This window comes from Chiloscyllium punctatum, chromosome 22 (assembly GCF_047496795.1).
Source record: "Chiloscyllium punctatum isolate Juve2018m chromosome 22, sChiPun1.3, whole genome shotgun sequence".
NCBI classification, from domain to species: domain Eukaryota; kingdom Metazoa; phylum Chordata; class Chondrichthyes; order Orectolobiformes; family Hemiscylliidae; genus Chiloscyllium; species Chiloscyllium punctatum.
This window is the reverse complement of record NC_092760.1, coordinates 5945416-6017504: the sequence shown is the minus strand read 5'-3', so window position 1 is coordinate 6017504 and position 72089 is coordinate 5945416. Positions and strand designations below refer to the sequence as shown.

The window sequence follows — 72089 nt, the reverse complement described above, 5'->3', positions numbered from 1 at the left end:
TCTTATCAGCCCAGTTCAGCATCCTGTCAATGTCCTGTGCAAACTACAATACCCCTCCACACTACCCACAATTCCACCATACTTTGTTAATTTGAAAAACTTACTAATCCACCTTCCCTCTTCCTCATCGAAGTCATTTATAAATATCACAATCAGCAGAGGCCCCAGAACCGATCCCAATGGAGCACCAATGGTCACCGAGCTCCAGACTGAATACTTGCCATTTACCATCCCCCTCTGTCTTCTATGGACCAGTCTATTCTGCATCAAGACAGGCCGGTTTCCCTGTATCTGATGCGTCCTTACGTTCTGAATGAACCTACCATGTGGAAATTTACCAAACGCCTGGTTAAAAACCATGTACTCCACATCCACTACTCTCGCTTCTTCAATGTGTTTGATCTCATCCTCAAATAATTCAGTAAGGTTTGTGAGGCATGACCTGCCCCTCACAAAGCCATGCTGACTATTTCTAACCAAACTATGATTTACAAGTAATCATAAATTCTGTCTCTCAGAATCCTCTCCAAACCTTTGCCCAATGCTGATGCAAACTGACTGGTCTGTAATTCTCTGGATTAACTTTATTCCATTTCCTGAACAAGGGAGTAACATTTGCCTCCCTCCAATCATCTGGCACGACTCCAATGGAGAGTGAGGATGCAAAGATCATCTCCAAAGGTACAGTAATCTCTTCGCTCTCTTCCTGTAGTAAGCCAGTGTGGATCCCGTCTCGCCTAGGAGATTTACCTATCCCTATGTTTGTATTTCAATCAGTCTGTACTTCACCACACCATGTCTACTCACTGTCCAACTATCTGATTGACTGCTTTCCATTTCCGGGCTCTATACAGTGCTGCTTTCCTGAACACATATGGTTCCCTATAACCTGGTAATCATGGAATGGAAAACATGGGAAGGCACCAATGCCTTCCTGATGAAAGGCTGATGCCCAAAGCTTTGACTCTCCTGCTCCTCAAATGCACCTGATATGTTGTGCTTTTCCAGCGCCACACTTTTTGACTCTGATCACCAGCATCTCCAGGTCTCACTTTCTCCATTACAAAGGGCTGTCCCCTCTGCACACTGAGCAGGCACTTAATCAGCAGAAACTCGCTGTATTTAGAGCTGACCATTCAGTTCTGGAAAGTTGCATTTGATGAATACATTTACTGAAAACAAAATTCCTATTCAACAAATATTCATTCAGTCCCAGAGTTTTGGTTCATGAATTAGGCAGCTTGATAACGAGCAGTCAATGACTGAAGAACTCCGAAGTACAGAGTATTCTAGGTGATATATTCCAGGCTGGATGTGCTTTCCCTTAATGTTGGCTATGTTATCGGACAGACAGATGTGATAAGGGAACGCAGTGACACGTGGAATTGTGACATTTTTGCCAATACAGAGATGTGCTTGAGGGAGGTCAGGGCTGACAACTCAATATTCTGCGGTGCAAGAACTATAGGCAGCACAGGAGAGGGGTAAAGGAGGAGGTGGTGATGCATTATTAGTCATTATGGAGTCAGTTTCTGCAGTAAGAAGGGAATTAAATCGGAAAGAGAAGCTTAAAGCAGGTACAAATTGAACAGGTCAATGGAGGCAACTACCATATGTGTTGGGCTAAACTTAAAACGGAAGTAGAAGCGTAAATATGATGCGTGATAAAACATTAGCGGGTAGTATGAGCGGGTGAAAGAAATAGGGAGTAGTATATGATTTGGGCGGGTCTTAGAGATATGGGGAGGGGTGTAGGGTTTGGAGTGGATTAGAGGGATAGGGAAGCGTGCAGGGTTTGAGAGAGTTGTGGAGTAGTATAGGGTTTGAAGGAGGTTGGAGAGATAGAGAAGGGTTACGGATTGGAGGGGGTTAGACGGATAGGGAAATGTGGAGGTTTAGTGGGTTTAGAGAGATAGGGAGGCGTGCAGGGTTTGAGAGAGATATGGAGTAGCATAGGGTTTGGAACAGGTTAGTGAGATAGGGAAGGGTGTAGGGATTGGATGTGACTAGATAGATAGGGAAAGGGTTTGGTGGGGTTGAGTAAGTAGGGAGAAGTATAGGGTTTAGAGGGTTCAGAAATATAGGGAGGAGAGCAGGGTTTAGAATGGGTGAAGGAAATAGAGTGTGGTGCAGGGGCTAGAGTAGGTTGAAGAGATAAGGAAGGGAGTAGTGATTGGAGGAGTTTAGAGAGTTAGGAAGGGGTGCAGTATTTGCCAAGGGTTAAGGAGATAGGGAGGGGTGTCGGGCTTGGAGGAAGTTAGAGAGATATAAAAGGGGTACAGTGCATGGAGGGTGTTATAGAGATAGCAAAGGCAGTAGGGGCTGGAGGAAGTTATATAGATGGGATGGGTGGAAGTTTTGGAGGAGGTTATAGAGATAGAGAGGAATGTAGGGTTTGGGGAAGGAAAGAGAGATAGTGAAGGGGGTAAGTTTGGAGGAGGTTTGAAGCTCATTGTGTCAGATCAAATACTGACACAGAAACCACCTGCTGACCCCCCTCCCTCAGCCTCACGGTGTCAGATCAAATACTGACACAGAAACCTCCTGCTGACCCCCCTCCCTCAGCCTCACGGTGTCAGATCAAACACTGACACAGAAACCTCCTGCTGACCCCGCCCCCTCCCTCAGACTCACGGTGTCAGATCAAACACTGACACAGAAACCTCCTGCTGACCCCCCTCCCTCAGCCTCACGGTGTCAGATCAAACACTGACACAGAAACCTCCTGCTGACCCCCCCTTCCTCCCTCAGCCTCACGGTGTCAGATCAAACACTGACACAGAAACCTCCTGCTGACCCCCCTCCCTCAGCCTCACGGTGTCAGATCAAACACTGACACAGAAACCTCCTGCTGACCCCCCCTTCCTCCCTCAGCCTCACGGTGTCAGATCAAACACTGACACAGAAACCTCCTGCTGACCCCCCCTCCCTCCCTCCCCTCACGGGGTCAGATCAAACACTGACACAGAAACCTCCTGCTGACCCCCCCCTCCCTCAGCCTCACGGGGTCAGATCAAACACTGACACAGAAACCTCCTGCTGGCCCCCCCTCCCTCAGCCTCACGGTGTCAGATCAAACACTGACACAGAAACCTCCTGCTGACCCCCCTCCCTCAGCCTCACGGTGTCAGATCAAACACTGACACAGAAACCTCCTGCTGACCCCCCTCCCTCAGCCTCACGGTGTCAGATCAAACACTGACACAGAAACCTCCTGCTGACCCCCCTCCCTCAGCCTTACGGGGTCAGATCAAACACTGACACAGAAACCTCCTGCTGACCCCCCTCCCTCAGCCTCACGGTGTCAGATCAAACACTGACACAGAAACCTCCTGCTGACCCCCCCCTTCCTCCCTCAGCCTCACGGTATCAGATCAAACACTGACACAGAAACCTCCTGCTGACCCCCCCCCCCTCCCTCAGCCTCACGGGGTCAGATCAAACACTGACACAGAAACCTCCTGCTGACCCCCCTCCCTCAGCCTCACGGTATCAGATCAAACACTGACACAGAAACCTCCTGCTGACCCCCCCCCCTCCCTCAGCCTCACGGTGTCAGATCAAACACTGACACAGAAACCTCCTGCTGACTCCCCCTCCCTCAGCCTCACGGTGTCAGATCAAACACTGACACAGAAACCTCCTGCTGACCCCCCCTTCCTCCCTCAGCGTCACGGTATCAGATCAAACACTGACACAGAAACCTCCTGCTGACCCCCCCCCCCTCCCTCAGCCTCACGGTGTCAGATCAAACACTGACACAGAAACCTCCTGCTGACTCCCCTCCCTCAGTCTGACGGGGTCAGATCAAACACTGACACAGAAACCTCCTCCTGACCCCCCTCCCTCAGCCTCACGGTGTCAGATCAATCACTGACACGGAAACCTCCTGCTGACTCCCCTCCCTCAGCCTCACGATGTCAGATCAAACACTGACACAGAAACCTCCTGCTGACTCCCCTGCCTGAGCTGGTGGATCAGTGTCCCTCTACATTGAACAACACTTGGTGGAAGCACAGAGACTGACAGAGCTGGCGGATGTATACTGGGTGGGCCATTTCAAAACCATCACCAAGAGGAGCTCTGCAGCAGCGTTGCTGATCGAGGTGGTTGAGTTTAAAAGGACACAACTGCTTCACTGCGTCTGCACAGGGTCAGGGGGAACGACTGATAGGGAGAAACATCACCATCACCATCACCATCACCATCACCAACCTACTGGCTGTAGACACATTGTTCGATAACCGTATTGGGAATGGTGAACTACCACACACAGTATTTCTGGAGACAAAGTTCCACTTTTACATCGTGAAGACCCCCTGTGTATACGTGACATCATCACTGTGCTAAACAGGGCAGATTTCCAATAGATTTTGGAATTTTGCACTGGCCTGTGTGAGGCGGTTCCAGTCATTACCAATAGCATCAGAATTGTACTCCTGTATAATTTTCACTATCACTGCCTGACATATACTCCACTTTATCCTGGCCGTCAAGCCAGGGATACACCCTTGATAAATGGAGAAAACAGGAAGGCCTGACTATAGTAGCAACAAATACACCTCAGAATGAGATGAAGTTACTAGATTGGGCCACTTACTCATCACATGGTATAAATAGCAAATGAGACACAGTTGCAACCAGTGAATCAGAACTAATCTCTACAATCCGGGTGAGTAGTGGTGGACAATCACACAACTCACTGGAGGAGAAGAATCCACCAATACCACCTTCCTGAATGATGGAAGGGCTTAGCACAACAATAGAAATCTAAGGCCAAAACATTCACAGCAATGTTCAGACAGAAATATCGATGGGATGATCTATTTTAGTCTCCTCCAGATGGCAGTCTTCAGCTAATCCGACTCACTTTGTGTGATATCTACAAACAGCTGGAGGGATTGGAGAATGCAAAAGCTGTGGGCCATGATAACATTCCATTCCGGCTGTTCCTGCTGGGTTACAGCACTGGGACCTACCTGACAATGTGGGAAACTATCCGGGTGTGTTCTGTAGACACACAGACAAAACATCGGACAATCAGTGACTACCCCATTGCTCTAATCCCTGTCATTAATAAAGGAATGGGAGATGTCACCCACAGTGGGATCAAGCAGCACTTCCTCAGTACTAACCTGCTCACTAAAGCTCAGTTTGGGCTCTCATCCCTTGGGCTCATTGAAGCCTTGGTTTAATGATGTACAACAAGAGAACACACAGCTGAATTCGAGAGGTGAGGTGACAGTGACTGCACTTTTTACATGATCATAACTGCATTTGAGCAAATGTCGTATCCAGGATTAACGGCAAACCTGGAGCAAATAGGAATCATCTGCACTGGCATGAGCTATACCGGGTACAAAGGAAGGCGGCTGGGGTTGGTGGAGAGCAGCCATCTCAGCTTCACCGCAGTTCCCCAGGGACGGGGTTTCTGGGTAAGCCTGTAGATCAGAAATGTAAAGGCAGGACACCATACTCCTACAGGATGATAAAGTCAACTGGCGGTGGTTTAACTGGACAGTCATCATACCTCCAGTAAGGGAGAGATTGAGTAGGACAGTCCTTTAGTCACCCCAGGAATTGAACCCACACTGTTGGCATTGATCTGTATTACAAACCAGCCGTCCAACTGATTGAGCTAACCAAATCCTCACACAGCTTTGTGTGGCAGATATTGTAATATTATTCCATTCAGATATGTTGGTAAACACCTCTGGAGCAGGTGGAACTAGAAGCAAGCTTCCTAGCTCAGAGAGAGGGACAGCATCAGTGAGCTGTCAGAGTGCTCTCTGCCCTAGGCCCTATAATTTCCAGCTGCTTCATAAATGACTGTAATATCACAAGTGGGGATGTTTGCCAATGATTGGACAGTATTCAACACTATTCATGATTTACTCAGACACTGAAGCAGTCCTTGTCCAAATGTAACAGAACCTGGAAACATGCAGGTGTGTGCTTAACAGTGACAAAACCATTTCCATTACACATGTGCCAGGCAACGATTACTTATATCAATGGAAAAGTGAGACACATCCTCTAACATTCAATTCCACCACCATCACTGAATGCACACCAAGCAATATCGTGGGGATTATCGTTAACCTGAACTGGACTGACCATATGATTTCATTACCTATTCCTGTGAAGGGCTTATGCTAAAACATTGACTTCTCCTGTACCTCTGATGCTGCCTGACCTGTTTTACTGTTCCAGCACCACATTTTGATGCATATAAATTCATTAGCTACAAGAATATGTCAGGGGCTACAAATTCTGCAGGAATAACTCACTTCAAAATTTCTGAAAGCCTGCCCCCTATTGCTAAGACACATGTTGAATGTGTGTGTTATTAAATACTTCCATTGCCCGTGTGGGTGCAGCTTCACCCCTCATCCACTGATGCTCAGTAGCAGCAATACCTGCCATCTACTCAGTGCTCTGCAGAAATTTACCAATGCTCCTTACAAATTACCTCTGAACACTTGACCATCGAGAAGGACAAGGGAAGCAGATACATGGGACCCCCACCATGTTAGCGTTCCATTCCAAGCCATCTACAATCCTGATTGGGAAGTATATTGCCGTTCCTTCAGTGTCACTGTTTCAAGTTCCCTATCGATCAATAAATGCAGTCCAAATCACATTTCATGAATAAATTAACATAAAAGTATTGTCTAGACCTGTTCAATGCTGGACACTGTGTTTTGGGTTTTGTGAGCTCAGGCTGCTTGGTCCAGGCAGTACATTGCTTGTTGTGAACAGTTGAAGGGATATGATGTTTGAAACAATCTGTCAGTCTCTCACAGGCATGGCCTACATGCCGAGCATCACAGACACTGGCATTCTCATCCCACATTACTGAGCTCTGAGATGGATAGAAGCAACTGAAAAAGTACTCATATCTGACTGGAACATGGTTAAACACACAATGATATTGTTGCCACAAAAAAGATTATGATGAACATTACCAGGGTGAAGTGAGGAATGCAGATACTGGAGATCAGAGTCAAAAAGTGTGGTTCTGAAAAAAAAACTGTGACGTTCAGGCAGTATCTGAGGAGCAGGAGAATAGACTATTAGTTAACAATATTAATACAAGGGAAAGTAATTGTGTATTTTCAAAGTCCTTGTACTTAATAACAATTTGGTCTTGGGTGTGGCAATGAGACTCATCATTTCAATGCTACTTACTGTGAGTTTTCATCATATTGTTAATATAACAGTGTACTGAATAAATGGGTGAATTTTGTGCTTATTGGACAATCTAAAAGTTGATATTATGAAAGGCGATCAGACCTTCAGTAAAGAGACTTTACTTAATGGCTGTTAACGGTTAGAACAATGCTGCAAACATTTACACAGAGATTTCCATCTCAAGTCACACACAAGGTTGTTTGGCTGGGATCACGCTGGCCATCAATGGAACTGCACAATTCTGTTTAGACACTGACATTGTGGAGCTAACATACACGGATATGGTTTATGAGGGATTCAATGTAAGATGCCATGTGTAGCAGGAGTCCATCACCTTTATAACACCTTCATTCAGGATCAGGGCCAAGGTGCAGAATTACAGAGTTTAGGTGGCACACAAGAAGAGATATACTTGCAAGACATGGCTGTTTATAGGTCGTTGTTATAAATATTAAACTGCGTCTGGACCAGCGCCATGTGGTAGTCCATTGACCAGTCTGTCCCACTCACATCTCCCTGTTGTTCAGGTATGTCTCTAACCAGTCTATTGTCGGGGATTGTGTGAGTGACTGCCCAGCTCCAGTTTGGGAGCTCTCTGGACAAATTTTGGAGATGGCCAGTATTTTGGAGGTCGTGGTGAGTCCAAATAACACTGTGTCTGAATTCAGGTTTTTCCTCAAAGTCATTTTCAACAGCTTTGCTGCCTGCGAGATGGTGTGTTCACTGATCTGAACATGAATCGGCTGTTTACTACAGTCACTGAATTGTGTAATAACTAGCTGTGCGCTCTGGTAATTCAATTATTGTTCACTTCAATTGTTTTCAACTGAAAAACAATGATCTTTGGTCTATTTTAAAATATGTAAGAAATAACGTGATGTTAACTCTTCATTACAGAAAATGTGAAAGTGACGTGGTATATATTTCCCATGGACTAATCAAGCAACGGATATTGTCTGTAAAGCAGGATTCTGTGAACAGGACTATGTCCCAGGCAACATCAAAACACTCTCTGGTAGGTTCTGTCCCACTGACAGGACACAGCCAAGCAGAGGGGGACAGCTCCTTGTATATAGTTGATGTCGAGTGGCATGGTGGCTCTATAGAGAGAACTGCTGCCTGATAGTACCAGGGTCCCAGGCTCGATTCCAGTCGCGAGCAACTACCTGTGTGGAGTTTGCACATTCTCCCTTCGCTTGCGTGGGTTCCCTCCCACAGTCCAAAGATGTTCATCTCCGGTGAAGTGGCCATGGTAAACTTCCCATAGTGTTCAGTGCATTAGTCAGACGAGTGCATGTTGCTCTTCGGAGGGTCGGTATGCACTGGTTGAGCCGAAGGGCCTGCCCCCAATCTGCAGGGAATCCAGTCTAATCATAGTGCTCAGCATTGTTGCTGGATCCTGTGTCTGCTAAACTGCTTTGTGGCAGGTTATGGTGGAATTAATAAAAGCGAAACATATAATTGACCTATCATCACTGACCTGCCTGCTGCAGATACACCTCGCCATTTCATATATCAGTAAGAACGGTCACTCCACAATGGGGAGCAAGGGCTACCTTCACATTTTGCAGACGCTCCTCACCATGATATGTAGCCCCTTGAGTACTGAATGGGACAGACTTTATACAGATTGAATAATTAATGATGATGCAGCCATGAGGTGCAGAGGGCTATGAGCAGCAGCAGAATCATACTCTGTACAGCTCATGCAGTCTGCAAATTCACAGCCAGACATAACTCCCACTGTACAGAAATCATCACGGCCCAACATACCTCCCACTGTACAGTAACCATCACAACCCAACATACCTTCCATATTGCGAGGGGCATTTTAGCTTAGTTTTAGCACTGCTACCTTCTGGTGCCAAGGTCCTGGGTTCGATTCTGGCCTTGGGCGACTAATTGTGTGGAGTTTGCACATTCAGCCCGTGTCTGCACGGGTTTCCTCCCACAGTCCAAAGATGTGCTGGCCAGGGGAATTGGCCATACTAAATTTGTTAATCGTTTTCGTCAGAAGGAAATGGGTGTGGGTGGTTTACTCTTCGGAGGGTTGATGTCGACTGGTTGGGCCGAAGGGCCTGTTTCCACACTGTAAGGAATCTAATCTACTCTCCAAGGTTCATGTGAGGAATATGATGGAATAATCACTTGTCTGAATGAGTGCAGCTCCAACAGTATTCTAGTCTGGATTTACTCGCAACAGGCAACATACTTGTGTGGGGAATATCCTGTCTCGCAAACTTGATTGATTATTTTGAGAAAGTGACAAAATTGATTGATGCAGGCATGGGGCTGGATGTTGGCCGTTTGGAACTTAGCAAGGCCTTTGATATGGTTCCTTATGGCAGGCTCATATAGAAGATGAAGTGAAAGGGGATCAGCGGTCAGTTAGTAAGATGGATAGAGAACTGCCTGATCATAGAAGACAGAGTAGTGGTGGGTCAGTGTTCTTGTGACTGGAGATCTGTAAATAGATTGGTGGAATTGCAGATTTTTAGGATGATTGCCAGAATACAGCAGGGTGCAGGTCAGCTGCAGACTTGGACAGAGAAAACACAGATGCAACTTTATCTGGACAGTTGCGACGTGATGCGTTTTAGAAGGTCTAATGCAGCAGAGAAGTATAAAGTGGCTGGAAAAACTACTGATTGTATCAACATCTGCAGGGATCTAGGTGTACAGCTCCACAGTTCCCGGAAAGTGGTAACACGGGTAGATAGGGTGATCAAGAAGACTGATGGTAAACTTGCAGACAGGCATCGGAGCATGCAGTATGAAAATTAGCAGGTCATATTGCAGCTGGAGAGAAACTTAGTTCGAGGTACATTTATAATTTTGGGTACAGTACTGGTTGCCACATGAAGTTGAAGTATTGGTGAGGGTATGGAAAAGTTTTACCAGGATGGTGTCTGGTTTGGAGGGTATTAATCAGAAGGAGAAAATGAACATATATGGTTTGTTTCCACCTGGGCATCATTGGCTATGGGGCTACCTGATAGATATTTACAAAACTGTCAGAGGTATCGATAGAAGGACAGTTAGAGGCTTTATCCCAGATTAGAAATATCAATTACTCCGGATCGTAGGTTTTAGGTAAAAGGGAGAAAGTTCAGGAGATGTGATAGGTAAGGTTTTTTTTTGCTTTTGGACAGAGTGTGAAAGTGCCTGGAATGCACTGATTGAGGGAAAGAAGTCAATTAAGCAAGATTTAAGTGGGATCTTGACACAAGTATGAGTAAGTAGGGAATAGAATGAGATAGAGGGTATTGGAGCAAAAACTTTTGTTTTAACATTGGAAGGGCATCATGTGTCAGTGTGGGCTTGCTGGGCTGAAGGGCATGTTCCTGTGCTGGACTGTTCTTTAAGTCAAGATTTGAATGAGGGAGAGGCGAGATGCTCACTGATGATCAACAGCCACATAATTGTGGATCCCTCCCCCCAGTCATCAACTTGCAGCTTCATATCCTCCCCCATTGTGGGGAAAAATATATAGAGAATTTGACATGAATTCAGAGCTGGTACCTGGTGACTCCATCTCGCCGCTCACTTCTGCAGACTTCTATCCTGGACACCAACGTATCGGGGGACGCCACATGAACAGAAGCTGCATGTACTGCACACCCACCAATGCTGGTATCTGTCACATGCCAACCTCAACCTGCCATCCCAGCAAAACTCTGACCCACTGACAGCAAGTTCTGTACTTCAATGCTGCAGCTCATGGTGCGCTGACAACTCTCATTGCAATGCTGCTGCAAGGACACTGTGCTCAGGGACACACAACCATCTCATGGGCTGTCCCTCTGGGCTGTTCACTCCGTGCTTGTACACACTCAATGCTGCTGCAAGGACAATGTACTCAGGGACAACCACCCAGTTCATGGTCTGTCCTTCTGGGCTGCTCACTCCGTGTTTGTACACATTCAATGCTGCTGCAAGGACACTGTGCTCAGGGACACATACCCAGCTCATGGCCTGTCCCTCTGAGCTGCTCATTCCGTGTTTGTACACACTCACTTTGAGTTGACTTGAATGTTCACAGAATTATTGCCTTGTCTTACCCTGCCCTCAACAGTGTTTCCCCTCAACCAAGTTTACCAGGCTCACCCGCCTGCTGTATTGTCTTGGTCTTTAGCACTGGCACAAAACGAGGAAGCCTGATATCATTGTTCACAGTCAGTCACGGTGCCCAGCACAGTGAGTCAAGGGGAGTCTCAGATCCCAGCCCGGGAGCTTGGATACGGTCAGTCAGCCTCTTGTGGTTGTTAGGGTCAGGATCCTTCCCCTGTGAGGGGGTGAGGAGCTGAATGTTGGGCTATCTCATACCCCTCTTGGCTCTTTCTGCCCTATTGTGGGATAGTTCCTTCTGGAATGAGAGAATTATCAAGAGGTATGAGGGAGATGGAAGTGGTTGGTACAGCTGTTAGTGCTGGGACAGCTGAGGGAAAGGTGGGGAGGTGTCCTGAGTGACTGAGTGGGCAGCACAGACTGAGCTGGCGAGCGGGACAGAGAAGAGGTCGGATAGAAACAGAGAGAAAGTGCTGCATTCAGTGAGAGTAGGAGAACATGGGTCTTGGTGGGAGGTGGGTGCAGCAACAGAGAGAGAGAGAGAGAGAGAGAGAGAGAAACACACACACACACACACACACACACACACATGGGGGGGGAAGGTCACAAACTGCAGATGGTGGCACTTACCCTGGTCACTGACGTCCTTCCTACACTGTTGGACATTCACCCAGAAGGTGGCACCTCACTGGCACACGGGTCAATCTCAGACAAGCTAGCAGGTCTGCTGCCATGGCTTCCCCCGCCAGCCATAGAGTCATAGAGATGTACAGCATGGAAACAACCAGTCCAAGTCGACCAGACATCCCAACCCAATCCAGTCCCACCAGCCAGCACCCGGCCCATATCCCTCCAAACCCTTCCTGTTCATATACCCATCCAAATCCCTCTTAAATGTTGCAATTGTACCAGCCTCCACCACATCCTCTGGCAGTTCATTCCATACACGCACCACCCTCTGCGTGAAAAGGTTGCCCCTTAGGTCTCTTTTATATCTTTCCCCTCTCACTCTAAACCTATGCCTAATATTTCTGGACTCCCTGACCCCAGGGAAAAAGACTTTGTCTATTTATCCTGGAGGAAGATAATGTCCCTGTCCTGCACCATGCCACCCACCAGAACCTCAGGGGCTCAGCCACAAAGTGGGGCCCTCAGTTTACTACGTTTCACAATCTACCTCCCTCCCTCCCTCCACAACCCCGCTGTCATGTCCAGGGCAGTTTCGAACTGACAATCCAAGAGTGTAATGACTTTTTAAAATGGCATCTGTAGCAGTGAATCCGGTGAATTCTGGGATACCTGGGCAATGGGCAGTTTTTATACCGATAACAAAGCGGAAAATAATCATTGGGCTCGTATCAGATGAAAGAAGGGACATAGAGGCAGGGAAGGTAGTTAATGAGGCAGATTCAGGATGTTGTTATGATGAGAACATTCACTTAGACTTACATAGAAAATAGAACATAGAACAATACGGCACAGAACAGGCCCTTTGGCCCACGATGTTGTGCCGAATATTTGTCCTAGCTTAAGCACACGTCCATGTACCTATCCAATTGCCACTTAAAGGTCACCAATGATTCTGACTCTGCCATTCCCACGGCAGCGCATTCCATGCCCCCACCACTCTCTGGGAAAAGAACCTACCCCTGACATCCCCCTTTACCTTCCACCCTTCACCTTAAATTTATGTCCCCTTGTAACACTCTGTTGTACCTAGGGAAAAAGTCTCTGACTGTCTACTCTATCGATTCCCCTGATCATCTTACAAACCTCTATCAAGTCACCCCTCATCCTTCGCCGTTCCAATGAGAAAAAGGCCTAGCACTCTCAACCTATCCTCGTATGACCTATTCTCCATTCCAGGCAACATCCTGGTAAATCACCTTTGCACCCTCTCCAAAGCTTCCACATCTTTCCTAAAGTGAGGCGACCAGAACGGCATACAGTATTCCAAATGTAGCCTTACCAAGGTCCTGTACAGCTGCAACTTCACCTCATGACTCTTGAATTCAATTACTCTGCTAATGAACGCTAATACACCATAGACCTTCTTACAAGCTCTATCCACTTGTGGAGACAAACCCTCCATGAAACTGACAGAAATGGGATTGGCCAAGTAAAAAGATTCAGGCCATTTTCTTGTGCAGGTTTTGTCGTGCAAATTATTGTAAGTTATATACATAAAAAGAGAGAGGACCTATAAAGGAGATTAACATCCTTAAAAGAAGCTGGGGAGAAAAATCCTCTGCCATGTTTGCTCATTGTCCATCATTTTCGGTTCCTCACTGAGTAGAGGCAAAGTGTCAGAGACCTGCTGATATTGTAGCTTAGTTTAGAATGAAGCAAGGGGCTGACTGAATACTTAGAGATCGGAATTCTGCGAGGCAGGAAGAATGGTCCATTAGTAAATCCCAGAGGAATCCAGGACTGTCAGCCTGAATTTCTGCAGGGAAAGCTGTGTGTAATTAATCTGGCTGTTTGATTTTCATGCAGAGACTTGTACAGTTGACGCGACTTCCTCGATTTGATGAACGAACACATAGCAGATGGAAGCTCGGAGGTCCAGTTGAATGTATCAGCAACCTGGAGAAGTGCAAGTCAAGTTATTTAGGGACAGCAATCAATAGAAAGAATACACAATAAATGATCATACTGTCAGTGTGGACAGGTCGTAGTATAAATAACTCCCTATTTCTCACTTTATTTTGCTATGACAGAGGGTCAGGTAGACTCGAAATGCCAGCCTTTTCTCTCCTTACAGATGCTGCCAGACCTGCAGAGATTTTCCAGCATTTTCTCTTTTGGTTTCAGATTCTAGCATCCGCAGTAATTTGCTTTTACCCTGAAGGTAGCTGGCCTTGTCGATAATCTAGATAAGGCAGCAAATGGCAGCATTTCCTCTCTCAGTTCAAGTGCAGAATGTAACAGCAGGAAACTTATACTAGAACTGCATAAATAATTAGTTCGGTCACAGCCTGTGTGTTGCATGTAGTTCTGGTCACTATATCACATGGAAGGATGGAATTAGAATGGAGAGTGTACAGGAAGAATGTGAGGATTGCAGATGCTGAAAATTAGAGTCAAAGAGTGTGGTGTGGGAAAAGCACAGCAGGTCGATAGCAGAGCGCCAGGAGAATTGATATTTCGAGCATGTTTCACTCTTGCAAATGGTACAGAAGAGATTTGTTATCCTGGGAAAGTGATAATGCAGTTATGAGGAAAGGTTGAAGTGGAGGATGTTGAGAGGAGATTTGATTAACCTGCACATATTGTCAAGGGCCTGGATAGAGAGGGAGAGACTGTCTTGTTCTTATTGGAGAGCTGAGTTACCAGCAGCAAATATTTAATGTAATTGGTTGAAATATTTGAGAAATAGTGAGGAAAGTTGTTATTTCACCCAGAGTAAGGAAGGGATCTGGGAGTCATGCATGAATGCGGAGTCGAGGCAGAAACTCTGGAAAATTTTTTAAATGTGCCTAGATCTGAACCTGAAGTCATACAGTCTCTATGGTGCCATAACAATGATTGTTTTTGAAAGGATGATGCTGGGTGGTACGTTCTTTTTAGTCATTGTAGAAATTTCTAATATTTAGACAATATCTAGAGAATCAATACAAAGGGATCGGGAAGAGGACAGAGAGGAGTAGTGTGTAAATTGATTAGCATCACAAAAATACTGATCGCAGCCTTTATATACAACGCTGCTTCACTGTGGTGGACTTTTTATCCTTCTTATATAAATGCTGAAAGCCTTTGATTATCCAGTTCTCAGCCTTGGTCACATTGCAGCCATATCTGCCTTGTTTCATTCTATTTGTTCTACTGTTCCATTGGCTTTGTTGAAAAAAATCAGGTAGGAATTTGGGGATGACAGCAAGTACCAGAAACCATGACGAATGTAAATTTGGGAAACATTTACAGAGATAGGAAGGCGTGCAAAGACAGTGGGATATTACAGAGATATGGATTGTTCTAGGGGCGGAAGGACATTACAAGGACAAAGATAGTTTTAAGTTTCGGTTGAAGTGAAAAGTGAGCTGGATCAGCCAAATCAATATTTTGCCTACCGTAAACTTGCAAAGAGAAACTCTCCACAAACCCTGATGAAAATGATTCCCGTGTCTGTCTGTATCAGAAAAAGAAACAACGGATGTGGGAGATGGTGGGAGGGCTGAGTGGTGTTGGGAGAAGAGGTTAAGGCACACAAGGCCTACAAATAGAGCCCACAATGTGACAGGTGAACTGATCTGTCCTACCATAGAGATTCGGGTCAATGATGCAGATCAATTCACACCAGATGAAACAAGTTTTGTTCTCATAAAATACTTTTCAATTGTAACTTATCAGGAAGTGAGAATTTAATCTTAACTGAGGCTCTGTTGAGTTGACCCTGGTCAAGTATTCCTACCTGGGAATTGCTGTCTTTCAGCAGTCACTTCTGTTGTAACAATGTAAATTCGGAGTCACATGCAGATATAGATACAGAATAGGTAAGTACATTCAGAACTGAACAAGCCCAGCGCATTAGATATTTATAGATACTCGCATCCATTCTGGAAATGAGTCCCACCATCAGATCAGGGAAATCCCATGCTTCTTGACTTGCCTGAATATTATCAGCTGCTCTCACCTATCCTGGAACTGATCCCCCAAATACGATTTGGAAGATTACCGACTCTGCCCAGCCTTTGTGGGGTCAGCTGCTCGCACCTATTCTAGTATGGAGTCCCACAGTTAGAACAGGCAGATCCCAAACTCAATAATAGGCCCATACATTTGCAGTTTAATAGCATGTTTTCCTCTTCAAACTATAGCCAAACAGGCAAACCACAGATTATTTTCTCTGTGCCAACAAATATCAGTCTCCTGCAACATTCCTCATGTTCTGTCACCCTTCCCATCTCTGTAAATCCTCTACTTTCTACAAACAGTCATGCATTTATGACATCCTCCAAACACAAAATCTACCCCTACTCCCGAAAAGCCATTCCTCCTCCTGGAGAAGGTCACAGACATACAGGCCGATCAAGTTTGTGAATGAGATTAGAGATAATAAGGACGTTATAGGTGAAGGGGTCTGAGATAGAGACCTTGCAGAAGACAAAAGAAAACCTTGTATTGGCACTGCAGGAGATTAATAAGATGAGGTTCTCTGAAAGGAATGTGACTTTTCTTGGAAGACTTCCTAGTGAGTATTGCTGTAATGGGAGGAATTTCAGAGACAGTGATATTTGAAGGGGCTAATGAAGATTCAAGATACATAGAGGGTTCTTTTGATCTGGTGGCGATTACAGAAATAAGGAGAGCTGGAGGTGTTTCCACTGATAGGGTGGGATTTAGAATGTGGAGGCTGCAGAGATTGGGAGTTGTGTAGGGACAGAAGGTGGTTACAGAATCGGCAGAGCTGTAGGGACACGAGGATTTTACACAGAAGATCACACATTGGTGCACATTAGACAACAGGGAAAATTGTAGGGACTTGAGGAAGTTTAAGAGATGGGCAGATTTGTAAGGGACGGAGAAAGGTGCACTGAATAATGAACAGTGTAATGGCTGGAGGAGGTTATGGAGAGCATGAGATTTGTCAGGGTGGAGGGAGTTAGTGACATTGATAGACTGATGATTGCGTGAGCTGGAGGAGATTGTAAAGATTGGGAGCTTTCTATGTATCGGAATAATTACAGACAAAGGAGTGCTGTCAGGCCTTGAGAATTATTACAGAGAGAGGGAGTATTTAGAGGAGATTGCAGAGAAAGAAGATTTATAAAATGGCCTGTGTGAGTTACAGAGATAAGGAGGGGTGCTTTGACTGATGGATGTTTCAGAGGTAAGAATGGATCGCACTGGATCAATGAGGTTATGGAGACACAGTATTATTCGAGTTGGAGAACTCTTGAGATTGCACCAAACCACACAGAAGTCTTAAGGCACAGAAGGGTGTCATTTGACCCATGATGTTTGCACCAGCTCTGCATCTGAGTTTGTTACAGAGTATTGATCTCCTACTTTCCCCCATACCGTTACACATTTCTTTTAGTCGCAATAATCATCCAATCCCCTCTTGAACATGTCCATTAAACATCCATTTACAACACATCCAAGTGTATCCTGACAACTTCAATCAGATTTCTCCTGCTGTACATAACGTGAAATCTGTGCCCTCTCGTTTTTCCCTCCTTTTGTGAATTGGCACAGTTTTATCCAATCTCATCTATTCAGTCTGCCTATGAGTGTGAAAAATTGCATCCGATCTCCACTTAACCACCTTCACTTCAGTGAGAACAGTTGCAACATTTTCAGTCTGACTTCATAACTGATCTTACTAATTCCTGGAAATACTCTTTTAGATCAGTTCTTCATCCTTTCCAATGGGTTCATATCAGTCCTATCATGTGACACCCAGGAATGTATACGATACTCCAGTTGAGATCGAATGTGTTTTATGCAAATTCAACATCACGTCCTTACTCTTGCACTATCAATATTTTTTCAGACAGGAACACTGTATGTTTTGCCTATGTTTAATGTCCTACAAACTTCATTGATCTTTGCACATCCTCTGTTCCTGTATTCCTGCCTATTTTATATTATCTTTTAATGTTCTTTTTGGAATTTGCATTGTCTCATATTTCAATATGCCAAATTTCATCAATCACCTCTCTAATCTTTCTAAGAAGTTGGCGATGCAAGTTTAAAGCTCTATAATGTTTTCCTCATAGTTTACAATTTCTTTAAGTGCTGCGTCAACTGTAAACTTTGAATGGGTGCCTGCACACCAGATGTACAGAGTTCATACATATCAAAATGAATGAGGTCCCCAAAACTGAATCCTGCAGAACTTCACTGAAAACCTTTCTCGAGCCTGAATTAAAAAAATCTAGTGACCATTCCTCTCGATTTCCTACCCATCAGTCAATTTTGTTTCCAAATTGATACAGTCCCTTTTATTCCATGAATGAATGGATGAATGAATGATTTAATGTCACACATATCGAGGGAAAAAACCGTGAAACACGTTTGTTGCCTGTGCCACAAAGACATTCCTCATCAATTTTGTACCTTTCTAGTGACAGAGTTTCCTCCTCTGTCACCATGGCCTGGGTGGGTTCGGCCACTTTGGTAAAGACAGAGATGAACTTTTCAGCTCGCACTCAGCCATTCCCCTTCTTCTCAGCATAAATCCTCGTTCAAGTGTGGAATCAGCCTTACTCCACCTTTTCGCATGCTCCCTTAGAGGTGTGACAACTTTATGTTGGCTCTCCGTTCTCTTATAAATCCCTCCGCTCTACCACCTCTACGCTAAACCTTCAGCATTTCTCCTGGTTCACAATAGTGTTCTGTATCTGACAGCTATTCAATTGTTCTTCTTCACCTTAACCTTTTGCTCCATTGTCATCGATGGAGCATTGGGCTTGCTTACCCTGCCTTTCCAGTGTGAGGAACTATTCCTCAAACTGACCCAAGCCATTGATGGAGCCCATTATTCAATTTTTATTTTTCTGACCAACTTGATGTTACGGCCATACTTTCCCAGATTCATTATTACCACAGTGAAGGCAACTCCCAGTCGATTATTTTTTCTCAAACTTAGTCAATCCACAGCATTCTCTGCCATCATCCTGAGCATTATCATAAAATGATCATCGTACCTGAAAATATTCCCACCTGATACTGGATCCACTTTCCCAACCACTATTCCAAGGTTCAACAGTACATGGTTCCTTGGGGTGGGCACATACACCTGCAGTAAGCTCTCCTCCATGCAATCCGTCACTGCCCAGACACGGTCAGTATCCCAGCCTGTATCTGGATAATGCAAGTTTCTCAACACCATCACGTTGCCATCTCTGTATCCTTTTCACTAGTTGGCAGCCCACAGACGGTCCCTCACAGCGTAACCATAGGTTTTTTTTTTTAACTAAAGCTCCAACCAAATTCATTCTGAACTTGAAGGCATCAACTTAATCTCAGACTCATTAACTAACACTATCCCAAACCAATACTTCTACACTTCATCCTTTGCTTTCCTTTATATCATTTTTGAATATGTTATACTTTGGGCTCCATACATCAGGAAGGATGCATTGGACCTGGAGCAGGTCCAGAGGAAGTTCACAAGAAAAATCCCAGGAATGAAAGGCGTAACAGATGAGGAATGTTTGAGGACTCTGGGACTGTACATGATGGAGTTTAGAAGGACAAGGGGAGGTCTGATTGAAACTTACAGAATACTGAATGACTTGGACAGAGTGGATGTTGGGAAGAGGTTTCTATTGACAGGAGAGACGAGTAACCAAGGGCACAACCTTCGAGTAAAGGGAAAATCTTTGAGATCGGAGGCAAGGGAAAACCTCTTCACCCAGAGAGAGGGAATCTGTGGAAGTCAATGCCACAGAAAGCTATGGATGCAAGGTCATTGAGCAGATTTAAAACACAGATAGAAATGTTCTTGATTGCCATGAGATCAAAGTGGGAAATAAGGAAAAAGGGCTTGAAAAACCGATCAGTCAAATGTGAATGGTGGAGCAGACTTCATGGACACAGTGGCATTCTTGACACCACGATCCTGGAATTACATTGACAGTCACAGAAACACTGACACCTTCTTCAATTTCCTGACTCCTCTGTGACTATTGCCTCTCCTTCCTTCTCCCTCCCCTCCTGTACAGTCAGGCTTCTTGTGGTGCCACAGACATGGCTCTGACTGCATTCCTCTGAGCAGCCCACATCTTCATCAGCTTCCAAACTGGGAAACTTAATGGGGAGGGAGCCTCACCTCCCCTTCCCTCCAGAGTAATCCTGTATTGCCTGACCGTATCTCTTGACTGATCACCCATTCCCTTCCTTCTTACAGGCCGTTATGACAGCAGTGTGATCCCCTCCCTTTAAGTGTTATCCACCTAACTCTCAGCGTCATAGATGTCTCACAGAATCTCCAGTCATTAACTGAGCTCCATGACCCGGTGTTCATCTCGAACACCAGCAGGGGCTATGACTTCCCAATGTAACAGAAAACATTTCCCATTTGACCAACCTGCACTTCCAGAACATAAGCTGAAACGTGTTTAGTCAATGAATTACGTTGGATAAAGTTAACATCAGAGGTATACGTTTCACATGCATTCACTTACAAGTCTGTACCTGACTGAGATTCTTTATTATACTGATTCAGACTTTCAATTATTACTGATAACTCAGCCTTCAGCCCTAATTCCATGAAAGAAAATGCCATTTTGCAGCACGTTACAGCAAGTAACGGTTTATTATCAGCAAATGAACTTACACTTTCTTCTGTGAAGACCTCACAGGGTCACCATCTCTGTGACTCCCAGGTACGTGTAATCCACCAGCTCCCAATCCACTCTGCTCCCTCACAGCGTCACTGTCTCTTTGTCTCCCAGGGACGTGTAATCCACCAGCTCCCACTCCACTCTGCTCCCTCAGAGTGTCAGCATCTCTGTGACTCCCAGTATGACTAGGCCTCGATCCTCAGTGCTGATTTACTTCCTCACACTTTGGTGCCTCTAACCCCCAGGTGTGAGTGAGCCTGAAGCTCCTGCTCAAAATTTCTCCCTCACACGGTCACTCCCTCTGTGACTCGGGCTGATTTTCAGCCTCCTGCTCTGCTGTTTCTCCAACTCCAAGTCCCAGTCGGCCTCAATCCTCACTACTGATTTATTTTCTCCCGCTCTGTGTTGCTCGCTCTCAGGTCCTCTCCCTTTGTGACTCCCAGTTAATTGTACTCCTCAAGCCTGAGCTGAGATTTATAATACCCCATTCCGCACTGTTCCTTCACAGGATTGCTGTTGTGCCTGGAAGACAGTGAAAAAGAGGAGGATTAGAAGGGCCAGAGGGTGTTACAGTAATTGAGCGAGCTGTAGGGGATGGAACGCGCTCTCTGGAGTAGGCAGACGTGCAGTGCCTAAAGCAGGGTACTGGAAGGTACAGGAAGATTTGCAGGAACTGAATAAGGCAAAGGAAATAGAGAGTTTTTGGTGCGTTTTTGATGGATCTTTGTCGAGTCTAAAGGGTTTTTTTGTGAACTGCTTAGAGAGATAGAAAGACTTCAATGAATGCAAATTGACAGCCAGGAAGCGTCGTAAGGTACTGGACACTGCTGGGTGTTACAGAGTTAGAAGACTTATAATAACTGGGGGGGGATATAGATCATTGGAGCACTGGTGGTATTCAAGGATCCCCAGGATATGAGGAGGTGCAGAGAACGGGAGCATTCCGAAATGATGGGATTGTAGCGGCTGGACGAGATGAGATGGATAAGGAGGGTGAAAAATGTGAATTAAACACATCCAGCCACTGTAATTCATAGAGAGTTAAGGCGGGGAACCTGTGTTGTAACTTGTAACAGTGATATAGAGGGATACAGATACTGAGAGGTTACAAATTTAAAATGGAAGAGTTGAATGCTGATCAGAAGTTTAAACAGGAATAAAAACAATTTGCAAGATCAACGGCGCAGACGGGAATGGAGGAGGTGAGATATTGTGAGGAACTATAAGAGTTGTACGTAGAGGAGTATGTCACCCATAAAGGGAGAGCTGCATTGTCTGTACGCAGTTACAGTGGCACATGTGGGATATGTTACAGACATGAGGAGTGTTGGAGCGCCTGCTGGAGGGTACACAGATAACAACAGTTCCAACGGCTGGAGCAGTCACTCAAGAAGGCAGCTCACCACCATCTTCTCAGGGACAACTCAAAATCAATAAAAAAATGCTGACTCAGCCAACAATGCACATGTCCATGAATGAAGGAAGGAAGGAATTTGTAGAAAAATCAACAAACAGCACTGAGGTGACTCAGGAAGGCGCTTTCAGCAACCCTTCACAAACACGGAACCACTATTCCCTGGAAGGACAGGAGCTACATGTACACGGGAACACCAGAATTTCCAAGGTGCCCTCCAAGTCACGTTCCATCCTCCCAGCAATGTGTCTGTCCATACACCCAAAGGACTGCAATGGATCAGGAAGACAGTTGACCACCACCTTCTCCAGGGAATTACAGATGGGAAGGAAATGATGGCCGAGCAAGTGATGACCACGGTACATCATTGAATTTTAAAAAAGGGAAACTCACAGACTGTTCATGTTCTCTTTGCTTCATCCATACAACCCACATTCCCAGCTAACTTTGTGTCACCATCAAATGTGGAACATTAGATTTTATCCGACCATCAAATCCATTTGAATTTAGTTGTATGTCAAGCACTAATCCATTTTCTTCCACTTAGCTTTCTGTCTATTAAAAAATTCCAAATCCATGCCAGTACATTCCCTCCAATCCCACATGTGCCAATTTTGCTTATCCACCTCTTCAGTGGGACCTTGTTAAAAGGCTTCTGAAAATCCCAATAAACCATTCCTCCCTTTTATCTACTCTGCTGTCTACAGCCAGACAAGAAAACAAAGCCAGCAGTGATTATGAAATGACATCTCGCTTTCAGAACAACATGCTGGCACTGTCAGAACACAGAGAGCAGACATAAAGGAGTCAGCCAGTGACAAGTGGAGTTCGACAGGGGGCAGCGTTGGGACCACACTGTACACGCTACACATTAACAGTCTGGACAAAGGATGTGAGGGGGTATGGGAAATAGTTTTCTCTGAAACATCCCAGGGATGAAATGCTTACTATTATCAGGAGCAGTTGGAGATTCTGGGTCTACACTCGATGAAGTTTCGGCAGTGGTGGCAGAATCTGATTCAAACGTACAGGATACTGAGGGACCTGGATAGAGTGGACATGGGGAAGATGGTTCCATGATTCGGAGACTCGGGCCCAAAGAGAGAGCTTCCGAGTGAAGGGACGCCCCTTTAGAATGGAGATGTGGAGCAATTTATTCAGCCAGAGTGCGATAATCTGGAGAGCTCACTGCCTACGGGGTGGGGGTGGGGGGCTGTAGATCAGAAGCAATTCAGTGTACTAACTCAGAGATAGATAGGTTCTTGTCAGGGGTGTTGTGCTGGAAAAGAACAGCATGTCAGGCAGCATCCGAGGAGCAGGAGAATCGATATTTCTGGCAAAAGCCCTTCATTAGGAAAGGACTGATGAAGGGTTTTTGCCTGAAACATTGATTCTCCTTCTCCTCGGATGCTGCCTGACCTGCTGTCCTTTTCCAGCACCACACTCTGAACTCTAAACTCCAGCATCTGCAGCCCTCACTTTCGCCTGATAGATAGGTTCTTAATGAGTAAGGGGATGAAGGGTTACAGGGACTATAAGATAGAATCAATTCCACCATCATCGAATAGTGGAATAGACTCGATGGTCCAAGTGGCCTCCTTCTATATCTGATCACAGAAACCCGACAGTGTGGACAATGTTCCATAGCCACCTCTCCTAACCTGCATATCTTTGGACTGTGGGAGGAAACAGGAATACCTGGGAGGAAACCCACACAGACACAGGGAGATCTCCACACTGCCAATCGCCCGAGGCTGGAATCAAAGCCTGATTCCTGTTGCTGTGAGGCAGCAGTGCTAACCACTGAGCCACCGCGCTGTCTCCGTCCCATCGGGATGGGCTTACGGGCCGTGCTTATTCATCTGCTTTTGAATTGTGCAGTTATCATTTCTGCCATATCGTTTACCATACATTCCAACACTTTCCTGATTGTTACCGTCACCTCTTGGTTTCAGATAGACTGCAGAAAGCTACATCACAAAGTAACTTGGAAATTCTTGTGTGTAAATCTCAGAGCAGAAGTTTACAGGGTCAGCAGGTCATAGAAAGGGCAAATGGAATGTTGGGGTTGACTCCAAAGGGAATGGAATTTAACAATAGGGAAGGCTTGTAATAACTATAGAGGGTTCCAGTCAGCTCACAATGAAAATACTGTGAACAGGTTTGGTTTCCTATCTAGAGGCAAATGTTCTTGCTTTGGAGGCAGCCCAGAGCAGGTGTGACAGACTGTCCCTCAAAATGGAGGGATATTGATGAGAAAAGCTGGAGAAGGTTGAATTTGAACTCATGAGAATTTAGAAAATTAGGCAAATCTACTGATACATCGAAGATTCTTTGGTCTTCTTACAGGATCTGTACTGAGACATTGCTTCCCTGAGAAAGGATCTGTAACCGGAGATAAAGGTGAGTGTAGGCACTCGGGAAGCTTAGAGAGAAAAGCAGGGTTGTAGAGACTGGAGGATGTTACAGAGTTGGGGTGGTTTGAGGTCACTGTTGGTGGTTAGAGATCAGACAGTTTGTTGGGAATAAAAATGTCACAGAGAGGTACAGAGTTATCAGTCCTGAAGGAGTTACAAAGATAGGGAGGGTGGTATTGGGAGCTGTAGGGAGGGTTGCAGGGCCTTGGCAATACACTGATATGGATGTTCATTGGCTGTGCAGGCGTTTACTGAGTTGGAAGGTTTGAAGGCGTTGAATCAGTTCAGAGCCAGGGTAAAGTGGAAAGATTGGAGGAGCCAAGGATACTAAGGTTCCTAAAACTGCAGGAGTTCAGAGAGTTATTGAGGACTATGAAAACAGGTTTGCAGCATTCCCATCCATTACTCACAGATGTGGAATGCTGTTATGGAGGAGGTTAGAGAATCGAGAAGGTTGTAGATGTTGGAAGATCGTACAAAGACAGTTACAAAGCTGTAGTATTTGAGGAGGTTATAGCGACAGGATGCAATGAGGGATTGAAAGCTGCTTCAGGTATTAAACATGCTGCAAGGGATCAATAACCTTCCATCGATCAGGGGGATTGGAAGGTCTGGAGAAAAAAAAACGAGTATTGCAGGGATTGAAGAATATCACAGAGATGGGGAGTAAGATGAGTATAAGGAGTTATAACATGAGATGAGCTGTATTCAATGGAGTCAGGGAAGTTACAGGGAGATCCGAAGGGACTACAGGTGATCAAAAGGACAGTGAGGCTTCTTAGTGCAGGATGGGGTAGTTTACGCAGACAGGGAGTATTTACAGAGACTAAGAGATATGTATAGAATTGAGACACTAACAGAGGTACGGAAGGCTGCAGTGGATGATATCAGATGATGAGGTTCTGGAGGTTACATCAATGGGAAGGCTGGAGAGTGTGGCAGAGCTTACAGACACTGGAACTGCAATAAGGCCTGGAGACACTTACACAGGTAGAGAGCATTGCACAAACTGGAGGAGGTTCCTGCTGTAGGGAGGGTTGTAAGGAGGGTGATGTTTATACAGACGGGAGGGGGAAGTGATGGAGATGAGTAGATGGATGGAGATACTGGAGGAGCGTACTTTGACAGGGTGGGAATATATATAGAGAGAGAGAGAGAGAGAGAGAGAGAGAGAGAGAGTTACAGAGACAGGGAGTTTTTGGGACGGAAATATGGAACGCAAAGGGAGAGTTGCCAAGTCAGACAAAGAGAGAGTATTTGAGGTGCTGGAGGGAGAGGAGGAGCAAACAGAGATGTGGATTGTTGCTGTGGCTGGAGAAGTACTCTGAGTACAGAGAGACTTTCAGGGCCTGGAGCAGGTTATTGAGATAATGATCTCCACAGTCTGTGAGGACTGGAGTACGCCTGACAGATGGAGAGTGATATAGCTGCTGGAGTAGTTACAGAGCAGGTCTGACAGATGGGGAGTGATATCGCTGCTGGAGTAGTTACAGAGTGGGCTTGACAGATGGGGAGTGATATAACTGCAGGAGCAGGTGACAGATTTAAGGAGGGCTCTGGAGGCTGGTGTCCATTGCAGAGACATGGTGGACTGATGAATGTCAGAAGTTCATACTGACAGGGAGGTGTGTGGTTGCAAGAGAAGGTAACAGAAACAGTGAAGGTTTCAGTGTTGGAAGTGGATTCAGCGTGTGGGATAACGTCGCAGAGGCAGGCGCCGCCATAGTGATTGGAGGAACACGCAAATGGAGGGATGCTATAGGATATGATATTCCAGAGATAGGGAGTGTTCCAGCAGATAAAGGAAATTACAAAGCTAAGTGGAGTTATCGGACTGCAGGAGGAATCAGATTGGGAGGGTTGGAGAGGCTGGAAGAGATTGGATAGATGGGGAGTATTCCATGGTCTGAGAAAATTCCAGTGATTGATGATTGTGTAGTTTACACAGATATTGGGGATAGTGGGGACTGACAGAGATAGAGAGCCAGGGAGTGCGACACAGAAACATAGGAAAGAGGCGCAGTTGTAGGCCATTCTGCCCCACCAGGAGAAGGTCAGCTCTGCAGATGCTGGAGATCAGAATCAAGAGTGTGTTGCTGCCTGATCCACTATGCTTTTCCAGCATCCGAGGATCAGGAACATAGACATTTCGGGCCAGAGCCCTTCATCAGGAATGAGTAGTAAGGAAAGGATGGTGTGCAGAGATAGGGAGGAACTGGAAGAATTTACTGCGATAGTGAGGTTTGTGGTGATGGTTGTTGCGATTGGATGAAGTCAGTGATACAGAGTGGTGTAGACACTGGATGCTTCTTCAGACTGAAGGAGGTTACAGAAAGTGAGAACTGTAGGGACTGGGCTTGGATACAGCAACAAAGAGGATGTTTCATGTACATGGATGATTTTAGTGAACGCGTGGTTACAGAGATAGGAAGGCTGGTAGTGACGGCAGGGGTAGAGTTATGGAGCAGTGGCGTGATGGGAGAAGGTCACAGCGATAGAGGAGATTGCAGACATTGGGAGGGTTATTGTGGCTTCAGGACACTGCACACAGGGAGGGCTGCTGGGATGGGAGCAGGTTACACAGGCAGGAAAGGCTGTAGGGACTGGAGGAGTTTATACAGTTAGAGAGGTCTGTAAGGATGGTGGATGAATTAGAGGCCGTGTTGTGGTGTAGGATGGGAGGCAGGAATGTTATAGGGATTGACGGTTACAGTGATATCATGTGCTGTAGGGGCAGGAGGAGGGTACACAAAGGCTGGAGGATGTTACAGAGACAGGGTGGGCTAGAGGTATTGTGCAAGATGACAGAAAGAGAGATTATTGAAATGATGGGAGGAGGAGATTCCTGAGATTTGGCATGTCATCCAGTCCGGAGCATTTTACAGTGGCAGGGAGATAGTCAGCATTGAAGTAGGTTTTAAATTAGCAGAGGGATTGTAGGGAGGGGGTGAGGTTACAGAGATAGGAACTGTTCTCAGAGTTAAAAGCATTCAAGGCACCAGCTCAGATGAGTTGGACTGAAGGGTCTGTTTCCTTGCTGTATGACTCTATGATGTGATATTAGAGAATGTTGGAGTGTAAATAGAGAACATGGAGAAGATCCCAGGCTTCAACAGCACCTTCTCGAGGTCGGCCTGCGTTCCCCTCCATTGTCCTGATGCTCACTAAGACAGCATAGGCCCGGATTGATAACTGTGACACTCCTGATGCTGTCTCAGACAGGCTCAGTACAGCGGGGCTGAAAGTAATCCTCGCACAAAGGATGGGGATTGAGCCTGGGAGCTTTATGCTCTGTGTTCACCCTTCAGCACTGTATCTACGTCATGTCTTGAGGGTCGATGTTTCGAGCTATTTAAATGCTCTCTGTTCTGTTCCCTGTGAATGATCTTACCTCACTGCAGGATTTATTGAGGACTCCAGAACTCCCTGCCCTTTGTCTCTCTGGTTGATCTACCGTCTTCAATGTGGTGGTGGATGAGACACCCAGCAGTTGGGAAGTCTATTGGGTCAGGAGCTTGCTGAGTACCTACAGGAGAGAGAGAATTAGACAGAATGGGAAATTAGACTGATGCAGTGAGGGTTACACAGGGAGAATGGTACTGAGTGCCACAGAGATCTGGAAAATCTGAGACTCCACCCCTGGCCTGTGCTGCTGCGTCTCTCTGGAGTGGAGAATTCTGTTTGCTCAGGATCTGGAGTAGCTGCAAGAGTGAGAGACACTGACAGAGGCAACAATTAGACCCACAGTGAGGGATACCACATGGAGAGAGACTCAGTGATATCACTAGAGTGCAGGAATGATTTCAGGATCAAGCAATGGTCATGTTGAAAGGTATTTGATTCACGGTGCAGTCGGATCAGTACTCAGTGACGGTTGAGCTACGAGTGGGAGAGGTGATGGCCTCATGTTATTCTCACTAGACTGTTCATCCAGAATTTAATACCGGTGTCAGCTATAACCATCTAACTGCTTAATATCCTTTAAGGAAGGAAGTCTGTTATCGACAGCAGGTCTGGCCTACATGTGACTCCAGACGCAGAGCAAGGAGGTTGACACTGAACTGCCCCCTGAAATGATCCAGCACGCCACCCAGCTCAAGGGCAGCTCGGGGTGGGAAATACAAGATGGCCAGCCAGAGACGGCAACTTCCCACGAGTGATATAAAAAAAACAACTCTGCTGGGAGCAGTGTCCTGGCCAGTCATGTCGGTAGGTATATGGACAGGGCTTTAAACTGACAGAGAGGACGCAGGGACAGGGTTCAGGTGAAAGGAGCTTTCCAAATCCAAACAGAAAAGATGAAGCATCGGAAAACCATGGAATGTGGCTGAACACAAGCAGAAAGGAACAGGAAGGGACAGAGTTTAACTAAAACTGTACATCAGTGAATTAGGCTGTGACAAGGAGTTCTGGGAAAAAGTCACTTACTATGTTCTTTCTTTGGAATGGACAGAGATAAATAATATTTAGTCACCAGAATGATGTGGTTACAGGAGAAACAAAAGGTGGGACATAAATATTCAATTCCACACATCCTTGAGGGGTCTCAGGGAATGCAGGATGGGTAACCCTGACAGTAATGGGTAACAAAGGCATGAGAGAGAACGCATTTGGCCTCAGCTGATGCAGCTGAATCAGCCTGAATGCAGATTCTGGGTAACACGTGTCAAAACCATAAGCAGGAGAATGTTTCTCAGGCTGCATGACAACATTTCATTGCTCAACACTGTTACACATTCAAATGAATTCCTGTAAAAGGCAAAGGCACTGCGATAATTTTGGGAGACTTCAGTCTTTGCCAAAAGTGATATTCTCCAAACTCATCTTGGAATGTTTTTGTCTGTATTTCTTTCAATTTTGTAAATGGCCAGGGATGTGACTATCTCAGATCGACCGTTGGGTGATGGTGCTGAATGAAGGAGTAATGTCACACTGAGATAGCCTCTGGGAAATTGTAGTGTAGTGGAATTCAGTGAGATGATGGATGGTTAAAATGACCATAAAGCACACCCAACAATCACAACCCAATGTGTTTGAAAGGAGAACTGACCAAGGTAAACAGGGGAAGCAGTGAAATGTGTGGCTGGAAATGGACAGTGGAAAACATTTATAGTCATAGAGATGTACAGCACTGAAAAAGAGCCTTCAGTCCAACTGATCTACGCCACCCACATATCCTAACATAATCTCGTCTTATTTGCCAGCACTTGGCCCAAATCCCTCTCAACCCTTCCTGTTCGTGTACCCATCCAGATGCCTTTTAAATGCAATAATTGTACCAGCCTCCACCACTTCATCTGGCAGGTCATTCCATACACACATCACCCTCTGCCTGTAAAAGTTGTCCTTTTATATCTTTTATATATTTCCCCTCTCATCCTGAACCTCGGCTGTCTGGTTCTGGGCTCCACTACCTCAGGGAAAAGACCTTTTCTGTTAAAGCTATCCGTACCTCTCTTGTAAACCTCTATATGGTCTCCCCTCAGCCTCAAATAGCCCCAGCCCTGTAGCTCAAATATTCCAATCCAGGCAACATCCCTGTAAATCTTCTCTGAACGCTTTCCACTTACACAACATCCTTCCGATAGGGAGGAGACAAGAATTGCATGTAATATTCCAAAAGTGTAATATCCAATGTCCTGAACAGCCAGACCATGACCTCCCAACTCCTCTACTTAATGCTCTGATCAGTAAACACAACCATACCAAACACCTCCTTCACTATCCTATCTACCTGCAGCTCCACTTTCAAGGAGCTATGAACCTGCATTCCAAAGTTTCTTTGTTGAGCACCACTCCCTAGAAATATACCATTAAGTGTGTAAGTCCTGCTGAGATTTGCTTTCCCAAAACGCAGTACTTCACATTTATCTAAATTAAACTCCAGCTGCCATACCTCAGCCCATTGGCCCATCTGATCCAGATCCCGTTGTAACCGGAGGTAACATTCTTCACTATCCACAACACCTGCAATTTTGGTGTCATCTGCAAACTTACTAAAAACACCTTCTATGTTCACATCCAAATCATTTATATAAATAACAAAAATAGTGGATTCAGCACCAATCCTTGTGTCATTCCACTGGTCACATGCCCCCAGTCTGAAAAACAACCCTCCACCACCACCCTCTGTCTTCTAGCTTCGAGCCAGTTCTGTATCCAAATGGCTGGTTTTTGCTGAATTTCATGAGATCTAACCTTGCTCACCAACCTCCCATGTGGAAACTTTTCGAACACCTTATTGAAGTCCATATTGCTCAGACTGACCGCTCTGCCCTCGTCAATCCTTTTTCTTATTTCTTCAAAAACCTCAAACAATTTCTTGAGACATGATTTCCCATGCACAAAGCAATGCTGACTATCCCTAATTAGAAACTTCCTTTCCAAATACATGCAAATCCTGTCCCTCGTGATACTCTCCTTCATCGTGCCCACCACTGACGTCAGGCTTAAATAGTGGCACCACGTTAGCCAACCTCCGTCTTCTGGTACCTCACCTGTGACTATCGATGATTAAAATATTTCAGCACGGGGCACAGCAATCAATTCCCTCGCTTCCCACAGAGTTCTAGGGTACACCTGATCAGGTCCTGGAAAGGTCCTACGAAGTATTCCTGAATCAAGAGACCTTGGAGTGCAGGTTCATAGCTCTTCGAAAGTAGAGTCGCAGGTAGATAGGATAGCGAATAAGGCATTTGGTATGCATTCCTATAATGGTCAGAGTACTGAGTACAGGAGTTGGGAGGTCATGTTGCGGCTGTACAGGACATTGGTTAGGCCACTGTTGGAATATTGCATGCAATTCTGGTCTCTCTTCCTATCGGAAAGATGATGTGAAAGATTTACAAGGATGTTGCCAGCGATGGAGGATTTGAGCTACAGGGAGAGGCTGAAAAGACTGGGGCTGGTTTCCCTGGAGCGGAGGCTGAACTTATAGAGTTTTACAAAATTATGAGGGACATGGACAGGATAAATAGACAAAGTGTTTTCCCAAGGGTCGGGTCTTCCAGAACTAGAGGGTATGGGTTTTGGGTGAGAGGGGAAAGATATAAAAGAGACCTAAGGGCCAACTTTTTCACACAGAGGGTGGTACGGGCATGGAATGAGCTGCCAGAGGAAGTTGTGGAGACTGGTACATTTGCAACATTTAAGAGGCATTTGGATGGGTATATGAATAGGAAGGGTTTGGAGTTATATGGGCCGGGTGCTGGCAGGTGGGACTAGATTCGGTAGGGATATCTGGTTGGCATAGACGGGTTGGACCGAAAGATCTTTTTCCGGGCTGTACACCTCTATGATTCTATGACCTGATAAGGTCCTGGGGATTTATCCACCTTTATGCATTTCAAGACATCCAGCACCTCCTCCTTTATAATATGGACATTTTGAAAGTTGACACCATCTATGTCCGTACATTCTACATCTTCCATGTCCTCCCCACAATAAACACTGATGTAAAATACTTGTTTAGTATCTCCCCCATCTCCTGCAGCTCCACGTGCAGGCTGCCTTGCTGATCTTCAAGGAGTCCTATTCTCTCCCTAGTTATCATTTTTTCCTTTATGTTTTTATAAAAACCCTTGGGATTCTCCTTAACAATATTTATCCAAGCTATCTCGTGCCCCCTTTTCACCCTCCTGATTTCCCGCTTTCGTACACTCCTACTGCCTTTATACTCTTCTCAGGATTCACACTCTCTCCTGAGATATGTTTACTTCTTTTTCTTCACTGAAACCTCAATTTCTTTCCATATCCAGTATTCCGTACCCCTATCAGTTTTTCCTTTCACCCTAACAGGAATACTGTACACTGTCTCTGGACTGCTGTTTTTATTTTTAAAGGTTTCCCAATTCCCAATGATAAACGTTTCATTCTTTCAAAATGGCAACTCCCCAATTCCTGCATCTCGCAAAACCGCTGCTTGACAATAATGACAAAATAAAGCACTTTCCAAAGGAAGGCATCGACGAGGTGAGGTCTGGACAGGAACATAGATCTGGAGGTTACCAGATGCACGGAGAGTGCTTTCTACCAGAGCAGCACCAGGTCAGTATCAGGCAAACAGACAGAATGGGCAAATAGATTCACATCTGACCTCACATCTCCCAGCCTGGGAACCTGAAGGTGTGCACAGCCATTTTGGAGAGTTATGCAGATATTAGGAGTATTGCTGTGGCAAATAAGTTTCAGTAATTTTGAGGGAAGATACTAATAAAGGAGGTTACAGAGTAAGGAGGATTGTCGGGACTTGAAGAGGTTTCCGAGTTTACGAGTGTTGGAGGGATTGGAGCAGGTTACCAAGATAGGGAGGGTTTAAGATTAAACGATTCCGCAGAAAGCCTTTACAGGGAGAAATGAAGGATTCGTGACAGTGTGGAGGAACAGAAGAATCTTGGGGTCCATGTCCATTGATCCCTCAAAGCTGGTACTCAAACTGATAGCCTTGTTCAGAAGGCATGTGATGGGTTGGCTTTCATTAGCAGGGGGATTGAATTTAAGAGCTATGAGGTTATGCTGCAGCTTTATCGAGCCCTGGTTAGACAACACTTGGGTTATTGCGTTCAATTCTGGTTGCCTCATTATCAGAAAAATGTGGAAGCTTTAGAGAGGGTGCAGAGGAGATATATCACGATGCTGCCTGGACTGGAGGGGAGAGCTTACGAAGAATATTTGAGGGAGTTAGGGCTTTTCTCATTGGAATGAAAAAGGATGAGAGGTGATTTCATAGAGGTGAATGAGATGATTTGAGTCTTAGATAGAGAGGATAACCACATACCTTTCCCATTGCAAAAATGGAAATGATGAGGTGGCATAAATTGGAGGTGATTGGAGGAAGGTTTATAGGAGATGGCAGGGGTGGGCTCTTTACACATCGTGTAGCGGGTGCGTGGAATGCACTGCCAACAGTGGTAGCAGAGTCCAATACACTAGGGACATTTAAGGAATTGTTAGATATGCAAATGGATGATAGTAAAATGTAGGGTCTGTAGGATAAAAGGTCCTCACAACATTGAGGCCGAAGGGCCTGGGCTGTGCTGTACTGATCTACGTTCTAAATAGGGAGGGTTACAATGGCACAAAGAGGCTTCAGAAATCTGGAGAGGTTGGGATCTGAATGAAGAGACACAAATAGTAAGGGTTGCTAGGATTGTCGAGGGTAACAGACACAGCAATGATCTGAACTGGAGCTGACGACCCAGACTGGGATGGGTGTGAGGACTGAAGGTAGTTTCACAGGGAGGGAGGACAGTAGAGCCACAAGAGATTACAGAGCTATCGGGCCAGCAGGAGTTCATGGAGATGGGGAGGTTGGGAGGGATGAAGCAGTTTACAGGCACAAGGATGTTGGTAGGATGGGATGGTTGGAGACAGTTTCACAGATAAGGAAGTTTAAACCTCCTGCAGTTTAGTCAAAGTGGGAAGGTTTGTAGGGGAGGGTGGCATTTACACAGATAGGGGTGTAAGAGCTGGAGAAGGTTATGGAGATGAGTAGATGGATGGAGAGACTGGAGGAGCTTGCATTGACAGGGTGGGAGATAGCCACGGGAGGATGTTACACAGATAGTGGGTCTTATCGGAACTGGATCAGGAGAGTAACAGGCATTGGAGTGAGTTCTACAGATCCTGACTGCAGCAAGGACCTGAGAGGATTGAAGGGTCTCCACAGATTGATCGTGTCTTTCAGACTGGAAAAGGATATGGATTAATTAAGCCCAATGTATGCTGTTTTCTTTTTCCTGAACAGAGCCTCAATAAACCTCAGCAGACAGGGAGCCCTAACCCTGCCAGCTTTTCCCTTCACTCTAACAGGGACATAATGACCCTGGATTCTTGAGATCACACTTTTAAAACCCTCCCGTTTGCCAGTCATTCCTTTTCCTTCAAACAGACTCACCCAATCGATGGTAATCGTGATGTGGAGGAGCCGGTGTTGGACTGGGGTGGACAATGTTAAAAATCACACAACACCAGCTTACAGTCCAACAGGTTAATTTGGAGGCACTAGGTTTCAGAGCACTGCTTCATCAGGTGGTTGTGGAGCACAGTCGTACGGCACAGAATTTATAACAACAGGATAGCAGTGTCATGGAATGTAATATCAAACACATTTAGTTTCTGCCTTTCACCTTTTAGGATTATCACCTGTGCTTCGAAAGCTGGTGCTTTGAAATAAACCTATTGGACTATAACCTGGTGTTCTGTGATTTTTAATTCACCCAATCCTGCCTAATGGCCCCAAACCCGGCTCTGCTCCAATTTCGTCTGTGGCCATGTCTGATCCTCTTCCATAACGATGTTAAAACGAAGACAGTTGTGGTCACAGGACCCGAAGTGCTCTCTGACTGACACTTCAGTCACTTTCCAGACCTCGTTTTCTGAGGGGAGGTCCAGTGCTGCTACCGCCTGAGTAGAGTTAGGCCTTGTTAGAGTTACATATTGGTTTGGGAAAATTTCTTGGACACATTTGACAAATTGCACTCCATACAGGGCTTTTACTCTGTGAGCGGCCCAGTCCATCCAGGGGAAGCTAACATCTCCAACCAATACTACATTATTATTTCTATAGGTACCTGCACTCTCTCTACACATCTGTTCCTCTAGTATCTGCTGGCTCTTTGGGAATCTAGAACACTGTCCCAACAGAGTCCATCCCCTTTTTGTTTCTAACTTCTAACCATGTGACCTCATTTGATGATCCCTTAAAAGTATCCCTTCGAAGCTCTGTTGTTCTGCCGTCCCTTATCAAAAGTGCAACTCTCCCATCTCACTCACTCTGTCAGACCTGTAGCTTCTGTATCCTGGAACACTGAGCTGCCAGTCCTGCCCTTCTCTCAGCCATGTTTCTGTTATGGCTATAATATCCTAGTCCCCAAAGCCAATCCATGCTCTGAGATCGTCTGCCTTACCAGTCAGGCCTCGTGTGTTGAAATAAATGCACGTTAAACCTGTAGTCTTTTCCCTCCCTTGACTGTGCCCCAGGATTTCCAGAATAGGAAACTTGTTCTCAGTGGCTGGTGTATTTTTCCCCTGACTGGCCAATGGCACCTCTCTTACTCAGAGTCCCGGCCAACCTAGTTTAAACCCTCCCCAGGTAACACTAACAAATCTCCCTCGCAGTGATCGTGGTGCCCCTCTGTGTTAAGTCAAACTTGTTCCCCCTTCTACAGGTCACTTCCACTCCAGAAGAGATCTCAAAGATCCAAACATTACCCCATCCCCCAGCTCCTCAGCCACACATCTATCTGGCCTATCTTTCTATTTCAGTCCTCAACAGGGCAGGTGGGACTAGGAATAATCTGTAGATCACTTCCCTTGAGGTCATCCTTTTAAACCTCTCACCTAAATCCTGATACTCATTTCACAGGACCCCATCCCATTGTCTACCACTGTCATGTGGACTGATGTGCACAATGACCAATGGCTACTAACCCTCCCCTTCAGAATGTTCATTAACCGCAGGGAGACGTTCTTGACCCTGGTACCCGGAAGGCAGCACACGATCCTGGGATGCCTTCTGCAGCCAAAGAATCTCCTGTCTGACCCCCTCACAACTGGGTCTCCCATCAGTATCACGCTCATTAGAGAGGATCTGGCAAACGTGGACTGGGAGGACTATCTGCAGTTGGGTCTATATTTGGAAAGTGGGAGTATGTTAAAGTGATACAGTGAGAATTCAGGGTCAGTGTGTTCCTGACGAGAGAATAGCAAAGGCAGAAAGTCCAGCGAATACTGATCAAGCGATATCGTGAGATTGCTAAAGAAAATACAGTGTAATAAAACCAGGCGAAACCATCCAAAAGTTTAGGGACTGCAAGGGGGTCTTTAGAAATGAGGGGAAAACAATGGCCATAAAATCTCCTTGTCAGATACTATAAAGGAAAATCCACGCGGTATTTTATCAGTATAGTTAGAATAAGAGGATTACTGGGGAAAGAGTGAGGCCTGTTAGAAACCAAAGGGATAATCCATGCATGGAGCCAGAAGAAGTAGGTGAGGTATTCAATGAATACTTCCCATCTGTATTCACACAGGAGAAAGACTTTGTAGCCAGGGATTTCAGTTGGGATGGTGAGGCTCTAGAACATATTAAGATCGATAAAGGGGAGATATTACATGTTTTCACAGGCATAAAGCTGGAGAAATCCCCAGTGCCAAATAAAATGTATCCAAGGCTGCTATGGGAGGTAAGGGAGGAGATTGCTGGGGCCCTGGTGGATATATTTAATACTTTGCTGGCCACAGGTGAAGTGCCGAATGACTGGAGGATATCTAATGTGGGTCCTTTGTTCAAGAGCAGCAGGGGTGGCGAGAGGGGAAGGACGCGTGGTGGTGGGTTTTGATTGCATGAAACATCACAGCAATACTTAGAGAGGACATTCCTGTGGGATCGCCCACTGTGTTGGAGATACTGTGAAATAAGAATGGGTCATCACTTTGATACGAGTGTACTGACCCTGAATAATCCATGGCAGACTGAGGAACAAATATGTCGGGAGATCTCAAATATCAATCATAATAATAAGACTGTTATGGTAGGGGTTTTTAAACTTTCCAAATCTGGATTGGCATTGCCACTATTCAATGTTAGGAACAGAGAAATTTCGTAATTGCGTTCCAGAAAAGTCCCAAACAGTATGTAAATGGCCCAACTGGAGAAAGGTGCAAAACCTGACCTCCCCTTGGGAAACAAGGTAGGGAAAGGGACTGAGGTGTCAGTGGGAACGCATTTTGCTAAAGTGACCACAGTCCTATTAGTTTTGAAAACAGCGATGGAAAAGGACAGGCCTGGTCCACAAGTTCAAGTTATAAAGTGGGGCCAGCCCAATTTTGGTCGTGTTAGCCAGGAACTTTCAAAAGGTGATTGGGGAGTCTATTTGCAGGGAAAGGGAAATTTGGCAAGTGAGACTATTTTAAAAGTGAGATAAATTGAGTGATCAGTGCCAGCATGTTCCTATTTGTGTGCAGGACAATGCTGACAGCATTCGGAAACACTGGCTGTCTATTGAGGGTCTGGTCAAGGAAAATGGACCACATGCCATGTTTCGCCAGCTGGATCAAGGGAATTCCTGAGGATAACAGGGGCTGTAGGAGTATACTTTGGGTTGAAATCAGGAATGCAGAAAGGGGCCATGACATAACTTTGACAGAGAAGGATAAGGGGAATCCAAAAGTGATTGTATCAATATATTAAGAGCAAAAGAGTAACTCGAGACAAAATAGGGGCCCTTAAAGATCAATGAGGCTATCAATGTGTGGAACTGTAGAATATGGCTAAGACCCTAAACATATTTTGCACTCAAGAACTTGCTGTGGAAAAAGACTGGGCAACTCAGGGAACAAGAGCAATATGTTAGACCACAATTGGAGTATTCTGCAATTCCAGTCTCCCTGCTATAGGAATGATGTTGTGAAAGTGGAAAGTGCTCAGAAAAGATTGACAAGATGTTGCCAGGGTTGTTGCTGAATAAGCTGGGGTTATTTTCCCTGGAGCATCAAAGACTATGGGGTGACCCTACAGAGGTTTATATAAACATGAGGGGCATGGATTGGGTAAACAGTCAAGGTCTTTTCCCAGGGTTGGGAAAACGAGAGGGCATAGGTTTGAGGTTAGAGGAGAAAGGTTTAAAAGGGACCGAAGGAATAGCTTTTTCATGCATACAGTGATGTGGATATGGAACAAGCGGAGGGAGAAAGTAACAGGGACGGATACTATGACAACATTTAAAAGGTGTCTGGATGGGTATATGAATAGTCAGAGTTTAGCGGAATATGGTCAAATGCTGATTGATGGGATGGATTTGTTTAGGTCTTCTGGTCAGCCTCGACGAGTTGGGGACTGAAGGGTCTGTTTCCATGCTGTACTTCTCTACGACTTGAAAAGAGTGCATGTTATAGAAGAGGTGGTGCTGGAGGTTTTAAAACACAGAGGTATGGAAGGCCCCAGGACCTGATTAAGTGTATCACAGGACATTGTGGAATGCTAGGGAAGAAATTGAGGAGCCCCGAACAAAGGTATTTGTACCATTGACAACCATGTGTGATTGGCTGGAACGCTGGAGGTTGGAATCATGGACAGTGAAGGAGGTTTTTTGAGATTACAAAGGGATCTTGATGAAATGGGTGAATGGCTGAAAAACTGCAGTTAGAATTCAATCTGAATAAATGTGAGGTAATGCATTTGGTAAAACAAACAAGGGTAGATCTTACACAATTAATGTTAGGGCCTCGGTTAGTGTTTTAGAGCAGAGGGACCTCTGGGTTCAGGTACATAATTCTTGAAGCTTGCATCACAGGATGGAATAGACGGTGCTTGGTATGCCTGACTATTACTCAGTCCATTGAGTGGAGGGTTTGGGACGTCATGTTGAGATTGTACAGACACTGGTGAGGCCTATTCTGCAATACTCTGTCCAGTTCTGGTCGCCCAGTTATAGGGAGGATATTATTAAGCTGCAGGGGGTTCAGAAGAGATTTACCAGGATGTTGCTGGGTTTGGAAGGCTTGAGTTCTGAAAAATGGCTGGATAGGCTGAGTCTTTTTTCACTGGAAACTGCAGAATGAGAGATAACCTTATGGAAGTTTATGAAAAAGATGAGGGATATAGATACAGTTAATGGCATTTGCCTTTTCCCAGAATGGGGGAGTCTCAAGAAGATGGACACATTTTTAAGGCTAGAGGAGAGAGATGTTCCAAACAAAAGGATATAAGAGGCAAATTGTTAAACAGAGGGTGGTTTGAGCGTGGAATGAACTTCCTGAGGAAGGGGTGGATGTGGGTATAGCTTCAACGTTTAAAAGACATTTGGATAAGTACATGAATGGGAAAGGTTTGCAAGGATATGGGCCAGCAACAGGCAGCTGGGACAAGTTTACTTTGAGATTATGGTTTGTTTCAACTGAAGAGTCAGTTTTCACGCTGTACGACTATGACAAGAATAGAGTTTTGTTCCATTATTTAAGAAAGGTTGTGATGGAAAGCCGTGGAACGAAAGACCAATTGGCCCAATGTCAGTGGTGGGTAAGTTGTGGAAGTGATTCTGCCAGACAGGAGTCACATTCATTTAAAAAGGCAAGGGTTGATGAAAGATAGTCAGCACGGCTTTGTGCAAACAAAGTCAGGTTTCACTAACTTGATTGTTGTTACAGTGGTGACCATACATTATCTACACTAACGTCAACAGGGCCTTTGACAGGATTTAGCATGATAAACTGTTTTGTAAGGTTAGATCACATGGGATCAGGGAGAGCTAGCCGTCTGTACACAAAATTGGCTTGACAGTAGGAGACAGGGTGATGGGAGAGGGTTGTTGTTCGGACTGGAGGCCTGTGACCAGCAGTGTGCTATAATGATCAGGGCTTGGTCCACGAATGTGCATCATTTAAATAAACGATTTGGTTGAGAATATAAGAGTCGTTGTTGGAAGAAGGATTCCAATTATCCACACTATCCATTTTTTAAAATTTCAAAATATATTTATTCATGTAAATAAATCTTTGGTACTTGTACAATTTTCCATGTTGTTCATAGTTATATACATTGCATGTCTTAACATTACAAAGAACAGATTGAATTAATCGAATTCACAGTTATCCTATTAACAGTTACCTTTATTAACTATCCAGTCTCTTGGTATTTGGCTGTGGCTTCAGCGGAACCCACCTACTGAGTGGGTGCCCTGTTATATGAAAGCAAATGAAACTTCTTTAACCCCCAGTTTATGTGGTTACCATTGTCCATTTGATTGTCCTGTCTCTGGGGTAGCTGTCTACATCCCCATGGTAAGCACGAACTGCTGGACCTTCGCTGGGCTGAGGTAGCTATCCAGCTCCTCACTGGGGTCATTTACCCGCTCTGGTGTCATTGAGCCAAGGCAGGGGTCCTCACTGTCCAGTTCTGTGTCTGACATTGGGACTGTCAGAAAGTCACAGCTCTCGGTTGCCTGTAGTTGTGGGGCAGTGGGTACCCCCTGGTTCTCACTGGGTGGAGGGTGGACTTCGGGTGGTCCATTGTTTCCTGGTTGGGAGGAAATGCCCTCCTCTTTACCGACGGCGCTCTGTCTCTTCTGGTGGTGATGGCCTTCTTTGTGTCGATCTTCCCCATCCGAAGAGCTGGCCGTCACTCCCTCATGCAGCTGTCTTTTCCCCTTTTGCTGGGAGGCTTTAGGGGCCTAGCAGGATTTTCTCTTCCTGTTTTTAACAGGTATCCAATCCTCTGCCTGCTTGATTACTTCCTCCTCCATTTCTTCCATCTGCCCAGCTAGAGCTAGGATCAGCTGCTGTGTCTCTCCGCTGGCTGCTGCCTCCTCCACCCTAGCCTGTTCTTCTTTCTGCGTGTCACCACCCTCCGTTTCCCTGCTGTCCGGGTGGACCTTACTGGTCTTTGGGGGTCCACGGCTCACATTGCCACCTCCAGCCATCTGTGCGTAAGTGCCCCCTCCCCCCCCTCCCCCATCTTGGGCAGGTCTTATACATATGGCCCGTCTCTCCGCACAGGTTGCAGCTCTTTTCTTCCTGACAGTCCTTCGTCAAGTGACCCTCCTGTTTGCAGTTCCTGCAGATGGTCAGTTTGCAATCCGCCGCCACGTGTCCCGACTTCCCGCAGGTTCGGCACACTTTCGGCTGCCCTGCATATGTCAGGTAGCTTCTGCTCCCTCCAATTGCGAAGCTCGAGGGTGGGAGGAGGATGTTCCCAGTATCATCGGCCCTCAGAGTTGCCCTGACCTGCCTCTTACTGGTCCAGATCCCAAAGGGGTCGATCACATCAGTGGCATCTCCCTCAACTTGGACATATCTTCCCAGGAAGGTCAGGACATCGGCCACTGAAACATTGGGCTGTACATATGGATTGTAACAACCCGATTCCTCTGTGCAGGAAGCACACACAATGGGGTCACCGACAAGATGGAAAACAGCGGCTCCCCTTCCTTCTCCTTGAAGACCTTCAGGAGCTGTTTGCACTGCTTCACACTTCTGAAGGTCACATCCCCTTCCCCAGGGAAATCCTACAGGCAGTACACGTCCGCTGCAGCGAACCCACAGCATCCCAACAGTATCTTCTTAATAAACAAGGTGCAGTCGAGTGGTGTACGATCCTCAATCTTCTTCACAGTCACCCTGACTGTGTTTCGAACCCCCTGCCCAGGGCTGGGGCAGCTGTTGTGGCCATAGCTCTGAGGTTGGCTGGTCCCTGAATTGGCGTTAGGCTGAAGCCAGCATGAAGATCCACCATTGAGCAGGTCAGCACAACCAAACGATCCTCCAATGTCCAATTACGATCCAGCGATGATCTCTGCACTAGCTCTGATGACTCGCAACTCGACACCTGTCCTGATAAGAACAGAAAATCAAAGCACAGACTTCGGGTCATCAACTCTGCTCCAAAGTTCCTCCACTATCCATTTTTTTAAATTTCAAAATATACTTTATTCATAAAATGATTTGATGGTCTGTACATTTGGTCATGCCATACATATGTCCACATTTACAAACACAGATTCGAATTTATTCTTGTCATATACAGGTCTGTGCATTTCTCAATCTTGTACATATATTTGGCTGACGCATCAGCAGAGCCCAAAAAACGTCCGCATGGGCCCCCTGTTCTTCTTTAGGCAGGCCGATCTTACATGGTGGTCTTTCCCCACCGCGCCTTGGCGGCAGCTGCCCCAAGCTTCAGCGCGTCCCTCAACATGTAGTCTTGGACCTTGGAATGTGCCAGTCTGCAACACTCGGTCGGGGTCAACTCCTTCAGCTGGAAGATTAACAGGTTTCGGACCGCCCAGAGAGCGTCCTTCACTGATGATCCTCCAGGCGCAGTTAATGTTCGTCTCGGTGTGAGTCCCGGGGAACAGGCCGTAGAGCACGGAGTCCCGCGTCACAGCGCTGCTCGGGATGAACCTCGACAAACACCACTGCATTCCTCTCCAGACTTCCTCTGCATAGGCACATTCCAGAAGGAGGTGTGTGACAGTCTCGTCCCCCCCGCAGCCACTTCGAGGGCAGCGTGCGGTGCGGCAGAGAGTCCGGGCGCGCATGAAGGATCTCACAGGCAGAGCCCTTCTCACCACCAGCCGAGCCATGTCTTGGTGCTTGTTGGAAAGTTCTGGCGATGAGGCATTCTGCCAAATGGCTTTGACAGTCTGCTCATGGAACCGCTCGACAGGACCCGCCCTCTCCTTTTCCCGAAGGGTCTCAAGGACACTACGTGCTGACCACTTCCTGATGGACTTGTGGTCAAAGGTGTTTTTCCTCATAAATGTCTCCACGAAGGACAGGTGATACGGAACGGTCCAACTACTCGGAGCGTTCCGCGGCAGCGAGGCCAGGCCCATCCTTTGCAACACCGGGGACAGGTAGAACCTCAGTACGTAGTGACACTTGGTGTTTGCGTACCGGGGATCCACGCACAGCTTGATGCAGCCACACACTAAGGTGGCCATCAGGGTGAGGGTGGCATTGGGTGTGTTTTTTCCCCCATTGCACCGGTCTTTGTACATTGAGTCTCTTCAGACCTGGTCCATCTTTGATCTCCAAATGAATTGGAAGATGGCCCGGGTGACTGCAGCAGCACAGGTCCTGGGGATAGGCCAGACCTGTGCCACATATAGCAATACTGAGAGTACCTCACACCTGATGACCAGGAGATGGAACGGTCACGATGGAGAGCGACCGTTGCCCCCATCTGCCTAGTTTCTGTCTCATCTTCCTGATCCGCTCCTCCCAGGTCTTGGCGCACTCCCCAGCCCCCCCCCCCGAACCAAATACCCAGCACCTTCAGGTGGTCAGTCCTGACGGTGAAGGGGATAGAAGATTGGTCGGCCCAGTTCCCGAAGAGCATGGCCTCGCTCTTGCCTCGGTTTACCTTGGCCCCCGAGGCCCGTTCGAACTGGTCACAGATGCACACAAGTCTGTGCACGGACATTGGATCCGAGCAGAAAACAGCGACGTCATCCATGTACAGGGAGGCCTTAACCTGCAGGCCCCCGCTGCCAGAAATAGTCACCCCTCTCAGGCTCACATCCTTCCTGATGGATTCGGCAAATGGCTCTATGCAACACACAAACAAGGCGGGTGAGAGGGGGCATCCCTGCCTGACTCCAGATCTTACAGGGAAGCTATCTGATTCCCACCCATTGATTTGAGACTGCACTGACAATGTTGGTGTAGAGCAGTCTGATCCAATTTCCGATTCCCTCCCCAAAGCCCATTTTGGAGAGGACATCCCTCATATATGTATGCGATATCCTATCAAAGGCTTTCTCCTGGTCCAGGCTGATGAGGCAGGTGTCCACCCCCCTGTCCTGCACGTAGGCGATCGTATCCCTCAGGAGTGCAAGACTCTCAGAGATCTTCCTGCCCGGTACAGCACAGGTTTGGTCCGGGTGGATCACCGATCCCAGAGCAGACCTGACCCGGTTGGCGATGACCTTTGACAAGATTTTGTAGTCTGCATTTAACAGTGAGATCGCTCTCCAATTTCTAATTTCCTCCCTCTCCCCCTTCCGCTTGTAGATGAGGGTGATGATACCTTTCCTCATGGATTCACTCATGGTACCTGCCCGAAGCATACTGACATACACCTCCAGCAGGTCCTGGCCGATCAAGTCCCAAAGAGCGGAATAAATCTCGACCGGTAAGCCGTCGCTTCCGGGAGTTTTATTCTTTTTGAAGGACTCGAGGGCCTTGGTCAGTTCATCCAGAGATAGCGGCTAGTCCAGCCTCTCTCGTGTTCCGTCATCTAGGACCTCCGTGATAGAGGACAGGAACGACTGGGAGGCCGCGCTGTCGGTTGGCTTCGAGTCATACAGGCTGGCGTAGAAGGATTTGCTGATCCTCATGACGTCAGCCTGAGATGACGTTACCGAGCCATCTTCTTTCTTCTGGCTGCTGAGCACGGAGCTCTCTTTGTGCACCTTCTGGAAGAAGAAACGTGAGCACATCTCGTCCTGCTCCACCGAGCGGACCCTGGACCGAAAGATTATCCTGGAGGCCTCCGAGGCAAAGAGCGAGGCTTGCTGGCCCTTCACCTCCTTGAGGTCCTCCGTGACATCGACCCCCATCGTCTGCAGCAGGAGCAGGTTCTGCATACTTTCCTGGAGCTGGGACAGTTTTCCCCGCCTCTCTCTCGCCTCCTGGACACCTTTGAGGATAAAGAACCTCTTGATGTTCCCTTTTACTGTTTCCCACCAGTCCGCTGGAGACTCAAAGAGGGGCTTCACGGTTCTCCAACCTGTGTAATCCCTCTTGAGCTGTTCGATGTTTCCCGGGGTCAACAGCTTAGTGTTCAGTTTCCACGTTCCCTTGCCCGCCCGCTGTTCGTCCTGTAGGTGACAGTCGGCCAGCAGGAGGCTATCCATGCCTCTCCTAATGCTATATATCTGTACCAAGTCACCCCTCAGTTGCCGATACTCTCTCAAGACAATCCAACTCTGTCTAAACTCCTTACAGTAAACACATTCTCATCCAGGCAACATTCTGGTAACCCTCTGTTGCACGCTCCCCAAAGCATCCACATCCTTCTATAGTGTGGCGATGAGACCTACACACAACATACCAAATATGGCCGAATGAAGTTTCATTCAGTCACAACATGACATGCAAATGTGTGTACTCAATACTGTGACCAATGACAGGAAGCATGCCATACGCCTCCTTTGCAACCACATTCTGCTGTGTTGTTATTTTCAGGGAGCTACGGATTTGCATCCAATGTCGCCTGTTTTATCAATGTTTCCAATTAGTCAATTAGTGTACTTCTCTCTTCCATTTGACTTCGTACATACATCACTTCACACCTGTCCCGATGAAATTCGATTTGCCACATCTCTTCCCAGCGTTCCAGCTGATCTACACACCGCTGCAACCTTTAAAAGTCTTCCTCACTATCCACAATTCCCCTAACTATCCCTAATCATTACATGCCTTTCCAAATGTTGTCTGCAAAATTACTAATCAAACTGCTGACCTTTTCATCTTATTCACAGAGATAAATTACAAACAGATATCGCAGCACTGATCCTTGCAAAACATCATTGGCCACAGACGTCCAATCAAAAATTCACTATTGCACATGCCTCTGTCTACTATCACCAAGAAGATATTGTATCCAACTTACCAATGACCATTGATTCCATGGATTGTGATTTGATCTTCCAGATTTTCCTTGCTCTTTGAAAGTTGTCCATTCAACATGACTCTATATTTTGATTCCCAGATTAAATTGGCTGTCTCACTAATGCGCTGACTGCGTCCTTTCTTCACAACAAAACAGGACCTTGTTTGTTTTTTTTTAACTGATCCTGCCTAAATCGCTACAATCCCTCAATAATCACATTGCTGTCATGGTCATTCTGCAGCCACATCTCCACAATAACAGTTCGATCATATCTGTTCCCTTCAGTTAATGCTGTCATTCCATCTGCCTTGTTGCAAACGCATGGCGCGTGTCACTGAGAGAGGGCCTTTGCGGGATGGATAGAGGTCATAAGAGTTCGAGAGATGTTTGGGAGTACAATGATGTTGCAGGGTTAAGCAGAGTTGCAGTTGCTAGCGAACGTTCAAGGAGAAAACATTTTGTTGTTTGAAGGAAGTTAGAGAGATGAAGTGTCTTTGATTAAGTTCCAGAGATAGGGACGTGTATAGGGTTGTGGATCGTTACATGGACGATACTGATCAGGGTGTAGAAACATTCGCATGATTCCAGGATGTGGTACATTTAGTAACAGTTGTGGGATCTGGAGAATATCACAGTGATAGGGAGGATGGTATGGACTGGAAAATATTACAGAGAAAGGGAGGGTGGTATGGACTGGAGAATGTTGCAAGAACATGGAAGATGATATAGACTGGAGAATGTTGCAGGGATAGGGAGGAAGTTGTGGACTGAATAAACTTGAAAGGAGAGATGATTTTATGCTCTCGAATGTAGTTCAAAGAGAGAGTGAGTGCTGTGCATGCTGCAAGTTACTACAGTGATAGGGAAGCTTGTAGAGACTGGACGAGAGAGTCATAGAGAGGCTTGTGAGAGACCAGATTCACTTATGAGCATAGGATGTGCGACATCGAGCAGAGCCTTCTGAAGATATAAACAAGGATACAATGGCCACACAGCAGTCACACCAATACATAGGTATATAGGAACTGAAGGAATTGAAGAGATTACACAGACTGGGAGTGTTGTATGCAGTGGAGGAGATTAAACTGATAGGAACGGTTTTAGAGTCTCAACAACGTTTGGAAATAATGGGGGTTGCAATGGTGAGAGCAGTTTTCAACACGATGGAAGATATAGACTTGAAGGAGATTTCACAGATAGCGATGGCTTTCGGGTCTGGTGGGGGCTGCAAAGTAAAGGGGATTGTAAAGACTGGAGGTATTTACATAGAGAGGGAGAGTTTTAGTGATTGGCAGAATTCACAAAAACGGGTCTGCAGGACACGACAGAAATCAGAAGGGTTGTATCTACTTGATGGTGTACACAGGCAGGAAAGCTTGTGGGGGGGGGGGGGGTGGGTTGGAGCAGCTCACCATGATAGGGAGGGGCATGGAGACTGAAGATGTTGCAGAAAGATTAATATGTTTAGTACTTTAGAACTCCACATAAGTCTGTCCTGGTTCCTTCTTTATGTTTCTGAACCACTGTCGTTATGCTTCTGGTACTAACCCGTAAGCACATAAAATAGCCTGTTTGACATGTGCATAATCTCTTGACCACTCATGATACAGCGCTGCAAATACCTCACTGGCTCTGCCTAATAGCTTAGACTGAACTAGTTTTACCCACAAGACCTCAGGCTACTCCATCTGTTGATCCAATTTTTCAAATGAAATAGAGGTCCTTGAAAGTAGAGTCACAGGTCGATAGGATAGCAAAGAAGGCACTTGGTATGCATTCCTTTATTGGTCAGAGTATTGAGCACAGGAGTTGGGAGGTCATGTTGCGGCTGTACAGGACATTGTTAGGCTACTTTTGGAATACCGTGTACAATTCTGGTCTCCTTCTTATCGGAAGGATATTGTGAAACTTGAATGGGTTCAGAAAAGATTTAAAAGGATTTTGCCATGGGTGGAGGATTTGAGCGACAGGGAGAGGCTGAACCGTGTGGGGCTGCTTTCCCTGGAGCATCAGAGGTTGAGGGGTGACCTTATAGAGGTTGATAAAATCATGAGGGGCATGGATAGGGTAAATAGGCAAAGTATTTTCCCTGGAGTCGGGTGTCCAGAACTAGAAGGCATAGGTTTAGGGTGAGAGGGGAAAGATATAAAAGAGACCTAAGGAGCAACGTTTTCACACAGGGGGTGGTACGTGTTTGGAATGAGCTGCCAGAAGAAGTGGTGGAGGCTAGTACAATTGCAACACTTAAAAGGCATCTGGATGGGTACATGAATAGGAAGGGTTTAGAGGGAGATGGTGCTGATTGGTGCGACTGGATTGTCAAGGACGAGTTGGACCGAAGGGCCTGTTTCCATGCTGTACATCTCTCTGATTCTCTGGCTTTAATTGCCAAAGTTTCAAATCACTTCAGGCAGTCAGAGACTGAGATAGAATTGTAAGGTCTTTTGGAGGTTCCACAGTTCAGGAGGATTGCAGAGACTTGCTGATGTTGTACATGAAGTAGAGTTATAGGGACTGAAGCTGGGAACAGAGATAGAGAGATGCGCAGGTGATTACAGAGATATCGTGGCCAGTGGTCTCTGGTGGAAGTTCCACGTAGATATATGGTTTTTGGAACTGTTGGACTTTAGAAAGATAGGTAGATTTGGCGGGGCTTGAGGGGTTTACAGATGCAAGGAGAAATGTAGTAACTGGAGCATACGGAGATGGTGAGGGCTGGAGGAGACGCAATAATTTGGCTGGATTGTCGAAGCTGGAGGGGTTCTCACAGACAAGGAGGATTGTAGGAATGTGGGGAGTTTACGGAGATAGAGGGTTAACGAATTCTCAGTAATTAGTGGTTTGGAGCACTGTCCAGACTGGGGGAGGCTTCAGAATGATGGAGGGACAGAGCAAAAGGTATAGAACGCAAAAATTATAGAACATAAACATGTCACTTCAGTGCTGTGCCACTGAGGGTCATCAGGAGGACATTCTTCCTCAACAAAATGTACAGATCCTCAGGGGAATGGACAGGTGGATGCTGAAAGGATGCTTCCTTCTCCTTATGGGAGAGAGGCAGACAACAAGACTCTGTTTGATAAAGATGGAGAAGAGGGAGTTGTCTTTTTCTCCCAATGGCCCAAACCTACTTCAGGTTTGAACCCCCACAGCTCAAAGGAAAGCAATACGATAACAAAGAGCAAAGTTGTATGTGACTGCAGGAGATATGAGACGAAGGCCAGGTTTGGAAGGGAGGGAGTGAGAGAGCAGGGAGATGTTCAATAGCTGGAAGGGTTTACAGGGAGTGGACACTGTCAGGACTGGAGAACATGTCACGCAAACTCATGAGAGGGAGATAACGATATGGCACAAGGTCAAACACAGCAGGAGGATCCCAAGCTCCATACCTGTCATTTACTCAGGGAGCTGCTCTCACCCAGTCTGGTGCCAAGCCCCACATACAAACAGCATGAGGTTTCCCAGTTCCTGGTGCTCAGAGGCCAGTGCACTCACCCCTGAACCAGTCAGTGAAGTATTTACACATTTGTACATTACCAGAAACATTGTGTCCTAGCCGACATAAACTGGCAAATTCACACTCTTCCAGGCAAAGACCATCTGCACTCAGATTCCCTGTTGATACAATCCTCTGAGTGATAGTCTGCAGAGAACAACAGAATCCACGAATCCACATTGCATGGGTCAGGGTCAATGACAAAAGTTTCAGTCTTTCAAATATGACAACTCCTCAATTCCTGCATCTCACAAAACTGCCATTTAAAAATATTAAAATAAAGAACATTCCTAATGAAGGCTTTGACGAGGTGAGCTCTGGTCAGTAACATAAATCTGGATGTTACGGAGAGTGCTTTCTACCAGAGCACCACCAGGTCAGTATCAGGCACACAGACAGAACGGGCAAATAGATTCACAACGGAATTCACATCTCACAGCCTGGCAATTTGAAGCTGTGCTCACCCATTCCGGTAAAGATCTCTAGAAACAGGACATCAGAACTAGGAGACTGGAGGTTGGCTATCGTGTTGCTACTATTTAAGGAAGGCAGTAAAGAAAATCCAGGAAACTTTAGACTGTTGAGCCTGACATCGGTGGGCAAGCTGTTGGAGGGAATCGTAAGGGACAGGATATACATGTATTTGGAAAGGCAAGCACTGATTAGGGATAGTTAACATTGAGTGAGAAATCATGTCTCTCAAACTTGATTGAGATGTTTGAAGAAGTAACATAGAGGATTGATGAGAGCAGAGCGGTCGATGTGATCTATATGGACTTCAGTCAGGCGTTCAACAAGGTTCCCCATGGGAGACTGGTTAGCAAGGTTAGATCTCACGGAATACAGGGAGAACTAGCTAATTGGCACAGAATTGGCTCAAAGGTTGAAGACAGAGGGTGGTGGGGGAGGGTTGGTTTTCAAACTGGAGGCCTGTGACCAGTGGAATGCCACAAGGATCGGTGCTGGGTCCAATACTTTGCATTGTTTACATCAATGATTTGGATGTGAGCATAAGAGGTATCGTTTGTAAGTGTTCAGTTGACAACAAAATTGTAGGTGTAGTTTTCGGTGAAAGAGGTTACATCCAATTACAATGGGATCTTGAACAGATGGGCCAATCGGCTGAGAAATGGCAGGTGAAGATTAATTCAGATAAATGCGAGTGCTGCATTTTGCAAAAGCAAACCTTTGCTGGACTTATACACTTAATGGTAAGGCCTGACGAGTGTTGCTGAACATAGGGAAATTGGAGTGCAGGTACATAGCTCCTTGAAAGCAGAGTCACAGATAGGTAGGATAGTGAAGAAGGCGTTTGGTATGCTTTCTTTTATTGATCAGAGTATTGAGTACAGGAGTTGGGAGATCATGTTGTGGCTGTACAGGACATTGGTTAGGTCGCTTTTGGAACATTGCGTGCAATTCTGGTGACCTTCCTATCGGAAAGATGTTGTGAAACTTGAAAGGGTTCAGAAAAGATTTACAAGGATGTTGCCAGGATTGGAGGGGTTGAGCTATAGAGAGAGGTTGAACAGGCTGGGGCTGTTTTCCCTGGAGTCTCGAGGCTGAGGGGTGACCTTATAGAAGTTTACAAAATTATGAGGGGTGACCTTATAGCGGTTTATAAAATTATGAGGGGCATGGAGAGGGTAAAGAGACAAAGTCTTTACCCTTCAATGTGGCAGTCCATAACTGGAAGCCATAGGTTTATGGTTAGAGGGGAAATATATAAAAAAGACTTACGGAGCATTCTTTTTCCCGCGGAGGGTGCTACGTGTATGGAATGAGCTGCCAGAGGAAGTGGTGGAGGCTGATACAAAGGCATCTGGATGGGTGTATGAATAGGAAGGGTTTGCAAGAATATGGGCCAGATGCTGGTAGGTGGGACTAGATTGGGTTGGGATATCTGGTCAGCATGGACGAGTTGGACCGAAGGGTCTGTTTCCATGCTGTACATCTCTTTGACTCTAAGAGGGGCTGAATGGTCCAATCAAAAATGATCTGTGGTTCAAATCATAACATCCATCAGTTTCCATAATCCATTCTTAGTTCCATCTTGCAGGATCTATGAATCTTGCTCCCTCTACACTCCTACAGGATCCACGTCCCTCCCCATGTTTGTACCATCATCCAGTTTCTGCAGCCCTTCCTACCTCTGTAACATGGCCCGGACTCTACAACTCTTCCTTCCTCTGCAATGTTAGGGAGGTATATAGGGCCTGGAGCATTTTGCAGGCATTAGGAATACAGGGACTTGAGGAGGTTTCACAGTTTATGAGTGTTGTCGGGACTGGAGGAAGTTACAAAGATAGGGATGGTTTCAGGTTGCAGGATTCTGCAGAAAACACAACTTTACATGGTTAAAGGCAGGATATTTTGCAGTGTGCATGAACAGTGTGTCCCTGAAGTTACTACTCAATTTGAGAGGGTGTTAAGAAGGCGTATGGTGTGTCGGCTTTCATTAGCGGGGGTGTGAGTTTAAGAGATCCAGGGTTTTGCTGCAGCTCTATAGAGCCCCAGTTACAGCACACTTGGAATACTGTGAACAGTTCTGTTCACCTCATTAAAGCTTCCACATCCTTCCTATAATGACAGGACAGAGGATACTTAGCAAGATGCTGTCTGGACTGGAGGGCATGTCCATTGAAGGTAGGTTGTGGAAGCTCAGGCTTTTCAGATCGGAGTGAACAAGGAAGAATGGCGACATGATAGATGTGCACAAGGTAATGAGAGGCATCGATCGCGTGGATAACCAGAGACAACTTCCCATGGCAAAATGGCTATCACAAGGGGACATATTTTTAAGGTAATTGGCGAAAGATTTAGCTTAGATATCAAAGGTACGTTATTTACACAGAGTGTGGTGGGTGCATGGAATGGACTGCCAGCCGTGGTAGTAGATTCCGACACATTACGGACATCTAAGCAACTCTTGCATAGGCACAGTGATTATAGCAAAATGTAGGGTACGTAGGTTAGTTTAGTCTTCAGAGTAGGATAAAAGGTCAGCACAATATCAAGGGCGAAAGGCTTGTACTGGGCTGTCCTATTCTATGATCTAAATAGCGAGGGTTATGATGGCAGGAAGAGGTTTCGGGAAGCTGGAGAGGATGGGGTCTGAATGAAGAGACACGAAGAGGAGGCGTTGCTAAGGTTGTATGAGGTAACAGAGACAGAGGGTTGTGGGGACTGGTGGTGGTTTCACAGGGAGGAGCATAGAGCAATAGGAGGTTACAGAAATGTGGAGAGCTGTAGGCTGGGGAGGTTGGGGGGGATGGATCAGTTTACAAGGATAAGAACATTGGTAGCATGGGGTGTTTTACACAGACAGGAATGTTTCAGGTGAATGAAGCTGAGTACAGAGATAAAATGGGTTGTACAGACCCACAAAGTGACATATGAAGGGTAATCGTGGTTGAAGATGTTTATAGAGACAGGAAGGCTTAGGATCTGCAGGTTATTTAGATAAAGAGGGTGTGGAATCAGACAGATTCTCCAAGTGATAAAGACAGCAATTTTGGTTGGAGACAGTTTCCCAGATTAGGGAGCATTAGTAACCTCCTCCAGTTTGGTCAAACTGGGAAGAGTTGTAGGGGAGGGTGATGTTTACACATGTAAGAGCTGGAGAATATTATGGGAATGAGTAGATATTTGGAGACACTGGAGGAGCTTACATTGACAGGGTGGGTGCTGGCAACGGGAAGATATCACACAGATTGAGGGTCTTGTAGGAACCGGATCGGAAGAGTCACAGGCATTAGAATGACTCTGCAGATTGGGAGTGTTACAGAGACTTAGAGGATTGTGGGGTCTCCATAGATTGATCGTGTCTTTAAGAATAGAAGAGTTTATGTAGATACTGAAATCTTAAACCCAATACATGCAGTCTTCATTTCAAGTCCAGGGCCTTATTATCCCTCAATAGCCAAGGATCCCTAACCCTGACAGCTTTTCCCTTTACCCCACTGGGGCATACTGGTCCTGGATTCTTGAGATCACATTTTGAAAAGCCTCTCATTTGCCAGTTGTTCCTTCTCCTTCAAACAGACTCACCCAATCCATTCGAATCATAATGTGGAGGTGCCGGTGTCGGACTGGGGATGGACAAAGTTAAAAATCACCCAACACTCTGTTTCCAGTCCAACTGATTTATTTGAAAGCACTAGCTTTCAGAGCACTGCTTCTTCATCAGTTGGTTGTGGAGCACAATCCTAAGGTACAGAATTTATTGCAACAGGATGGCAGTGTCATGGAATATAATATCAAAAAAACTTAGTTTAAGCCTTTCATCTGTTACAGTGATCACCAGCGCTTCCAAAGCGTGTTGGATTATAACTGGGCGTTGTGCAATTTTAAATGCACGGCATTGACGCTGGCCAGATCCTGCAGAATGGCCCCAAACCGGGTCCTGTTCCAGTTTTCCTCTTCAATCTGTGGACCTGCTGATCCTTTTCCATAACTATGTTAAAACGAAGACAGTTGTGGGCACTGGACCCAAAGTGCTCTCTGAATGACACTTCAGTCACTTGCCCGACCTCGTTTTCTGAGGGGAGGTCCAGTGTTGCACCTGCCTGAGTAGAGTAGGGCCCTCTGCATATTGATTTAGGAACCTTCCTTGGACACATTTGAAAAATTGCTCTCCTTCCAGGTCTTTTATACTCTGGCTGGTCCAGTCAATTCAGGGAATATTAAAATCTCCAGCCTGCACTCCTCTATTATTCTTATAGTTATCTGCAATCTCTCTATACATCTGCTCCTCTGGTATCTGTTGGGTCTACAACAGTCGACAATACAGTCTCAACAAAGACATCACCCCCCCCCCCCTTTTATCTAACTTCTAATCATGTGACCTCATTTGATGACCACTTAAGAGTATCCTCTCTGAACACTGTGGCTATGTCTTCCCTTATCAAAAGGACAAATTTCCCTCTTCACCCCTCACATACTTGTCCTTCTATCACTCCTGTAGTTTCATTATCCTGGAACACTGAGCTGCCAGTCCTGCTCTTCTCTCAGCCATGTTTCTGATATGGCTATAATATCCCAGTCCTCAGAGCTAATTCATGCTCTGAGCCCATTTGCCTTACCAGTCAGGCCTCGTGAGTTGAAATAAATGTCCTTTAAACCAGAAGTCTTTCCCCTGCCTTGACTGTGTACCTGGATATCCTGAATAGGAAACTTGTTCTATAAGGCTGATGTATTTTCCCCTGACAAGTCGATGGTCCCTCTCTTATTCAGAGTCCCTACGCCCTGCCAAACTAGTTTAAACCCTCCAGGGTAACGGAACAAATCACCCCACAGGGATGCTGGTGCCCCTCTGCTTCAAGTCCAACCTGACATCTCTACACCAGAAGAGGTCCCAATGATCCAAGAACTCACAAGCCTGCCTACTACAGCAGCTCCTCAATCACATATCCGTCTGGCCTATCTTTCTATTTCTATCCTCACTGGCACACGGTACTGGGAGTAATCGGGAAATCCCTCCCCCTGAGGTCTTGCTTTTTAACTTCTTACCAAACAGCGTGGGATTCCTCCGGGTGCTCCGGTTTCCTCCCAAAATCCAAAGATGTACAGGTTAGGTGAATTGCCCACGCAAAATTGCCCATAGTGTCAGGTGCATTAGTCAAGGGTAAATATAGGGGAGCGGAATGCGTCTGGGTGAGTTACTCTTTGGTGTGTTGGTGTGGACTTGTTGGGCCAAAGGGCCTGTTTCTATAATGTAGCAAATCGAATCCATTCAAACTACCTGTGCACATTTCACAAGACCCATTCTCTTTGTTTAACTATGGCATGTGTACCAATTGCACAATGACCTCTGGCTGTTCATGCTTCCCCTTCAAAATGTTCTGCAACTGCTCAGAGATATTCTTGACCCTGGTACCGGGAGGGGGCAGACCATCCTGGGGACACTTCTGCAGCTACACAGTCTCCTGCTTGTCTTCCTCACAATGGAGTCACCTATCAGTATCAATAGTATCAGTATCTCCTATCAGTATCATTCGACAGAGACTGTGAGGACCGACCTGCAGTTGGGCCTATATTTGGAAAGTGGGAGTATTTTAAAGTGATACAGTGAGAATTCAGGGCCAGCGTATTCCTGTTGAGTGAATAGTAAAGGCCACATGTCCAGCAAACACTGATTCAGCGATATTGTGAGTTTCATAAAGAAAGTACAATGCAATAAAAACGGGTGAAGCTCTTCAAAATTTCAGTGAGTGAAAGAGGATTGTTGAAAATGAAAGAAATAAAAATAGACAATAGACAAGAAATATATTTAGCAGATATGATTGAGAAAAAGTCACAAGGTATTTTATCAGCGCGTTCGAGTAAGAGGACTAATGAGGAAAGAGTGGGGCCTGTTAGAAACCAAAGGGACAATCTGTGCATGGAGCCAGAGGAAGTAGGTGAGGTCTTCAATTGAATACTTCCCATCTGTATTCACACAGGAAAAAGACATTGTAGCCAGGGATTTAAGTGGGATGGTGAGGTCCCAGAACATGTTAAAATCAATAAGGAGGAGGTATTAAATGTTTTCACAGGCATAAAAGGTAGAGAAATCCCCAGTGCCCAATGAAATGTGTCTCAGGCTTCTGTGGAAGGTGAGGGAGCAGATTGCTGGGGCCCTGGCAGAGAAATGTAATACTTTGCTGGCCACAGGTGAAACTCAAGAAGGGCAGCAGGGATAGGCCAGGTATTTAGAGTACATAACCCAACATCAGTGTGAGGGAAATTATTGGAAACAATTGTGAGTGTCAGTTTGAATCAATAATTGGAAAGGTAGGGATCGATTAGGGATACTCAGTACGGATTTGTTGGAGAAGATCCTGTCTGATGAATTCAGCTAATTTTTCTTTGAAATTACAATTAAAAATATTGATGAGGGCAGTGCAGATGATGTGCGTTCCATGGAGTTCATTAAGGTCTTTGACAAGGTCCCACATGGAGGGCTCATCCTGAAGGGAAGAGCCCATGGGATCCAAAGCAAGTTGGCAAATTGGATCCAAAATTGGTGGAGGATTGGTTTTGTGAAAAGCCTTTGCCCAGTGGGTGTACAACAGCGATCTGTGCAGCAACCGTTGCTGTTTATTATGTACATTATTGAGTTGGATGTGAAAGCAGAAGGTATCATTAGTAGGTTTGCAGATGACATGAAAGGTGAGGGTGTTGTCCACAGTGAGGGGGATGGTCTCAGGCTACAGTCTGAAGGTTGAGGCTGGATCAGAATTTCAAGACAGTAATTTCAATTGACAAGGCAGGCAAGAGCACAGCAGGCGATGAGGGAAAACTGATGTATTAAGCTGCATTTACTTTGATATAAAATGTCTGACAGGAAAGGCAGATGAATGCATGGCATGGATAGGAACATGGGACTGGGATATCACAGGAATTACAGAGGTACAGCTGAGGGAAGGATAGGCCAAGCAACTTAATGTTCTGGGGTACAGATGCTATAGGAAGAAGAGAAGGAGAGGCATTTGAGGAGGAGGAGGAAGAGGAGTGGATGTTTTGATCAGTGAAAACATCACTGCAGAATTGAGAGAGGATATTCCTGGCGATCACTCAGTGAAGCTGTAATAGTGCAATTGAGAAATGAGAATGTGTCATCAGTTTGTTATGACTGTACTGCAGGTACTCAGCAGTCAGCAGGAATTTGAGCAACAGATATGTGGGAGATGTCAGATATTTGGTCCACAAGACATGACATAGGTACAGTGTTGGAGGGACAGCACAATACAGAAAGTTCCCAGTCAACATTACAACCCACTTATGGGAAGCCTGCTTTCCCCTCTGTTGTACTGATGCTCGCTAAGACAGTACAGGCCTGGATTGATAACTGTGCCACCCTTGGTGCCGACTTAGTACAACAAAACTTACAGTCAGGGTAGTGACTGAGCCTGGGTATGTCTGTACTGTGCTCCCCCTCCGGCACTATATCCATGTCATGTCTTGTTTTCCGATGTTTGGAGCCCTCTCACTGCCCTCTGCTCTGTGCACTGTGAGTGATCTTACCTCACTGCAGGATTTATTGAAGACTACAGATCTCCCTTCCCTTTGTCTCTCTGGCTGACCGACCATCTTCAATGTGGCGATGGACGATACACCCAGCAGTTGGGAAGTCTATTGAGTCAGGAACTTCCTGAGTACCTACAGGAGATAGAGAGATAGACAGAATGGGAAATTAAACTGATGCAGTCAAGGTTACATGTGGACAATGGCACTGGGTTCCACAGAGATCTGAAAAATCCCAGTGTCCATCTATGGCTAGTGCTGCTGCGTCTCTCTGGAGTGGAAAATTCCGTTGGCTCAGGATCTGCAGTAGATGCAAAACTGAGAGGCGCTGACAGAGGCAGCAATTAGACCTCACAGTGAGGGATACCACATGGAGAGAGACTGAGTGATAGCACTAGAGTGCAGGAAGTTGGCAGGATCACACAATTGTGTCGGAAGAATGGATTTTGCTTCATGATGCACTGGTATAACTGGTCAGGAATGAGCAACCAGTGAGCAGGCGAAGTGATGGCCTAGTGGTATTATTGCTAGAGCATGTGTCCCAAACCTCAGCTAATGTTCAGGGGAGGCAGATTTGAATACCACGATATGAAATGGTGGAATTTTAAATGAATATACTTTTTTAAAAATTGGAATTAACAATTCCTAAATAAGTATTGATAAAAATCCAAACACTTGACTTTCAGAGAAAGACAACAGTTCATTCTCATGTGGTCTGCAGGACATACCCACAGCAAAGTGTTTGCCTCTCAATTGCCCTCCGAACTGGGCGAGCCAACTGCTTAGCTCAAGGGCAGCAAGGGATGGGCAATAAAGGCTAGTCAGCCAGAGATACCCACATCCCATACCTGATTTTTAAAAAAATCCATTCAGATTGTTCCATTGGAACCGTGCTGGAACCAGTGTGCTGGCCAATCACATCGGTAGGTTTATGGACAGGGTTTTAAACGGACAGAGAGGACGCAGGGACGGGGTTCAGGTGAAAGGAGCTCTCCAAATCCAACGAGAAAAGGTGAAGCATCAGAGCAGCATGGGAATGTGACCACAGACAACAGAAGAAAACAGATGGGACAAAGTTTAACTAAAACTGTACATCAGCAAATCGATTTGTGACAGGAAGTTGTGGGAAAGAGTAAACTATGTTTTATTTTAATGGACAAAGTCTCTGTATCAAGGTAGATGGATTTGTGACACAGAGATAAAAGAGATTTATCACCAGGGAATTATGGTTACAGGGTGAACAATAGGTGGAACATAAATATTCAATGGTTCACAACTCAGGCAAAATGGGTAACACTAACAATAATGGATAACAAAGGCCTGACAAAGAAAGCATTGGGTCTCAGATCATGAAGTAGAGCGTGTCTGAATTTAAATTCTGTCTACGACTTGCCAGGGACACAAGCAGCAGAACGGTTTTAGACCACCGAACTGCAATAAGCAGTTATTCAATGGAATTTTTAATAAAGGCACTGTGAAAATTTTGTGAAGCGTCAACATTGCATAATCTGGGACAATCACACTGACAAGAGTGATATTGGAAGAGGATTTCGGAGATTTTCTTTCGGTGTTTCTTTGATTAACACATTGTGCAACTGGCCAGAGACATAACTATAGCAGAGCGACAGTTGTGTGATGACACTTCGTGAATGAGTAATGTCACTTGGAGAGATCCTCTGGGAAATTGTGATAAAGTGCAGTTTAAAGAAATATAAAGTTTTAAAGTGAATCACAGAAAGGACAAACGACAACTAGAAACAAAAATAGACAATGACATGAGTTTGAGAGGAGAACTGACCAAGGTAAACAGGCTGAACAGACTGAAACATGTGTCTGTAAATGAACAGTGGAAAACATTTGAAGGAACAGTGTAAAACACTCAAACGGTCATTCCACTGAAACAGACCAAACCTCAGCAAGAAATCCCCACCGGTCCCTCACTCAGGACAAAATGGATCATATTAGATTATCGGGCTGAGAAGATCACCACAAAGTACTTAAAATCCTGAAATGAGAGAGTGTTTTAGGAGTTAGTTTTGAAGGGATTGTAAAGGGTCTCATAGCAGAGGGAGGGCTGTGGGAAGGGGAATCATTGTCAGGGTTTAATGACACCATAGGAACAGGGAGAGGTGAAGGTGCTGGAGGTGGTGAGAGGGTTACAGAGAGTGGTCCAGACCTGAATAGTGTTACAAAGCCAGGAAGGATTGCTGCAGCTGTGAGGTGTGTGTCAGAGGTAAGGAGGGACATATGTGTTTTTCTTTATTGTTTCATGGGATGTGGGTGTCACTGCCTGGACCAGCATTCTTTGACCCCATGCTAATTATCCAGAGATTGTTGGGGCCCTGGTGGATATATATAATACTTTGCTGGACACAGGTGAAGTGCTGAATGACTGGAGGATCACTAATGTGGTTCCTTTGTTCAAGAAGGGCATCAGGGATAGGCCAGGTAATTACAGAGCAGATAGTCTGACAGCAGGGGAGAAGGGAAATTATTGGAAACAATTGTGAGGATGAATCAACACTTGCAAAGGTAACGATCAATTCGGTTTAGTCATCACGAATTTGGCAGAGGAAGATACTGTCTGAGGAATTCAGTTCAGTTTTTTTTGAAATGGTGCTTAAGTATATTGATGAAGGCAGTGCAGATGATGTGGTTTACATGGACTTGAATAAGTCCTTAAACAAGATCCAACATGGAAGGCTGGTCCAAAAGGACTGGGTTCCAAGGCAAGTTGGCAAATTGGATGCAAAATTGGTGGATAGCATACTGTCACCAGTGGATGTACCACAGGGAACTGTGCAGGAACCATTGAACATTAATAACTCGGATGTGAAAGCAGAAGGTATCATTAGTCGGTTTGCAGGTGACATGAAAGGTGAGGGTGTTGTTCACAGTGAGGAGGATGGTCTCCGTCTGCGGTCCAATGTCGATCGGATGATAATCTAAGCAGAGTTTAGTTCGGATTGAAGTGAGGTAATACACTGTGGGAGGTACGATAAGAGAAGAACAGACATAATAAAAGGTAGGTCCTTGTGGAGTACTGAGGAATACAGGAACCTTGGTGGACAAGTCCATAGATCCCTGAAGGTGTCAGCACAGGGAGACAGGGTGGGAAAGGCACCTCAACTGGGAACAGGAGAGGGACCCATATCCTGGTGGAGTGAATTGCGAGAGCTGCTTGAGAGGATATAACCTAGTCTTGCAGGGTGTTAGACCTTAAACAGTCGTAAGGCCAGAAAAAAGATGGAGGCTGGTACACGAGTTAAAGAGAGTGATTTCAAAAGACAATGCAGGCAAGAACATAGCAGGGAATGGGGGGAAACTGGTTATTAAATTACATGTATTTCAATGCAAAGGGCCTGACAGCTAAGGAAGATGAACTCAGGGCATGGACTGGAACATCAGACTGAGAGATTATAGATATTACAGAAACACAGCTGCGGGAGGGGCTGGACTGGCAACTCGTTGTTTCAAGGTAGAGGGACTGCAGGAAGCATCGAAGGGGAGGCAAGAGAGGATGTGTGGTGGTGGGTTTTGATTGCATGAATCATCACAGCAGTACTTGGAGAGGATGTTCCTGTGGGATCGCCCAGTGAAGCTATGTTAGTGGAACTGAGAAATGAGAATGGTCATCACTTTGACACAACCGTACTGCTGACGCCTAAAATCAGTGGGAGACTGAGGAACAAATATGAGAAACTGAGGAGCTCAAAAATGGTCTGAGGAGAGCCAGGAGGGGGCACGAGAAAGGCTTGGCAGAATGGATTAGGGAGAACGCAAAGGTATTTTTACACTTATGTGAGGAATAAGAGAATGGTCAAAGAAAGAGTAGGGCCGATCAGGAATAGCATAGGGAATTTGTGTGTGGAGTCTGAGGAGGTAGGGGAAGCTCTAAATTAAGTTTTTGTTCTGACTTTAGGAAAGAAACTAACTTTGTAGTGAATGCTGGAATGGATAGAGATAGAGGAAGCTGATGTGCTGAAAATGTTGTCAAACATTAAGATTAAGAAGTCACCAGGCCAGGACGAGATTTGTCCTCGGCTGCTTTGGGAAACGAGAAATGCAATTGCTTTGCCATTTGCGAAGATCTTTTCATCCTCGCTCTCCACTGGAGTCGTACCTGAGGACTGGAGAGAGGCAAATGTAATTCCTCTCTTAAAGAAAGGAAATAGGGAAATCGCCGGCAATTACAGACCAGTCAGTCTCACGTCTGTCGTCTGCAAGGTGTTAGAAAGGATTCTGAGGGATAGGATTTATGACCATCTGGAAGAGCATGGCTTGATTAAATGCAGTAAACACAGCTTTGAGAGGGGTAGGTCAGGCCTCACAAACCTTATCGAGTTTTTTGAGGACGTGACGAGAAAAGTTGATGAGGGTCGAGCTGTGGATGTGGTGTATATGGACTTCAGTAAGGCATTTGATAAGGTTCCCCATGGTAGGCCCATTCAGAAGGTCAGGAGGAATGGGATACAGGGGAACTTAGCTGTCTGGATACAGAATTGGCTGGCCAACAGAAGACAGCGAGTGGTAGTAGAAGGAAAATACTCTGCCTGGAAGTGAGTGGGTGTTCTCCAGGGCTCTGTCCTTGGGCCTCTACTGTTTGTAATTTTTATTAAAGACTTGGGTGAGGGGATTGAAGGATGGGTCAGCAAGTTTGCAGATGACACAAACGTTGGAGGTGTCGTTGACAGTATAGAGGGCTGTTGTAGGGTGCAGCGGGACATTGACACGATGCAGAGGTGGGCTGAGAGGTGGCAGATGAAGTTCAACCTGGATAAATGCAAGGTGATGCATTTTGGAAGGTCGAATTTTAAAGCTGAGTACAGGATTAAGGATAGGATTCTTGGCAGTGTCGAGGAACAGAGGGATCTTGGTGTGCAGGTACATAGATCCCTTAAAGTGGCCACCCAAGTAGACAGAGTTGTTAAGAAAGCCTATGGTGTTTTGGCTTTCATTAACCGGGGGATTGAGTGTAAGAGTCGTGAGATCTTGTTGCAGCTCTATAAAACTTTGGTTAGACCGCATTTGGAATATTGTGTCCAGTTCTGGTCGCCCTATTATAGGAAAGATATGGATGCTTTGGAGAGGGTTCAGAGGAGGTTTACCAGGATTCTGCCTGGACTGGAGGGCTTATCTTATGAAGAGAGGTTGACTGAGCTCGGACTTTTATCATTGGAGAAAAGGAGGAGGAGAGGGAACCTAATTGATGTATACAAGATAATGAGAGGCATAGATAGAGTCGATAGCCAGAGACTATACCCCAGGACAGAAATGACTAACACGAGGGGTCATAGTTTTAAGCTGGTTGGAGGAAAGTATAGAGGGGATGTCAGAGGCGGGTTCTTTACACAGAGTTGTGAGAGCATGGAATGCGTTGCCAGCAGCAGTTGTGGAAGCAAGGTCATTGGGGACATTTAAGAGACGACTGGACATGCATATGGTCACAGAAATTTGAGGGTGCATACATGAGGATCCGTGGTCGGCACAACATCGTGGGCTGAAGGGCCTGTTCTGTGCTGTTCTATGTTCTATGTTCCAAATATGTCGGGAGATCTCAAATACCAATCATAATAATAGGGCGGTTATGGTAGGGGTTTTGGAGCTTTCCAAACCTAGACTGGGAGAACCAGTGTTCAGCATTTGCAAGGGAGGAACTTGGTAATTGTGTTCCAGAATCTCCCAATCAATATGTAAATGGCCTGAAAAGAGAAACGGCAAAACCTGACCTCCCCTTGGGAAATAAGGTAGGGAAAGGGACTGAAGCGTTAGTCGGAAAGCATTTAGCCAAAGTGACCACAGTTCTATTAGTTTGAAAATAGCTAGGGAAAAGTACAGGCCTGGTCCACAAGTTCAAATTATAAAATGGGGCCAGATCAATCTCGATAGTCTTAACCAGGAACTTTCAAAAGGTGATTGGGGAGTCTATTTACAGGGAAAGGGAAGTCTGGCAAGTGAGAATATTTTAAAAGGGAGATAAATTGAGCGATCAGCGCCAGCATGTTCCTGTTTGTGTGCAGGTCAATGCTGACAGCATTAGGAAACACTGGCTGTCTACTGAGGGTCTGGTCAAGGGTGAAGGAAAAGGAGGCACATGTCAGGTATAGCAAGCTGGATCAAGGGAATCCATGAGGATCACAGGGGCTGTAGGAACACACTGTGGGTGGAAATTAGGAATGCAGAAAGGGTACATGAAATAGCCTCGGCAGAGGAGGATAAGGAGAATCCAAAAGTGATTGTATAAATATATTGAGTAAAAGAGTAACTCGAGACAAAATAAGGGCCCTTAAAGATCAATGAGGCAAGTGATGCGTGGAACTGTAGGATATTTACTAAGACCCTAAACAACCTTTTCACTCCACAACTTAATGTGGACAAAGACTGGGGAACTCAGGGAACAAAAGTAATACGTTAGACCACAAATGGAGTTCTCTGCAATTCCAGCCTCCCTGCTCTAGGAATGATGTTGTGAAACTGGAAAGTGCTCAGAAAAGATTGACAAGATGTTGCAAGGGTTGTTGCTGAATAAGCTGGGGTGAGTTTCCCTGGAGCATCGGAGACTGAGGGGTGACCTGACAGATGTTTATATAAACATGAGGGGTATGGATAGGGTAAACGTTCAAGGCCTTTTCCCAGGGATTGGGTAGTCCAAACCTACAGGACATAAGTTTAAGTTTAGAGGGGAAAGAGTTAAAAGGGACCGAAGGAACAGTTTTTTTTATGCATAAGGCGATGCGTGTATGAAATGAACTGAGAGAGAATGTAACAGATACTGATACTATGACAACATTGAACAGGTATCTGGATGGGAATATGAATTGTCATGGTTTAGTGGTACATGGGCCAAATGCAGGTAAATGAGATGGATTTATTTCGATCTTCTGGTCAGCATGGATGAGTGGGACCGAAGGGTCTATTTCCATGCTGTACATCTCTATGACTTGAAAAGAGGCATGTTATAGAAGAGGTGGTGCTGGAAGCTTTATAACACAAAGGTATGGATAGACCCAGAACCTGATTAACTGTAAGACAGGCGATGCTAGGGAAGAAATTGTGGAGCCCCGAGCAAAGGTATTTGTACAATTGACAGCCATGTGAGATGGGCTGGAAGTTTGGAGGGTGGAATAGTTGACAGTGAAGGAGGTTTTCTAAGATTACAAAGGGATCTTGATGAGTGAATAGGCTGAAAAACTGTAGAAGGAATTCAATTTGAATAAATGCAACCTAATAAATTTGGTACAACAAACAAGGGTAGAGCTTATACAATTAATGTTAGGGCCTCGGTTAGTGTTTCAGAGCAGAGCGAATTCTGGGTACATAATTCTTGAAGCTTGCATCACAGGATGGATAAGGCAGTGCTTGGCATGATTGACTATTGCTCAGTCCATTGAGTGTAGGATTTGGGACGTCATGTTGAGATTGTACTGATATTGGTGAGGCCTCTTCTGCAACACTCTGCTGCAAGGGGTTCAGAAGAGATATACCAGAATGTTGCTGGAAGGCTTGAGTTCTGAAACATGGCAGGATATGCTGAGTCGTTTTTCACAGGAGCCTGGAGATTGAGAGGTGACCTTATAGAAGTTTATAAGATAATGAGAGATACAGATAGAGTTAACGGTAGCTGCAATTTCCCCAGGATGGGGGAGTATCAAGAGAAGGGGCCACATTTTTAAGGTTAGAGGAGAGAGATCTTCAAAAGAATGACATGAGGGTCAAATTATTACACAGAGGGCGGTTTGAGCGTGGAATGATGTTTTTGAGGAAGTGGTGGATGTGGGTACAATAACAACGTTTTTCAGACATTTTGATAAGTACGTGAATATGAAATCTTTGGAGGGATATGGGCCAGCACCAGGCAGCTGGGATGGATTTAGTTTGAGATTATGTTTTCTACCAACTGTAAGGTCTGTTTCCATGCTGTACAACAATGACAAGAATATAGTTTTGGTCCATTTTTTTGAGAAACGCTATGATGGAATGCTAGGGAACTAAAGACCAATTAGCTAGATGTCAGTGATGGGTTGGTTGTGGAAGTGATTCTGCCAGGCAGGAGTTACATGCATTTGCAAAGGCCAGGATTGATAAAAGCTAGTCAGCACAAAGTCAGGTCTCTTTAACTTGATTGCTTTTGTTGAAATGGTGACCATACATTGTCTACACCAACGTCAGCAGGACCTTTGACAGGGTTTAGCATGATATACTGGTTCAGAAGGTTAGATCACATGGAATCAGGGCGAGCTAGCCAACTGGATACAAAATTGGCTTGATAGTAGGAGACAGAGGGTGGTGGAAGGGGGTTGTTGTTCAGACTGGAGGCCTGTGACCAGCGGAGTGCTATAAGGATCGGGGCTGGGTCCACTGATATGTATCATCTACATAAACGATTTGACTGAGAATATAAGAGTCATTGTTAGTAAGTTTGCAGATGATCAAATTAATAGCGTCGTGTGCAGTGAATATGGTTATCAAAGGGGCTCTTGAACAACGGGGCCAGTGGATCAAGGAATGAAAGATACAGTTGACGTATGGTGTTGGGTTTTGTTGAGACAAACCAGGGAGGACTAACACAGTTAGTGGTTTGGCCCTGGACAGTGTTGTCGAACAGAGAGAGACCAAGGGGTGCAGTTACATTGTTCCTTGAAAGTGACATTGCAATTGGACAGGGTGGGGAAAGCAGTATTTCTCGCACTTTCCTTCATTGTCCAGAGCTTTGAGGTGAAATGGAGACATTTGTAACATTGTCCTAAATATTTGCCTTAGGCAGAGGAGGCTACGGATTGACCTTATAAAGGTTTATAAAACCATGCGGGGCCTCAGTAAGGTGAAAAGCCAAGGGTAGGTGAGTCCAAAACTAGACGGTATAAACAGGAGGTGAGAGAGCAAGGATTTAAAGAGGGAGCTGAGGGGCAACATTATCCACAGTGGGTGGTACATGGACGGAACAGACTGCCAGGGTCACATGGAGAAACGTGTACAATTACAACATGGAAAAGACATTTGGGGAGATACATGGAGAGGAGAAGGTTTGAAGAGATAAGGGCCAAACGCGGGCAAATGCGACACGTTTAGTATAAGAATCATGGTCAGTATTGATGAGTTGGAGTGAAGGTTCTGTTTCCGTGCTACATGACTCTGTATCCAGTTAAAGAAGAGGAGGCTAATGAGATAAGACATGTTGTAGACATTGAGGCAAGTTACAGCGATAGGAATGGTAGGCTGGAATGCAGTACCTTTTGAAATTAGTGAAGTGACTATAAGGAAGGGAGGAGGTTACAAAGATAGCAACTGTTATAGGATTTAAAAAATTATTGAAGACATTGGTAACCAAGATATGACATAGAATCAGTGTTGCAGTGTGGTTAGTCTTAGTACAACAGACCTTACACTATGGGTAGGGATTGAGCCTGGGGTGTGTCTGTATTGTGCTCCCTCTCCAGCACTGTATCTATGTCATGTCCTGTTAGCTGATGTTTGGAGCCCTCTCATTGCTCTCTGCTCTGTGCACTGTGAGTAATCTTACCTCACTCCAGGATTTATTGAAGGCTCCAGATCCCCCTGCTCCTTGTCTCTCTGGCTGACCAACCATGTTCAATGAGGTGGTGGACGAGACACCCAGCAGTTGGGAAGTCTATTGAGTCAGGACCATCCCGAGTACATGTAGGAGACAGAGAGATGGACAGAATGTTAAATTAGACTGATCCTGTGAGGGTTACACATAGAAAATGGCACTGTGTCCCACAGGGATCTGGAAAATCTCAGTTTCCATCCCTGGCCTGTACTGCTGCGTCTCACTGGAGTGGAGAATTCTGTTGGCTCAGGATCTGGAGATTCTGAGTGAGAGACAATGACAGAGGCAGCAATTACACCCACACATGAAGGGACACCACATGGAGAGAGACTGAGTGATATCACCATAGTTCAGGAAGGTATCAAGATCAAACAATTGTGTCAGAAGAACGGGTTTAGCTTCACGATGCCCTGTCAGTGTTCAGGGATGGGCAACCATTGAGGAGGTGAGGTGATGGCCGAGTGGTATTACTACAGTACGTATCCAAAAACTCAACCATTGAGAAAGGTTTGAATCCCACCATTAGAAATGGTGGAATTTGAAATCAATAAGTTTAAAAATAGTAATTAACGATCCACATGTAAGTATGAGACCATTGCTGATGTACAAAAAACCCATACACTTGTCCTTCAGAGATGGACATCTGCCCATCCTAACATGGTCTGCACTACATTCCCGAAGAAGGGCTTATGCCCGAAACGTCGATTCTCTTGTTCCTTGGATGCTGCCTGACCTGCTGAGTTTTTCCAGCAACACATTTTCAGCTCTGCACTACATAACCACAGCAAAGTGTTTGCCTCTCAATTACTCTCTGAAATGGCTGAGCAAGTTACTCAGCTCAATGGCAGCTAGTGCTGGACAAGAAAGGCTGGTCAGCCAGAGACACCCACATCCCATTACCTGATTTTTTAAAAAATAATCCATTAGGATGGACCCACTGGAACCGTGCTGGGAGCAGTGTCCTGGCCAATCATGTCGGTAGGTTTATGGACAGGGCTTTAAACTGACAGAGAGGATGGAGGGACAGGGTTCAGGTGAAAGAACATTCCAAATCCAAAGAGAAAAGCTGACGCGTCGGAACAGCATGGGAATTTGGCTGAAGACAAGCAGAAAGGAACCGAAAGGGACAGAGTTTAACTTAACCTGTACATCAGCGAATAGGTATGTGACAGGACATGTGGGAAAGAGTAAATTATATCTTTTTTTTCGCATGGACAAGGTCTCTGCAATAAGGTAGATGGATTTGTGACACAGAGATAAAAGAAATTTAGACACCAGGGAGACATGGTTACAGGGCGAACAAAAGGTGAACATAAGTATTCAATAGCTCACAACCTTGCAGAAACTCAGGCAAAATGCGCAATGAGAACTATAATGGATAACAAAGGCATTACAGAGAAAGCATTTGGTCTCAGATCATGACGTAGAGTCAGTCTGAATGTAAATTCTGGCTACTACTTGCCAAGGACAGAAACAGCAGAACAGTTTTAGCCACCGAATAGCATTTCATTGTTCATCACTGCATTAAACAGGAATTAATTGGAATTTTTTAACAAAGGTATTGTGATAATTTTGGGAAACTTCAATATTCGCATAATCTGGGAAAATCACACTGGCAACAGTGATAGTGGAAGGGTAGTACAGATAAAAATTTTTTCAGTGTTTCTTTGAATAATACATTGTGCAACTAGCTAGGGACATAACTATGTCAGATCGATGGTTGTGTGATAAAACTTAGTGAATGAGTAATGCCACCTGGAGAGATCCTTCGGGAAATTGTGATAAAGTGCAGTTTAAAGAAATATAAAGTTTTAGAGTGAATCACAGAAAGGACAAGTTACAACGAAAAACAAAAATAGCCAATTGCGTACATTTGACAGGAGAAGTGACCAAGGTAAATAGGCTAAACAGACTGGAACATGTATCTGTAAATGAACAGTGGAAAACATTTGAAGGAACAGTGTAAATCACTCAAAAAAGTACTTTCCATCGAAACAGACAAAACCTCAACAAGAAACTCACTCCTGTCCCTCACTCAGGACAAAATGAATCATATTAGATTATGAGGCAAACAAGATCAGCAAAACGCGCTTAAAATCCAGAAGTGAGAGCGTGCTTTAAGAGTAAGTTTTAAAGGGATTGCAAAGGATCTGCGAGCAGGAAGAGGGCAGGTGGAATGGGAATCATTGTCAGGGTTTAATGACGTGACAGGAACAGGGAGAGGTGAAGGTGCTGGAGGTGGTGAGAGTGTTACAGAGAGTGGCCAGGACCTGAACGGTGTTACAAAGCCAGTACGGATTGCTGCAGCTGGAGGGGTTTGCAGAGATAGGGAGGGACATTGGAGGGAGAGGATCAACCAGCTGCTCATCCAAAACCACCAGGTCAGTGGCCACAGGATTTTTCATACACACTATTGACCATCCTCAGGCCATAGGATTACTCACACACAGTATTGACCATCCTCAGCCCACAGGAGCATTCACATAAAGTATTTACGAATTACAGGCCAGAGGATAATTCACACACTGTATTGACCATCCTCAGGCCACAGGATTATTCACACACAGTTTTCAGCATTCACAGCGCACAGGATTATTCATACTCTATTAACCATGCACAGGCCACAGTATAATTAACAAATAGAAATGACCATGCAGAGACCACAGATTATTAACACACAGCATTGCCCATCCACAGGCCACATTATTACTCATACACAGTACTGACGATTCACAGGCCACAGGCTTATGACCACACAGCATTGCCCATCCACAGGCCACATTATTACTCATACACTGTACTGACGATTGACAGGCCACAAGTTTATTAACACACAGTATTGACTATTCTCAGGCTGCAGGATTATTCACACACTGTATTGCCCATTCATAGGTCTCAGGATTATTAACACACAGTATTGAACAACCTCAGGCAACAGGATTATTCACACACAGTATTGAATATCCTCAAGGCACAGGATGATTCCCACACAGTATTGACTATTTTCAGACCACAGGCTTATGACCACACAGCATTGACCATTATCAGGGCACCGGATTAGTCACACACATTATTGAACATCCTCAAGCAACAGGATTATCCACACACAGTATTGACCATCCTCGGGTTACAGGATTTCTCACAAACTGTACTGACCAGCCTATGGTCACAGGATTTTTGAACACACTGTCTTGAACATTTACAGGTCACAGGATTACCCACACACAGTATTGACTACCCTCAGGCCACAGGATTATTCACACAAAGTATTGACCATTCACAGGACGCAGTATTATTAGCAAACAGTATTGACTATGCACAGGCCACAGATTATTAACACACAGTAGTGACGATTCAATGGCCACAGCCTTATTCCCGCAGAGAATTGACTATCCTCTGGCCACTGGACTATTCCCACACAGTATTGACTACACTCAGGCCACATGTTTATTCACGCTGAGCATTGAGCAGTCACAGCGCACAGAATTATTCACACTCAGTATTGACCATCCTCAGGCAAAGGTTTATTCCCACACAGTATTGATGATTCACAGGCTACAGGATTACTCATACACATCATTCACCATCATCAGTCCGGACGATTATTCACATACAATATTGACCATCCTCAGGCCACAGGATTATTCACATACAGTATTGACCATTCACAGCCCACAGGATTATTCACACAAACATTGACCATTTACAGGTAACATGATTATTCTCACACAGGATTGAACAACCTCAGGCAATAGGATTAATCACACATGGTATTGATCATTCTTAGGCCACAGGATTACTCACATACAGTTTTGATCATCCTCAGGCCAAGGGTTATTCACACACTGTACTAATGATTCACACGCCAGAGGATACGTCACACACAGTATTGACCAACTTCCGGCCACAGGAATATTCGCAAACAATATTCAACATTCTTAGGACACAGGATTAATCACACACAGTATTGATCATCCTCCAGCCAGAGGATTAATGAACACATGGTTTTGACCACTTACAGCTCACAGGATTATTCACAGACAGTATTGCCCATGCACAGGCCACAGTATTATTCACACACATTATTGAGCATTCATAGTACACAGGGTTATTCACACACAGTATTGAGCATTCACAGTGCACAGGATTATTCAACACTTTGTGTAGTCCATCCACAGGCAATACTATTATTAACAGACCACACTATTAATGCTTCACAGGCCACAGGATTGTTCACACGCAGTTTTGACCACCCTCAGGCCACAGGATTGTTCACACACAGTATTGACCATCCTCAGGCCAAAGTTTATTCACACACAGTATTGACGATTTACAGGCCAGAGGTTTATTCACACATGGTATTGACTATTTACTGTCTAAGGATAATTCACACACAGCATTGACCGTCACAGGCCACAGGTTTATTCACACACAATATTGAACACCCTCAGGGCACAGGATTATTCACGGTATTGACCATCATCAGACCTCAAGATTATTCACACACTGTATTAACCAGCCTCCGGCCACAAGATTATTCACAACAGTATTGACCATCCACATGCCACAGATTATTAACACACAGTATTAACCATTCACAGGCCACAGCCTTATTCACACACAGTATGGACTATCTTTAGGCCACTGGATTATTCCCACACTTTATTGACTACTCTCAGGCGACAGGTTTATTCATACAGAGTATTGAGCTGTCACAGTGCATAGGATTATTCACACACAGTATTGACCATCCTCAGGCCACAGTATTAGTAACAAACAGAAATGACCATCCACAGGCCACAGGATTTTTCACCCGCAGTATTGAACAACCACAGGCAACAGGATTAATCACATAGTTTTGACCATCTTCAGGCTAAGAGTTATTCACACACAGTATTGATGATTCACAGGCCAGAGGATTATTCACACACAGTATTGACCATTTATTGTCCAAGGATAATTCACACACAATATTGACCATTCACAGGCCACAGGATTATTCGCACACAGTATTGACCAGTCTACGGCCACAGGATTTTTGAACCCACTGCCTTGAACATTTACAGGTCTCAGTTTTATTCATACACAGGTTTGACCATTCTCAGGCCACAGGATTGTTCACACAGTGTATTGATCACCCTCAGGCTGCAGGATTATTCACAGACAATACTCACTACCTTCAGGTCACAGGATTGTTCACACACAGTATTGACCTTCCCCAGGCCAAAGCATTATTCACACACAGAACTGAACATCCTCAGGCCACAGGACTATTCCCACAGAGTTCTGGCCATCCTCAGGTCACAGGATTGTTCACAAATAATATTGACCACCCACACGCCGCAGGATTATTCACATACAGTATTCACCATTCACAGTCCACAACATCATTCACACACAGCATAGACTGTTAACAGACCACAGGATTATTCACACAGAGCATTGAACAACTCCAGTCAACAGGATTAATCGCACTTAGTTTTGACCATTCTCAGGCCACAGGATTGTTCACACACA

General features: G+C 45.4%; 1 long non-coding RNA gene across 1 annotated transcript; it reads right to left on the bottom strand.

Moving 5' to 3' along the window:
* Positions 1–40849: 40849 nt before the first annotated feature.
* LOC140493396 (uncharacterized) lies at positions 40850–66627 on the bottom strand. Its single transcript, XR_011963663.1, has 3 exons — positions 66525–66627; positions 57005–57139; positions 40850–41714 (listed from the first exon to the last, which is right to left on the bottom strand). It is a non-coding gene; the product is annotated as an uncharacterized lncRNA (long non-coding RNA).
* Between the last annotated feature and the right edge of the window lie 5462 nt (positions 66628–72089).